General features: G+C 41.3%; 4 protein-coding genes across 4 annotated transcripts; all 4 read left to right on the top strand.

Moving 5' to 3' along the window:
* Positions 1–18,451: 18,451 nt before the first annotated feature.
* fn1a (fibronectin 1a) lies at positions 18,452–46,117 on the top strand (the record flags this gene model as incomplete). The annotated part of the gene is made up of 49 exons (XM_083909052.1): positions 18,452–18,581; positions 19,498–19,623; positions 19,708–19,845; positions 20,061–20,192; positions 20,353–20,490; positions 21,015–21,173; positions 21,649–21,846; positions 21,945–22,127; positions 22,463–22,639; positions 25,655–25,810; positions 26,279–26,407; positions 26,521–26,664; positions 30,113–30,234; positions 30,327–30,495; positions 30,595–30,780; positions 30,862–30,990; positions 31,184–31,273; positions 31,357–31,551; positions 32,834–33,112; positions 33,187–33,450; positions 33,807–33,901; positions 34,168–34,336; positions 34,445–34,531; positions 34,633–34,824; positions 35,265–35,537; positions 36,739–36,853; positions 36,948–37,024; positions 37,115–37,204; positions 37,295–37,561; positions 37,663–37,779; positions 37,893–38,057; positions 38,144–38,299; positions 38,401–38,514; positions 38,626–38,895; positions 38,981–39,192; positions 39,300–39,387; positions 39,557–39,742; positions 39,828–39,917; positions 40,037–40,228; positions 40,311–40,400; positions 41,171–41,279; positions 41,396–41,615; positions 42,558–42,728; positions 42,822–42,960; positions 43,046–43,213; positions 43,522–43,647; positions 43,758–43,864; positions 44,627–44,746; positions 45,015–46,117. The coding sequence occupies 49 exons, from the start codon at positions 18,452–18,454 to the stop codon at positions 45,081–45,083; spliced, it is 7,518 nt and encodes a 2,505-aa protein (XP_083765178.1). The 3' UTR covers positions 45,084–46,117.
* A 1,123-nt stretch (positions 46,118–47,240) lies between these two features.
* Positions 47,241–52,056, top strand: umps (uridine monophosphate synthetase; the record flags this gene model as incomplete). The annotated part of the gene is made up of 10 exons (XM_083908258.1): positions 47,241–47,390; positions 48,210–48,363; positions 49,388–49,512; positions 50,001–50,188; positions 50,283–50,380; positions 50,463–50,623; positions 50,714–50,831; positions 50,947–51,122; positions 51,231–51,345; positions 51,878–52,056. 10 exons carry the CDS (start codon positions 47,241–47,243, stop codon positions 52,054–52,056), a joined length of 1,464 nt encoding a protein of 487 aa, XP_083764384.1.
* A 9,231-nt stretch (positions 52,057–61,287) lies between these two features.
* On the top strand, positions 61,288–63,421 carry cryba2b (crystallin, beta A2b; the record flags this gene model as incomplete). Its single annotated transcript, XM_083908614.1, has 4 exons — positions 61,288–61,445; positions 62,164–62,305; positions 62,438–62,580; positions 63,274–63,421. 4 exons carry the CDS (start codon positions 61,288–61,290, stop codon positions 63,419–63,421), a joined length of 591 nt encoding a protein of 196 aa, XP_083764740.1.
* A 4,716-nt stretch (positions 63,422–68,137) lies between these two features.
* Positions 68,138–70,517, top strand: fev (FEV transcription factor, ETS family member; the record flags this gene model as incomplete). Its single annotated transcript, XM_083908853.1, is given in 4 exon segments — positions 68,138–68,177; positions 68,180–68,332; positions 69,071–69,142; positions 69,976–70,517. Coding segments are annotated over 4 exon segments (807 nt in total).
* Between the last annotated feature and the right edge of the window lie 1,572 nt (positions 70,518–72,089).

Below are 72,089 nucleotides of genomic sequence, written 5' to 3'. Positions count from 1 at the left end.
GCTGTTAAATGACTTCAGTTTCCCTGAAATTAAAAGCATGAAATTGTAACAGTTTCTAATCACATTTGGACACGAAAGAAGGAACTGTTTTGGGCCAAACGGACGTTCCAGCTGTTTATCGCCGCCTGTTGTCATCACAAAAGGCTAAATAAATGATGTCATAATAGACGAGACATCGAGACAAGCAAAAGGGTCCGCACAACTTGCAGAGGCATCCAGTGTTTTCATATTTGACGAACAACAGTTATGACTAGGTCCTAGAAATAGAGGCCCTTTATCAGCTACTATCGCTCGCTGCTGTAAAGTTAGAGGCTGCATTTAGATGAATATCTCTGGCAAAGCTTGCAACAACAGTCAAAGCTTCAATCGTGTCATAATCTTTGATCAAACGTCTGATCGTCTTTGAGTCATCCATCGATGATTGCTTTTATCTCTTTCACGGTGCGATAAAACGCTTTCGAGAAATCGTGTCTTCAATTATCAACGATTAGGTTATACATGCATCAAATTACTTATTATTAGTTATTATTTACTTTCCTTTTCAGTCAGGAACATTATTTTCATAATGAAACACATGAGAAAATGGGGAGTGAAATACAGGAAACCCCTGTACAAGAAGTAAGCCCAAGCAAGACAACATTTGAAACTTATGAGCACAGCAGCCGTGTGAGGCAATGGACTGTGATTGAAGTGTGATTTATAGTTTGCAGCCTCCTGGCTGTACTTGCATGAACTAATGCAAGGTTTCATATACCTTTACTGGGTCTTTATGATTCAGTTTGGATGATAATCACTGAAAATGTATAGATAACTGTGATCATCTACATGTCTATATTTTCTCTATAAGAGCACGGGATTACAAATGTGTCGTTCAGGGCATAAAAACAAGTGACCTGGCATTTTTATTCACTTTAATAACTACTAAATATAATAAGTGACATGTTTCCACCACCTCTAGACACTGTAGTAGCGTGTTTTAGATCCTCCAAGAAGGAGCTAACCATCACAAATAAATGTCTAACCCTAACCCTTTACCTATCCAAAACCCAATTCTAACCCTTAAAGCTTCAAAAAGTCCTCTAAAGTTGTGAGGTGGAGCGAGGCCATTTAGACATTCAAATTAAACAATAACAACTTAAAATGTAGAAAAATAGAAACATGTTCACACCTCTGTGTTCTTGTAAGTTGGCATGCAGCGGCATTTTGAACAAGCTGAAGGTGAGCGATGGAAGCCTGGCTAACCCTATAGCATTAGCGGTGTCGCAGTAAATCCAGATGAGTTTGTTATAAAAGCATATATGTTTGTCAAGTGTGTGCCTCAGCAGAATGGACTTAACCTTGGCTATATGACTAAATTGAAGAATCAGAGTCGTTATTATTACCTCCAGGTTTCTAATCATGGGTTTTTTTTATTTTAAAAACTTAAAGCTGCCTATGCTGTGATGTCACTGAGACATGTCGGTAGAGGTTGGACAAATAATGCATCATTTCGCTTCAGGGCAACGTACATTTCACGTATAACAAATACAAGTACACACACATACACACACATCTGTGAGTGTAAGGATTTGTGAAAGGGGGGTATTTTTTTGCTCAGGGATACAGGGATATGTATCTGCCTGACTCTGCAATCTCTACTTTGTGACTCACTGCGCAGAAATCCACTCTGGTAGGTCTACACACACATACACACACACGCACACACACACACAGGCAGACATGACAAATACTGGGCTTCCACCGTTATGAGCTCATTGAAAAACAGCTGCCATTCGCTCACAGAGGTTAAATGAGGGAGAAAGCCTTCACTGTCTAAGCGGTTGCCTTTTGTCTTAATCTGACTCGATCTATGTGTGCATCTGTATTTTAGTAGAAGAATAATTCTACTTTAGTGCACTTTGATCTCATTTTTGTAGCCGCATCACTCATTTGGATTTTGGGCTAGATCACAAAACACTGAACCTGAAGTATTGAAATGTTAGTTTTTCTTCTTTTAAGAAGTACCACATTTATGGATCAGTGAGGAGAGCATGTGTGTGTGTACGTGCTTGTTGTGCATGTTTCATGTATGTGCACATTCCTTCGCAATGTCCTTCAGTTCAGTTTTAGTGTCCTATCTCACTCAAAACCTTTGCTCCTCCCTGTCCACTGGGAGGAACATATTAGACACACACAGAGAGAGAGAGAGAGAGAGAGGGCAGAGGTAGAACCATCAAAAGGGATGCTTATCCCACTGCGGTATGGTTAAATGATAGAGTGTGAGCACAGCAGTGATTAATGGAGGGCAAAGAGGAAAGTAGAGTCAGCTGCTTCGACATGAAGGCAGGGAGGGAGCGATACTAAAAACCACACCTCGGATACCATGAGGAGAACAAGTGTGGATGCACTTCACATTTAAGCAACATGCTCTTGTCACATGAAAACCTCGCGACTGTAAAATATCAGGGCCTACAAAATCCTCTCTGTGTGAACTCAAAGTCTGTGCTGATACATGAAAACATCCTCCAGTGACTCACAGTGTGGGGTTCAGTGTTTTTAAGACAACACAGTGAGGGGGGGGGCTGGAGTCTTTGGTTTGTTATTCCTGGCTGTGATTCATCAAACCTTTAGCATCATAAAATGAACCATGACTGCCGCCATAGGTCTCAGAGAATTCTCACAGATATCGCGCCGGACAGAAATTAAGGGGAGTTTTAGTGCAACATAAAAATGGCTCTATGGCTGTGGAGAATAATGAAATCAGGATGTTATATAAGATTTGCCACTTTTGACGCAGATTTCGACATATTTTAGCGGGAAAAGAAAAATCTCTACGTTACTTGTAACTACCGAATAAAATCAGAAGAAGAAGAGTTATGGTAATGGTCATACATGGTCTATACAGTTGTACCATTCACACATCTTTCCTACCCATTCACATGCTGCAAAAATGGCTCAAGGACACAAAGACTAGCAGAGCCAGGAACTGAACCCACAACCTTCCAGTTGAAAGTCAACTCCCCCTACCACTGATCTATCATGGCTAAATCCTCACTTCTCACCTTTTTAATACGTTTACTTCTAAATGTCATATACTTTAAGACTTTTACTTAAGTAATATTGTAAAAACTTCAACTTCTACAAGATACTAGTACTTTTACTCAAGTATCCCTCTTGGTACTTTATACATGACAGCTGTAAGCTGCCATGCATCCCATACTGAGGAGGATAAATGGAACTTAGCCACCATTATTTGATTATTTATTATACACCTGTGTTTTTACTTTTTACTTACTGTGACCTTTTAGAATGGCTGCTGTGCAAACTGCAAAGTAGCCACTGGCAATCTTAACTTTTGTATAAAAAAAACACTTAACAGGCCTTGTTTAAATGACTCATTATCTCCGCCTAAAATGTTGATATGGCGGAGGAGGAGGAGGAGGAAGGTGAAATTAGAGAAGCAGCAGAGGAGGAGGTGAGAGGAGAGGAAGTGAACGAGGATAAGAAAGATGACTAAAAAGAGGGACAGAGGGGAGGAGGAGGAGTTGATTGATGGAAAAAGACAGGCATTGGAGGGGGAGGAGGGGGATTCTGATACACAGATTGTGGATGAGGCCTAGTCTGGCAAACTTCCTATGACAATAAGGCTTAGAAAGCCAAACTCGGTGTCATGTATTTTTTTTTTTTGGAGCGCTGTTTTTGCACCATAGCGCTACATCTCTTTTCTGATGCTTGGTTTGTGGTATAATCATCTCCTTTTCTCTGTATCTGTGTCATCTGAAAATTGAGTCCTGTGAGGGCCTGCAGGGTGATTTCAGGTCAGTGTAATTATGCTCATTAGGGGGGTGGTTACACTTGCTGTGCGAGTGTCTGCGCAAGTGTGAGCACATCTAGAGTGGTAACCTCAACGGCAAAGAATTTACATCGTTTTATTGAAGTATCATGATGTATGCATGGGCATAAACACAATATGGATCCTCAGTCAACAGATTTTGGTTAAATTAGTTGCTAGGAATGGATATGGCATCCTAAACTAAATAAACGGTGCATTTGTATGACTGATGACAGTGCATATCACTCTAAAGATTCGATTGACATAAATTCTGGGCCTGAGGAAGCACTCTGTCTTTGTTTGTTTACAGATGAAAGGATGAAACCACAGGAAGAAGCAGGATAGAGAGAGACAGAAAGAGAGCAAAGGGGAGGAGGGGATGAGATTAAAAGGGAGAAAGAAGATAAACGTGACAAATTAGGGCTGCATCTGTTTCCCTTTGATGTGAGGAAAACTCTCAAAGGACGTGTATCTGTGTTTCTTTCTGCCAATAGCATCCACGGAGAAAAAGGTTTATGTTTACTGATGGTCAACTATAGCGAAGAGATGGTTTTCCTGGATGTCAGACGAGAGAGAAATAGACAAATTCATATTTTACACGTTGAAAAGTGAGGCATAAACACACAGATCCACATCTAATCCTTTAGTTATCATGGTAAATGGACTGGGTGTAACGCTCGAGACTCTCATCCACACAGTCACAATAGACACATCCAAACACAAACGCCCATAAGCATGTTGAAACAGATGACATCCACACACAGAACGACTGTAAGTCAGATCGAGTGATTAGAGGTTACAGCTAAAGGATGAATGAAAACAGTGAGGCTCTATATAATATAAGATCAACTCAGGTCATTCCAGACAGGGAGGAGGATGAAACTGATTAAAGAGGAGGAGGAAGACACAGCGCTTGAGACAAAAGAAGAATGGACAGAAAATAGGGCGGGACGGAGAAGGAAAGACAATAAGAGGAAATGAGAAAGATGATGAATTGTGAAGTACGCAAAAGGAGGCGGGTAAAAACAGTTGCCTGAGATGGACACATTTCCAGTACCTCAGATATGAAACACATCAGAACCTGCATCACATGAATATGACAAACCGAAAACCTATTGGATGTGGTTAAACAGGCTATTCGGTACAAAGTGAAATCTGTATCCTGTAATCCATAAAATACAAAATGCTTGCAAAGAACGCAATCGAGTTTGGAAAGTGGAATATATGAGAGAAAGTCCACCTGTCCGTCTCATCGAGTGCTTCGACTGAACCGTCTTTAGCCGAGGCTCCACATCGTCCAAAGAATGTCTCACCCTCGTGTCTTGCCTCTCGTGGCTCCCACAAGCAAGTCAGAGAAGCTAACAGGAGAATGGCTGCAGCTGCAGCGTGCATCTGCAGCCATTCATCCGTACTCTGCTTCACGTCAACTAAAACCTGTCAAAATGTCCCTGTCCCGGGTCAAATTAAACACATTGTATCTGCATTAGGACATAAGTACATGTTGGCGGATACACAGCTGGATGAAAGCTAACACTGTTAAAGTTTAATTGGTAACATACAGTGCGAGGTGTCACTGGCCAACGTGAGGAGTTGTAGAAATACCACAGAATCTAGGTTACCACTTGGGGTGAGGACACTTATTTTGGTTGTTAAAAACTTAACAGAAAAAGTCTGTGTGATAAAGTGTAATTGAATGATGAGCTAATTAAATCACAGCATGTGTAAGATCCTATTTTCCAGCAAAGAAAAGGTCACTGCTTATAGTCTGATTATATTGTGACAATTATGCACTAAAACACACTGAGGGAATAACAATGCCGTGATAATATCTCTTGCATTTACTCAAGTGTTGCTGGTAACACAAGAGAGAACTATGATGCAGCAAATGTGAAGCTGTTTTAGAGTGCGGTTTCATTTTTTTTTTTTACTTGAATATAATTTGAATAAAGCACAGTTGGGGGGCCAGACCAGAAGTTTCTTTTAAGAGTGGACATATGTTGTTTTACAAAACAAAGTGATCATGTTGCAATGCTGAAGGCACATGCACACACACACACACACAGACAGACAAACAGACGGAGCATCAGACTATGCCCATCTATGGTGGGAAAAGTGATCCACCGTCTCCACAATGTGATACAAACTAATGAATCATTGATTCTCCCCTGCAGACACATAATAATTCAATAACTCAACCCTTTCCCCCGCCCACCCTTTTGTATCCAGTATAAACGGCTAAAGTAAGGATAAAAGATACAACATTGTAGTAAAAGAACATTTAAACTGTAGTGTGTTTTTAAATAGAAATAAATGTCCGTAACATTCGAGCAAGTTTACACACATCAGCTCCAAGTGGTGTTCGACGGAGAAGTACGAGGGCTCGAGGGGTCTCCGTGGTTACGCAGTTGGATAACGCACTGCGCAGTTGTAGAAGTATAATCTGGCCTTGAAATTTCTCCGTAATAACTGAGAAACTAAAGATAATCCGTTCACCGAACGCATGCGCACTTGAACAATGAAAAACGGGGTACATGCTTTTTCGTACATTTTCATACAACCCTTCATGAGAATACGTTCACCTGGTACACCTAAAGAATACACCAAAATACCAAAATAACGTTCCTTTTTCAACACCCATCCCTTGGGGGTACCTGAGTAAAATGGTACAATATGTTACCGCACGACAGTCACCTGATTGGGCGACAGAAGAACCTCACTCCCTAGCGATTGGTGTAAATATCCAGTGGAAGTCGAGGCAAACGGCCGCAGTCTATTCTCATACCAAGCTTCACGTCTTATTGAAACAAACGGCCACAAACTGTCTACCAAGTAAAGGTTCAAGGTTCCAAAACCATACAATACTGTACCAAACCAAACTGTACCGTGACGGAAGCATGGGAAAGCAAGACAGCTGCAAATGGTTTTCGAGTACGGCTGAAAATACCAAGAAGTATTCCCATGAAATGTTTCAGAAGTCGATTCCACCGCTTCACAAACTTGCAGTTTGACTTGATTATAAATGCTAATTGCAAACTGGACAGAGGAGGTTTTTTTTTGTTGGTAATTATTTAGAATTCCTCTGGGAGGAAGGACAGATGTGATACAAAGGGTTGTTTTGTTGTTTTCATTACATTGCATTTGGTAGATCATGGGTCACACATTCAGTTGCAAAATCTGTAAAGAAACACTGACGCAGGTCAAACTACGCAAACAGACTGTAGAGCATCATGAGTGGACGCAGGGGGAATTAAGAGGAACATGAATCAGTTTTTGTTGCTTAATGAGGGAGTTTTTGTATGAATAAATAGCTGCATTTATTTTCCTTTCGATTGACTTGATATTTATACTTGCTGCATGTTTATAACCTGACATAGATGGGTTTTAGGGAACCACAGGTCTGGATTTTAATTAGACTGTCTCTCAGCACCATGTATCATCAGTGGGATTAATAAAGCCCCTCAGGAGAAACAGCTACTCCTCTGTTCGGATAGAGGAGTAGATATTAGAGGACAGGTCATTGCACAGCATCAAAAGAAAATGACCTAACTCCTGTCCTGGTTGAGTGGACAGGTAGCACCGGCTCCTCTTATAATGTAGCCTCCTATAATGACATGAAAGGAAACAAAAGCTTCTCTTGACCGGTTCTACAAACACACGTCATGATTTAGTATATTCAAATCCCCCTCATCAACATTTCCATCCTGCCATTACCTTTTCCCTTCAATTCAATTTCCCCTCATTGTTTTATTCCATCTTCCCCCCTTCCTCTTTCCCACCAAATAAGATTCTTTCATTGCCGTTTATGGCATATCCAGATGTCTACAGAAGTAACTGGATCCGTCCAACATAAATATAGATTTCAATATGAATATCAACAGGTTAATCCCATTTATTTCACAGTAGATTTACCGTCACACATGAATCACTAAACGTTACATAAATTGAACTCACACTACACTCGTCCACCGCCATCTCTCCATCACTGGCTGGTGCCCCTGTCATAACAGTGCAATTGATGCATTTCCAATACTACTGGAATATACTACCTTCTGGAATTGTGTGTGTGTGTGTGTGTCCATGTGTATGCCATTCCCAGTCTGTTTCCATTCACTGGTTTCCATTCAGACCAAACTGACTCATGCAGGTTATGATGTAACAGTTAAAATTCAGAACGCAGTAAGAAAACAAAGCTGTAATTTTCATTTTTTTAAACTCCTTTCACAGGCAAAACCCGGTGAATGACATAAAGCACTGGACCAGTCCCATAATACCAGACTAAGGGACATAAACTCCTTTCTCGCTTCGACACTATAAACAATCAGTGGACTCATATTACGCAAATGTGTCCTATAATTTCTCAGAGTGGTATTCCACCATGCAGACAGTATAAATATATCTGTCTCTGAGGTCCACTTTAGATCTGATATTCATATTTGTCTCCCAGGTGGACAGCTCAGAGTACATCCATTTATAACGGACATTAAAACGAGTCTCCAGTGACCGCTTGTGATCAGATCTCACTTTATGCTAATAAACAAGTTCATTGTTTCTGTTTTAAATGCTTTAGTTTGAACCCTTTACAGGGCAAATAACTTTATTTGGTCAATGCTGCAGACATCTTAACGTAGAAGTCACCAAGCCAATCTGCAGAGACTCCATCATGAAATTTGACCAATCAGCGGAGGCCTATGACTTAGAACTTCAGACTTCTCCTGCATCTACAGCAATATATCAAAGACTAATGATGGAAAGTTGATGAAAATCAAAAGGTGTGTTGGAGCAGGGAAACCTCTATAACATGTAGGACATGGGTGAGGACCAGGATTAGGAAACGCTATTCTAAAAATGTTCTGAAATAATGCTCCATTGACATTATTTGTGTTCTTCTTGCATATTCCGTATCTATAGATTGTTTTTTTTAATCATGGACGGGCAAGGAACCATATATGGTAACTTCATGGACCTTGATTTTCTACATTTTGTTATGTCCTTCAATAACATAGGGTTGGAAACTGTGATTGATGCTGCTGTCTGCACGTATTACCAATGTTCTACTTAATTAATGTGAGTAGCACAGTAGCTCCTGTGTTTATACTATTAAATGACAAAATGTCTGTTCTAAAAATATAAAATGTGCCAGTCACTGTAGACATTTTGGTGTCTTCAAAGCATATTGGGTGGATCCACATCTGGAAATTAGGGCTTTCCAATTATATTTCATTTTGTTTTTGCCACTAAGGTAACGCATGACTCGTAAGCTGTATGGAGTACACTTAGAATGGAGAAAATCAACGTGTCCACTCTCTTCATACTTACATACCAGTGCTGTGCAATGTCTGTGCTCATTCATTAATTCCCTTCAGTCCTCACCATTTCTGTTGTGTCATATTCTAACCCTGTTAGCTCTGTTTTCCCCCTCCTGAGTGGAGGATGGAAACGTGTGATGTGAGAGAGGAAGATGTTCCTCAACCTTTGGTCTGACACCCCCGGTATTATTGTTACTCACGATGAAACTTAACTCTTCCCCAGAAAATACAGTTAATGAAGGTCCAGGACATGCACACACACACACACACACACATACACAGCTGCTCCCAAACATCTCCATCTTCAGTTCTACTGTATACCTCTAATTAGAACATGACTGTGTGTGAGTCAGACGTTTGAGGGAAGTCATCATTTCCCAGCTCAAACCGACTTTCCATGCCCTCTGCGCTTGGTAACGGTTATAATAATGACTCAACACCAAACACATTTTGTGCATGTAGCCTATGATGCTTTCTTTTATTTCATATTTTTGCTCTCACATCTTTTCTCCCTTTCATCTTGAAGCTCTCTTTTCTACAATCAAATGATCGCACCAGTGGAATTCCTCACCAGTGTTATGGGGTAACCATGGGAACCCTAATCTGAGTCTCCCTTGGTAATAAACATGCAATTTATACCTTTATATAGTCATGATAAAAGTGCATTTTACTAACCATTGTATGACGCCATAAAAATAAACTAAAATCCCAATTTTCTGTCTAATTAGCAGTTGACTATTTTACAAACTTGTTCACACACATATGCAAATCAGGATGCTAACTATTTCCAGGTCAGTCAGGGGACAGCAGGGTCAGACCGCCATTGTCTGGGCTCTTTTAAGTAGTCCACAGACTTTGTCCATTCACCCCCCAGTACATGCTAACATTTCTCAATCTGACAGGGTGCTCACAAGCCAGTCTGCCTCTGTATAATTGTCACAGTGACCAAAAGGCAGGGGGACGCAGATCACTGACATCCAGTCAACACTTACACTGGGAACCAACACCAAATATAAACCAAAGGTTGATTTGTGTTCCCCAGACTAGCACCCAAATTTCAGTGAGTCAAGCCCAGACTTATGAAAACAAGTACTTCTGCCATATATAGTGATGGCCCATCAGAGAGAGGGCCTTTAACTCCTTTTCAGCCTGTGCACATAAATTAAGGAAGTGTTTTTCCAGAGTCTGGGTCTGAGCTAAAAACAGGGTATCGTTAGGATTCAAATTGGACCTTAAGAATGCACAATGGCATATGTCTTTACGTAGACCGTAAAAAATGTATATTTTAATAAAAAAAAATTGTCTTGTTTCGTTTCTGCAAATATGTATTAATGCTGTGAAAATGTCATCGGGTGGTACAAGAATGTAAAATGCAGCTAAGACTCAACTTTAACACACTAACATAAAGTTTTCAAGGGCCTAAAATGGAGATTCATGGAAAGTTTATCCTTGACGAGGAGAAACAGTCAAGACTTATCACCCAAATTCTTTTCCAAACTGCGTCTCATCATGAGGGAGTAAATGTACATATGAGTGGCTAATCCTTCCTTTCATTAACTGTTCTATGTCAAGGTTTGTCCAAGTCAAGGAAATCCCTGCAGCTATAACTTTCTCTGCAGACAATATGCTCCCCTCATAAGCTAGTGTTCGGTTATGCATCACACATCTGGATGGAGACTGTTTTACAATGAAAACGGATTAGTGTGGACATAAGACATAGGACTGCTGGGAAAGTAGGATAAATAATATGCTTTTACGGTGTCAATGGGAAACCCTAACTCTAAAACAAAGTCTTAACCCTCATTTTAAAGGAGCACTAGAACATGAGGACCAGCCAAAATGTCCTCACTCCTGATGTTTTTCAAGTTTTGTGGTCCTCACAAAGATACCCATACAAAAACACACATACAAACACACACTTCCTCCCTTCCTGCTCGGGTTCCCTGCGGGGGTCGACAGCCCTCTGCATTATGTTCTGTCGCCAGGAGATAAACCAAATGTTGCATTGATGACATCATCTGTGAGTTTGTTTATGGGGGGAGGGTTGAGGGCGAGGGGGGGTTAGAAGGAACAAATGTGGAAACTGTTGGGAAAGGTGGAGAAGGAGAGAGAAAGCAGTGGTTGAATATGAAACAGGATGCATTCATAATCCAGAATAAGCAAATTTAACCCTCGTTGGCTGCTCCGTTTGTTTAGCTCTCAGTATGTTCACTGAACAACCAAACACTTGGTGGCTGTTTGCTTTCACAGCCCAGCTGCTTAGTCTATGGATGAGCTTTTCAATTAAGTGCAGCTCATGTCTGTGTTATTCTTTATGGCTAAAAGATAAAGATTTGAGGATGGTTCATAAAACACTTTTACATGCGGGAGACAAGTTTCAACATCAGTAAAAAAAAGAAAAAAAAGAAAATATGTGATACATAACGTCATAAAATTCTACTGTGGAGGTCCGTGCGTAGAATCCCCAGAACACTTTTGGACCCTGCACGCCAGAAATTCTGAAATAGCATCGCCAAACACAGGGGGATCTGACAAGCAGAGAATGTAAGAATGTAAAGTGGTCAAGACTGACTCATTTGTATTTAGTGCTGTTGAAACTGAGTTTGCAAACAGACAGTAAAGTATGTATTGCTGCACCAGCAATGCTCAAAGGTTGGGCAATATGGCAGAAATAAGGATTTTTATTTATCAGAGATACAAAAAAAAGGCTGGAAACTGCTCACTCCCCAACATCGAAGTCCATGGTTTGGATGAGTAAGCAAACTTCAGTCCAAAAAAAGTCACTTTCCAGCTGGAAAAGTCTGTCAAACATTGAGAAAAACTGCTCACACATTCCAGGAATATGGTAGACCTTAACACGCATTCTTTTTATGAGGTAAGTATTTAGCTAAGTGGCTAAAATCCCTGCTGGAAGTGAGTGAAATCAGTGTTCATGATGAAGTATTAATCAGTCCGTTTGCATGCATGTTAAAAATTTTAGTTGGACTAAGACAATAATTCTGTTTTCTTAATGTCATGTAAACATGTTAGTCTGACTAACATCGAGCAAGTCTTAGTCAGACTAACATACCTTTGATTATTCTTGCATGTAGTCGGACTGGAGTAGGATTTGGCTTTCTGTGCATGCACCAAAATGTCCTTCCGATAGTAGAAGGAGACGACGTATAAACTGCAGTACAGTTGCCGGGAATCATACGACAGTGGCCGGCGTCTTTCTTCAGACAACACAACAACCACATCACCATTAACATGCACAGCAGGTATGAATCATCCAGAACCACAGTACCATCCATCTCGTCGTTCACTTGTTGTTTGTTTTTTCTGGGATGTAAAGGTGAACAGGAAACTGATTCAACACCGACTCAGTCTTGGTCAAACCACGGCCTTAGTTCGATTAAACTGTGCATGTAAACCTACTGAACACCTCATACAACAACACTGCAGAAAAACCTTAACTATCCCTTTAAATCTGACCAATCGTTGCATGCAAGATACAAAAACAAAAAGAGCCTTTAGATTTCCCAGAAATCTCTGCTGAATGTTTTTCACTTTTCCACACATTTCAAATACAATGAACAGGGCTCACGTCCCAGGACAGTGGTCCATGAGGTTTACACAATGACACACTTGGAAGTTCCCATCCTGTCTATATCCATGACAAATCCACATGGTAAGCAATCTGAATCACGTCTATCTGTGGTCATTCTGTAGCTAATGGTTGTGTGGATGTGGTGCAGGGGGGCCAGGTTGGTCTCACGCTCTCTCTTGCACGTCTCCACAACAAATGGTTATGACTTCACGGTGGTGTCAGAATCTCCAAGGGGGCTTGATGTTATTGTCTTTTTAAATTTGTTTGTGAGGACAAAGGGGGTATCAAATATCCACAAACTCAGAAAAACATATTACACATGTCTGTCTGTCCCCTTAACCACTGGTGAGCAACTTGTTTAAAGGCTGTTGACTCTGTGACACGAAGAGACAAAATATGCCAACAGTAGCTCTTTTCGTCTGTTACTGAGCGGATAAAGACTTTACAGGATATTAACGCACGTCTACTAAGCTGCACAGTGATTTAAGCTGCACTTCTAAACCTTAGTCTGAACATTCACAAACACCGAGATGCTTTTGAAGATACCCAGAGCTAATCCACCCATGAAAAGTGCGGAGTCTGAACTCCTAATCACTCCATCTCTCCACGGACTGTGACCTCATCTCCCTGGAGAGGAGGTAGACTGGAGGATGAAGAGGAGGAGGAGGAGGAGGAGGTCAAGGAAGAGAGGAAAGCGGGGGGAGGGATTTTGGGAAAGTTTTTTTTTTAGGTTTCATTTTGTGCAAATAAGAAAGCTTTCTTGTACATTGGTTGTGCATAATGTACAAATAATAAGCATGATTTATCTGTGGATAAATGAGATACTGCATGAATAAAAATAGGAATAAAAACTTTGTTCAGAACCCAATATGTTCTTGTTCTTTTTATATAAAGCAAAGAAAGTCACTCACTCACTCATCTTCCACCGCTTTATCCTCCACATGAGGGTTGCTGGTGCCAATCTCAGCTGACATAGAACGAAAGGCAGGGTACATCCTTGACAGGCTGCAAAGAAAATCAATGAATCAATTGTCAATTCATTTAATCATCTGTTAATTGACTACATGTTGCAGTCCTAGTCAGAACTACACACTTTTTTACAAAGCTATCACCATCTGGCCTACACAGCCCATGTTGGAAATGTAAACCAGATTAGGAAGATCAAGATTTATCATTCCAAACCATACTGTGGTGATACTGGTGTTGCTTGAACAACACATGAAGTTTAATAGGTCTACTTTCACTCCATATACTGGAGGATAACGCGTCACTGACTAAACAATCCTGCAAAGCGCCGTAGACAGTAAAATGGAACAGTTTCATACTTAGATGTTAAGTATTGCAATAACCTTTGACCTCTACCTGCACAGATGACAGCGCTACTTAAATTACAACAATAACATATCCAGACTAGTGACTGGATGGCACGTAATTCCTCCCACTGAACAAAAATTAAACCAAAACACCCAAGACAGAGTCTGTGCCGTCAATTTTTCACTGATAAACCCATCGTGTACTTTAACTTTCTTTATTTTGGGTCATGTCCCAGCTGCTAACAAGGGTCAGGGTTCACAACCTATATAATTCAGGGGTCGAGCAGGATGTTTTGGCTTGGGCTGAGCTGTTCGGTCATCTTTTTTTTTTTATTTCCAGTCAATAATCTCCATTTGCTGACATGCAGAGGAATAACTAGAGTTCACCAAATACAGAGACATGCAGGTAAATAAAATGGAAATACACTAATATCCAATGCTAAGGCACAGAAAGAACGAGATAGAGAGAAGAGGAGGAAGGAGAAAGGCAAAGAGTAATACTAGTCAGCTGCTCCTGAAAATCAAAACCAGAAGGAGAGACAAAGAGAGAGAAAGAGAGAGAGTAATATCGAGAAAAGATTTGGAAAAAGACTAAAATACAACACGCTGTAGTTGTACAGAGGCTTTGCAGATGTGACCCTTGTCCACTTTCTCAGGATTCTGATGCAATAGTGAAGTTACAGTATGATTTTTTTTTTCACACATCAGCACAAATTCTTCATAAACTGCCCAAGTTTCTCAACTCTGCGCTCACAATTCACTCACAGTATCTCCCCTCCCTTTTCACTTCTCTTACTTCTGTCTGTTAGGGATTATTAAATACGGCTTTGGCCAGAGATTTTCACACTTTCTTTTTTTACTTTCAGCTTTACAACTTTCTATTTCTCTTTCCCTCCTCCTCCACTTTTGTCTTTGTTTTTTTCTCTTATCATTCCATTCAAGTGTATTTTATCAAATGGCACAAGTGAGTGGATTTTATTTAAACTTAAAATCACATTTAAACGTCTGCACATCAGATTAATAAAACTATGATGAACTCATTGTAGCAATGTGACGCAACTCTAACCACCAGGCCTGAGGCTGTCTGTCCCTCTGGCGTCCAAAATTAACAAAGTGCTGCAAAGTGCAAATTTCAAGTTCAACACAAAACAATGATCTTGTCAGAGCCCCCCACAGATAACGAGGAATGCATTCAAGGTGAAAGGAAGAAAGAACTCCCATTGGGATTTACCAGAGAGAGATATCCAGATTATTCAATACATCATACTTGAAGTCTTATTTTGGACGTTTGGAATGGAAATGATGAGAGAAAAGATGATGTGGAAGATGTGGAAAAGTAAGAAAGAAAGAAAGAAACAGAACTCAAACTAAGGACAACTATCACACATTGGTTGTGTTTGCACACAGATGATGAGATTGCATCAGCATCCTCTTGTCTGTTTACAGGAAGCACACATTCAATGCACAAGAATATAAATCATTCATACTGACCTCACTGAAGAGGTAACTACATTTATTTTTTTTGGTTTTTTTAAGTGTCTGCATGACAAAGATTTCCTGACACACGTACGATAATCCACATGGAATCAGCTGAGTAATGTAACTGTGGGTGAGTGATCCAATGCATGAGCTATGGCTGTTATTATTGATCTAAACATGTGTCAGTGACAATCTATGCACACTATATCTATGCATTTATGTCATGCGTTTGATTAACACTTCCATCAGGCTTTTACCTTCACTTTTATATCTTCTGGCTGACCAAAAAAGTCAGATTCTGGACTCAAGAGGACACCAAGGTGCACTGTTTCTGTCTTTCTTGTGTTTTCCTGCCCTCAAAATCTCCTGGGAGGAGACTAAAGCCAATGGCGGAAGTTACCACTCATGGAAGATGTAAACAAGTGTGCTAACTGGTCAAAACATAAACATTACAGGGGGTCTCTTTCTATACACAAAGCGGAGTAGCGGACACTTTTTTTCATACAATGTTTACAACAAAAAAATGACCCTAAAACTGCGAAGAAAATTTCCGAACTTGAACAAATACCTGATAAGAAGAACAGAACAGGCTGTCGCTTTAAAACACAGATATAAGGAGATCTCCTCTTTCTCAACATGGTGTTGGAGACCTAAAGTACAAAAAAAATAACCACTTCATCAGCTCATACAAGTTAGTTTGCAACATGATGGACGAATCATTTCAATAAACCCCTGTGGACATATAAACGCCTTCCAGACATTGAAAGTTCAGGCTACTGGAGATTTTCCAGACACCGACAACCATGTGACCTAATTCCTGCTGATCATTACCTGCGCCTTGTAACACCTACACGCCAATATACTGCATTCCATCAGTGTTTGGTGGCAGAACATGAACCAGGAGGACGTCACAGAGAGCAGACTCGTAGAGTAATGATGCACTTAAATAGGATAAAACCAGACCTGGGACCTTAGACTGTATCAGAAATAAACACAGGAGCAAAAACTGTTGTGAAGCTGGGGCCACAGTATCATTTTGAAAGCAAACATTCAACATCACATGCAACCAGACACCTACTGGATGATACAAGCTGTCAATCATATGGTGTCATCTTGTACTTTAAAGTCTGTTTTCCAAAATTGGTTTACTTTTTTTTATTGAATAAGACCGGACACTAATGACTGACACAATGATCTCCTCAGGGAAAATAACATTAAAAAAGTGAGCATTATTAGGCTCATCTTCCCATAGCCTTCCATTTAAATGTATTTATTTTTGGAACTAGTCCACGACTTATGATTATTTTAATTATTGACAAATCTGTCACTTTCCAATGAATGGAATAAGTTTGTTTAATCCAGATGAGATCGATCAGTGTTTCCTAGACCTCAAAATGATGGCGTCCTCAGATATCTTGCTTCCATAAACTTTAGATGATAAATGGTCTGTATTTACATAATGCTTTTCTAGTCTTTCTAGGCTTTACTCTACAGTTTTTCCTTTCACAGCCATTCACTGTGTCTTGTCCAAGGACACATTGGCATGATGTAGAACTAGTCAACTGTCAATTATTTCCTCCATTAATCGACTATTTGTTTGGTTCTGAAAATGTCAATTACCTGGAAATTATGGAAATGTTCTCAGATGTCTTGCTTTGTCCACAAACAAAAATGTATTAATATTTAATTATTTCTTTGTCAAATTGAGCAATGAAACTGAAAAATATCTATCTATCTATCTATCTATCTATATATTTATCTATCAGCTAGCATGGTATATTTTAGCTAGTAATTTCTCTAGCTAGCTGTAAGTCAATCTATCAGCTAGCATGCTATCACTTTATCTACCTATCCATCTATATATATATATATATATATAAATAAATAAATAAATAAATAAATAATGCAAGTTGTGTCTGTAACTGGCATATCTCGCTTACCGTTAGTCACATCGCCCTACGATTTTGGCTATAGGTCGAGCATGGCCCGGTGGTGTGCATCCTTGACTTTCGCTGATTTATCACGCTACGTCAGGCAGGCAGCGCCTCTAGCGGCGCGTCAGGATTGTCAGTGTCAACAACAGCCTGGAAGCGGCTCGTTTCACACGGTTCTGCGCAGAATATGGTGTTATACCGAAATGGCGAAGTCGCCGGTGTCCATTCACCAATGGCGAGCACATATTTATTTAGCATAGCGTACCTGTTTCTAAAGGTAAGCTAGCGAGGCTACGATTAGCGTTAGCGTGGCTAGCTGTTTTGTGACTTTTTGATAATCAAAATAGTTGACCATTAATCGCCCTATAGTTTACTGTCATGGAGGATTAAGGGAAAATGACTAATTTACTGCTTTATTAACCATTTAATACATGGATTTAAACATGTGAAGCGACAGGGGTTTGGGTCAAATGTGTGTTATTATATCCTGGTACAGAGGGGATAACAACTTAGCTTCAGGGATTTAGTGCAGTGATTTGAACTGTGTTTACCTGTATGTTCCAGGTCGCGTGGAGACAACCAGAGCATCTTTATCTTACCTCATAGTGAGAAACAGACGGTGCCAGTGAGCTGAATTGTGCGTAGACATCTCAACTGTGTCGTAACATTTCTTTTAACGTGTTTGTGTCGTAACTTTTGTCTGCTTCTTCTCTGCGTAAGAGCAGCCGTCGTCGTCGTCGTCGGTCCTCTGCTCTTGTCGGACCTCCCACCTCCGACTGAAAGCCTTCCCCAGATAAATCACTCCCACGGACTGGTAACCTGCACTCACTGGGGCCGCAGACTAGTGGAGAGGATCGGGCTGCTCTGGGCTGGTCTGGGGAAAGCACGAGCAGAGCGCACAGCTCAAAGCGAGAGAGAGAGTTTGCACAGGAACGCGAAGTTAACCTGCGTCCTTGGAGACGATCTAAGCACAGGGAGCATCATTTCATTCGTTTTTGTGCCTCTCATTATTGAACACTATGTCTGGCAGCACCATAGCCAGGGTGCTTGTTGCGCTCTGCATCGGGGGCGCAGTGAACTGCATGCCCAAAGAGACGCACAGGAGTCGGAGGCAGCCTCAGGATCATTACCCGTCCTCAGTCAACCAGGGTGAGTTCTTCTCTCTTTTTTCTTTTTTAGGAACAGTCATGCAAGTAGATTTGTAATCAGGGGGCCACACCAGGGGCCAAAAATGGAAATTCGAACTATTACTTTGACATCATAGGTTGTTAAAATAAAAAAACCACCTTTTGTCACTTAAATGCATCATTGTGGATCACTTCCAGCATCCCTGCAGTTGTGTTACTGGTTGATAAATGCCACAAAAATCACTTCCACATCAACAATAACCCTTTTTTTTTTATTTAATCCATGTGTGGATGTTTCAACTTTCAAAGCCCCAGGAATGTTAAAAGAAAAATAAAATAAATGATTCCATTTGAAAATGTGGAGCTATGACAATTAAAATAAAAAAAATAAAAAGGTAGAAAAAGCTGTCTGCAGCATGTGAAGTCATGGGATGTGAACAAAGAACAGGCCTGGTGGGGGAGAGAGAGAGAGAAAACGTGTATATTATTCTCCAGTCTGTGCAGCTGATTTATTACTCAGCCTTTGGCCCCTTTGAAGTCAACTTAACACATCTGAGAGTCAGTTTCACAGACACTGGTGAAGTCCTCTCCGGACAATAAGAGGTGTACTTTTTGCTTATTATGGTGTGTATATTTGGCTTTCCCTTTCATCCCCCCTGACATCACCGTGTGTGTTTTTGAAGTAAGAGTTATAATTTTCCAGTGGCTATATTTGTGTTTCCATCATGAGAAAGGAAATGGTACGCAGGTACAGTGTTTTGTGGGTGTGGGTGGAGTATCTGTTGTTTTTCCTCCTGTTTCTCTTCATACTGTAAATGTTATGGAGTAAGAGCAAAGGCAGGGGGTTCTTTTTATTATTACACCCCCTGCTGCCAGAGTCCAGCTCATGCCAAAGTCTTATCAACTACTCCCCCCCCCTCCTCCCTCTCTGCTGTCAGATGGTTGTACAGAGAATGGAATGGTCTACTCCATTAATGACCAGTGGGAACGGCAATATTTGGGGAGCACACTGGTCTGTACCTGCCACGGCGTTGCTGGCATCAAGTGTAAAAGCAAACCTGAAGGTGAGTTTGTTGTTGGTTGCTTTTAGATTAATTGTCCCTTTAGTAGCACAGATGCAATGTGAACCATCCACTTTCTTTCTGCAGCAGAGGAAAGGTGCTATGATAAAATCAACGAGCAGTACTACACTGTGGGAGAAACCTACGAGAGACCCAAGGACAGCATGATCTGGGACTGTACATGTATTGGTTCTGGCAGGGGGAAGATCAGCTGCACCATTGCCAGTAAGTGAGCTTTCCTCTGTTAACAGACCACACGCTCCATCTTGTGTTTTTTCATGTGTGTCTGCCAGACTGCTGCCATTAAACTGTTTAATCTCCATATTCTCTCCAGCTGATAAACGACTGGTGCCATGCGGCTGTGTGCAGTGGTTAGATAATTGGATAAATGTCTGAGTTTATGTTTGTTTATTTATTTTGACGTAACTTTCTGCTACCAGATCGCTGCCATGAGGGTGGGGCTTCGTACAAAATAGGTGACACCTGGAAGAGACCCCACGAAACGGGAGGATACATGTTGGAGTGCGTCTGTCTAGGCAACGGCAAGGGAGAGTGGACCTGCAAACCTGTCGGTGAGTCATTTCAGACTGTGACTGACTAACAAATGACTGGATGTGAGGGACAATTTTGGACGATTGGTCACTACCGTTACTCGTTTTTCTGACTGATTTCTTCAAAAATAACAATAACAGTTCATTTTAAATTGATTCACAATGTGTGTGTTTCCTGCAGCTGAGCGTTGTTATGACAATACGGCGGGAACCTCCTATGTGGTTGGCGATACGTGGGAGAAGCCGTACCAGGGGTGGATGGTGGTGGACTGTACCTGTCTCGGGGAGGGAAGTGGACGCATCACATGCACTTCCAGAAGTAAGAGGAATAATCCAAATTTTGCACGTGTTTTGAAGTGGATCACTCACAACCACACTTGCAGAATACTGAATTGATTTCCCACACATGTTCATTTACATACAACTTGATCCCAAAAAGCTGTAGCCTCATTAATGGGCTTCAGCAAAAAAAATGTCTAGCTCATGCTTTGTTGTATGATTCGAAACAAGCGACGCAGGAAATGTTTATCATGTGTGTTTCCTAATTGAAACCAACACTTGAATCCCGGATCAAACGGACTGTTGCTCACGATTCCCTTGCGACTCTCTCTCTGTCGCTTGCAATGACTTCACGGTGGTCTCCAAAGACGAGGTCATCAATAAATGGTGTATCAGACATGTTCAACAAAAGATCAACCCTGTCGCCAAAGCACAAACATGGAAAACAGCTGGTGGCCAGGAGGAGTCATTCCCCCACACACCACCCCTCTGAAGATTTCTACCACAGGATCTCGATGTTAATATGTCCTCCTAATTAATCCCAGTCATTCTCCTCTCTCTCAGATCGCTGTAACGACCAGGACACTATGTCTTCATACCGTATCGGAGATACCTGGACTAAGACGGACGCCCGCGGCCACCTGCTCCAGTGTCTGTGCACAGGAAACGGCCGAGGGGAGTGGAAGTGTGAGCGACATGCCTCACTTCACACCACTGGCTTGGGTGAGAACTGATAGCAGCGTCCGTGCACACCCCACACCCCTTCGCACTCGGTGTGGAGACAGTAACGTACACCAGAGGGAGGGGGAGGGGGGGCAGGGTGTGATAAGAGGTGCCAAGTGTCCAAATGTTGAAGTGTAACAGAATGAAGAGGAGATAGAGGCAGGAAGAAGAGGGAGGACTTAAACTTAGTAACGTTGGTGGGAGAAAAAAAATGCGTGTGAAGTGTCTTGAATCACTTACAGGGGGTGAGGAAAACATTTGTTTGTCTTGTTTTTTACTAGTTAGCAGTGATTTCTCCTGGTCAATTTAACTTAAGATTTTCAGCCACATCCCAATCTCATTATAGACCTAATTTGATATTTAGTACCACTATATTTCCATTTTAATTCGAACCGTCTGTTTTTTTTATCATGAAAATGATTAACTTTTGCGAGGTTATTGCTCCATCTGACTTGAATCCCGTGTTATATTTTAGGCACCGGCTCTCGTGTGATCACTAACATCCAGCCCGCGGTGTACCAGCCTTCCAATGTGCCTGAGGCTCCCCAGGACGGGCCCTGTCGTACAGACGCCGGACTGTCATATTTCATTGGTCAGCACTGGATTAAGAGCCAGGGAACTAAGCAGATGATCTGTACCTGTCTTGGTAATGGAATCAGCTGCGAGCAGTGGGGTAAGAGATGTTCTTTTGCCCAACAATCGCCATAGTTTTGACTGCAATTGAGACACAAATCAGCAGGTTCATGAGATGTTTTTCTGTCTTACCTCCAGATGGACCAGCTCCAGTGTACGGCGGCAACTCTGGAGGTCAGCCCTGTGTGTTCCCGTTCGTCTACAAGGGGAAGACGTACCACTCCTGCATCTCTGATGGACGCAGCGACGGACAGCTGTGGTGTTCCACCTCCTCTGACTTTGAGACAGACCAGAAGTATTCCTTCTGTACAGAGAAGAATGGTGAATAATAATTTTGTGAATCTTTTTAGTGAAGTGTAAAATCTGCTTGTGGATTATTTGGAAACCAGCCCGATCCTTTCTATTGTTCAGATAAACTGACAATGGCATGATTACTTAAAACTAATAAATTACAGGCATGTGAGGCCAAATTAGTCACCGTCTCTATAATAAACTAGCCAAGTTTAATGACTGACTAGTTTAAATCAAAACCACGCGACTGCGCCACATCTGGGGTTTGTGATCGTTACTTATCATGATTAATACTGTGTACACAGACCACAACAGCAGGGTTTGGAATAAATCAAAGTGATGCCAAGTATTCTTTCCTTCAACAGTGATTGTGGCGACACGAGGTGGGAATTCTAACGGTGCTCTGTGCCAGTTCCCCTATCTGTACAACGGCAGAAACTACACCGACTGCACTGCAGATGGACGCAGAGATGGCATGAAGTGGTGTGGCACCACCATCGACTATGACGCAGAGCAGCGCTTTGGCTTCTGTCCCATGGCTGGTGAGTGGAAACAGAAGTTTGTGAGCCATTACATTTTCTGTTCAATGAGACATACAAGGGATTGTTGAAATATTGAATCACTACATGGAGATCCTTAAGAGTAGAGAGATGTGTTTTCAGCAAGTAGATACTATACCTATTGTTGGTATGGTTGAATTGGCTGGTTATGGCACAATTGTATTTTTAACTGCTTTATAAAGGTGTTTAATGTCCATATCTGGCTGATACTGGTAGAGGTTGTAACATCAGTATTGAAAAAGTGGTATCGAACCATCTGTAGGCTTTACATGCCTTTAAAAGTCTCTGTAGATGTGGTTGCACAGGGGAGACAAACTGACTGACTCAATGGCAGCCGCCATGTGGTTCACTAATGTGATTAGCACAGCTAATTGCAACTCCTCTTCCAGTTCTTAAGTGAAAGGTATCTCCGCCCTGTCTGCATCATGGAGTTAACATAGCCTTTGTGTCCTCTCTGCCCTTTTCTTCGACAATGAAAAGGTTTAATGGGTGATTTATTTATTTGAATTTGCATCAACATTATCAGAGTGATGTTAAAAAGGAGTCAGGGCTTATTTACAGTTCTTACACCTTGATTTTGAGCACAAGCAAAGCAACTGTTGCCTTCTTAGATGTGTGTTGTTGTGGTGTTTAGTTGTTAATTAGGTCTCCATGGGTAACAAAAGAGGCTGAAGCCAGTAAAACACTAGGGGGTCATTGATGCTGCACTAATGTCTGTGAATAAGTGGCGTAATGGTACTGATGATACCAACATGCAGTAAAAAAGATTACTAAAGAAAACTTTAGATATGGGTTTTAATTCTTGTTGACGTCTTAACAAGCTTTGGCTGTGTGATTTACAAAACCACATCATGATGTTGGCTGAGTCTCCTGCAGATGCCAAAGGCACTTCATTCAAACACAGCAAGTGATTGTCTTTTTTTGGGGAACAGCTCTTTGTAGACTCGTGTATGTGAGTGGATTAAAGAAGTCGCCATTGCCACCTTTGCGTGTGACATTCCTGTTGCATGGCACCATTGTGGAATCAGGACATTCAACACGTGTCAAGTGTGTCCATGTGATGCACTGTTCCACTCTGTGACGACCCTCACTGGAGGCTGCAACAATGCCCCCGTATGTCTGTACATCTAATACTGTCTCTTATAGCCTACATCAAAGCAAACATTTGAAAAAGGCTAAAACGCAGACAGATAGAAGATAAAGTGGTAAAAGGATAGAAGCTTCACTGTGCAAATTCCCACAGGACTTACTTATCTGAGGTTGAATCCTAAGAAAAAATGGATCACTGAATTTGTTTTATCTCAAAAAGAACTTCTCTCTTGAAGATTTCTTGCATTGGGGCAAACAGATGGATGGTCTTAAGTGTTTTGCACTTGTTAAACCAAGTGGGGCACCTGGTGTCTGTAGCCTGTAGGTGTGGGATGCACCTTTGAGACAACACCCCGATGTTAAAAAACACCTCATCAAGATTTAACGCGGACACAAACAGTGTTGGTGCCCCTCAGCCAGTGTTGGAGCACGTTGTCTGTCAGCCTCGTAGTTAAAACAGCAGGGGAGCCTTTGATATTGACATTAATGACTTTCACCATGATTGCCAAAACAAACACGCTCGTTGAGATGTTAATGGCGACGTTTCAAATCAGCAGTGTCTGCCATGTGCTCTTCAGGGATGGCATGGCAAATGGTCTCCAGCTGTGAGTCAACATTCAGGGCTCACCCTCGTTATTCAAACTGCCATTTACACAGTCGGATCCACCCTAAGAAAAGCTCAGACACACATTCTCCAATCTCTAAAAGGAATAGTATCAGGTTCTGCGTGGGGTTATTGCTTGTTTGCAATGTCCTAAAAGCCAGTAAAGTATTAAATGGTGACTTTCAGTGTCATTTAATTGCCCGTATAAGCTTTTCATTTGTTCTAAAGGAATATATTGAAAGTATTGATGTGTAGGTTTGGACCAAATACAATTAGAACTTTTGGTAATGGGAGCAGAAGAAGGCCACAAGTTGACAAATGACAACCTGCTTCAGACAATTTGAAAGGTTGAGGTGACAAAGGTGGTAAAGACCATTATGTTCATGAAAAACTACGTCGGAGTAACATGACGTTTGGTAGATATAACTGTCTCAAACAAAAAAATGCTGCCCCAGCTGCAGCCTTGATGCACGACTATCAGGCAAAGTCCAAAGGATCTCCGCTTTCACAAACCAGATGTGTGGCTCCGCTCCAGATTCTTCCTGACACAGAAAAAAGGCCTGGATGGGCTCCAAGACACCAGATCTACCGTATCTCTCTCTGTCTCTCTCCACTTCTGCAAACAGATGCATTCATGAGCATGCATGCATATCAGCTTTGTCTGCAGCTCTACCTGCTTGACTGCCACACTACTGATGCTAGTCTATGCCTACTTCTGCAGCTTCTTCAGCACTCACACACTAGGGTAAACTTCTGTAGTAGTATTATTATTATTATTTTCCACACTGGTGGTCCGGTTAGAGCACATGGTTCTGCATTGAAAAAAGTGGCTGAAGTTCCCCCATCTCCACCCCCACAGACGCACTTCCTCACATGCAGGTCTCTGCCTGTCCCAGCAAACTTTCAATCTTTCCTGATAAAAAAAAAAAGCACTCGCTCTTTTAATAACAGGAGAACATGTGGCAAATAACAAATACAGTCATTCATTGCACACGAGGAGACAAAACAGCTGTTTTCCACTTTGAATCAAATCTCCGGGCTCAGGTGTTCCCAGGATTGTATCCTCTGCAGCCTTGTGTCGTAATTACAGGGCAGAGTCACTGATCTCCATGGGTGATCATGCATTATGATGTGTTTTTCTGCTCTTATTTTAATGCCTGTGTGCACACTGCTTCACTGCATCGAGTGCGTCTGATATATTAGGTTTTCTGATGAACTCATCTTAACATTTTAATCATCATTAAACAATAGAAGACATTGCATATTCTTAAATCTTCTAACTGGCTTTCTCTCATGTGCTCCAGCCCATGAAGAGGTGTGCACGACAAGCGAGGGGGTGATGTACCGTGTGGGAGACCAGTGGGACAAACGGCACGATGTTCTCCTTCACATGATGCGATGCACCTGTGTCGGTAACGGCAGAGGAGAGTGGAGCTGCGTTGCTTACTCCCAGCTTAAAGGTGTGTGTGTGTAACACTCAGTTTGTTTACGTTATAGTTGAACAAATGGAGATGGATGGAAGTTACGGACTTACGATGAGACTGAATTAATGTTCTGTCAGGTTAAATTATTCAATATTTTGAAGCTGTTGGATGGTAGAAATACATGGAATGGTGCTCAACTGGTCACCAGCTAGTTGTTTTAAATAGGTCAACCTATATGTCCTATTTAATGACATAATGCATGAGAAAGTGCAGAGTGAGAGACAGAAAATGTTATCTAGAGAAAGAATACATGATTATTAGAATGCTCTGAGAGAAGAGGTGAAAAGGTCATGTGTCAAGTTCATCACTCGCCTGCTGAAAGGTTAAAAGTGAGCCTGCACACCTGTGCTTTTGCACCTGCACACACATGCTAACATACACATCTTTCAAGGTTGACGTATCGGATTTCATGTCTTACAACATCTGCGTTTGTGTCCGTTACAGATCAGTGTATTGTCGACGGTCTCACCTATGAGGTGAACCAGACTTTCACCAAGCAACATGAAGAGGGATACACGATGAACTGCTCTTGCTTCGGACAGGGACGTGGCCGCTGGAAATGTGATGCCGTCGGTGGGTCGAATCTAAACGTTTCTATTGAATTTTACATAATGAGGGTTATAGTTCCTTATCATGTGTCCATTGACTGTGTCACATCATCTGGTTTCTTCTTACTTTGCCCTCAGATCAGTGCCAGGAGCCCGAGACGAGAACTTTCTACCAGATTGGAGAAACCTGGGACAAAGTCATCCGTGGAATTATGTACAAGTGCTACTGCTACGGCCACGGCGTAGGAGAGCTCAGTTGTGAGCCCCAGCAGTCGTACTCTGGTAAGATGTTAACGTTTTACAAGACTAAGAAAAAGGTCAGATTGTTTATGTGTCTGTCACGGTCTGGAGTCTTGTTACTTTCCTTGCGAGGTCAACTTGTGCAGCAACGTTTTCCCAACCTGGTTATGTCACTGTGATTCTTGATCCTCTTTCAGTCCCTGGTAAGAGTTTAAATGGGTTTTTGACCAGCGGGGATCAGGGTCAAGTGACTCGGCACTCGGCAGTACATGCAGGTTTTTATCGGCTTTGGCTCTTGAATGTGCTAATTTCCTCTCCATCTGCTTTCTTTTTGGTGGAATTGTATTTTTTTTATTTCATCTTAAATGGTTGTTTTCTTATTCCTCTAACTCCTTTTGTTTCCGGCATGTATCTGACGTCAAAATTCACACATGGGTGAAAAAATACCACGGGGGACACCAACCACAGTCGTTTGCCTGAGTTAAAAAATCTCAGGTGTACCCATTATTTTTAGAGTAAAATAGGTAGATGACTGATGTTAAACAGGATTTAAACACTGGCTCAGTTGCCATTACATCGACATGTGCTACTGATACCTCCTGATGGAGAACTGAGTGATTTCTTAAGTCACCTGGAAAATGAGGCCCCTGACTTTGATGTGAAACAGGCAGGGAGGTGGGAGGGGGTGCGATTTCCTCTTTTACAAATACACCCCCCACTCGGGGCCTTTGTTCTTGCTAGCATGTGGTACATATCCCCTGTACTGTTGCCACAGCTGTATAAAACACCACACTGCTCTGTGAGTGTGTATGTGTGAGTGCTTCTCTTATATACAACTTACTACCAAATAATAACTTTTTTAAAAAGTATGAGTTTTAAGCTGTAATAATTTTAGCAATTTTGCTTTTGGAACATTATTGCTAAACAAACAATTTGATCTCAGTCCTTGACCTAGCCCAGGATTTGAACTGGCGACCCTCCTGTTACAAGCCTAATTCCCTTCCACTTGGTCATGCGTGGGCTACCCATGGCTGTTAGTTTGTCAAACCATTGTCATAGGAGTTCACACAATGCTTATTTTAATTCCACTGCTGCTGTACAATAAATCACTGAATCTTGAATAGATTATAAACGTCAATGCGACACTCTCAGTGACATTCCCACGATGCACACAAGTGTTTTATGCGAAGATGTTTGAAGGCAATGGTGCTACTAAAATGAGACGGCTAGAAACAGTTTGGAGAAGTGTTGTTCAACAGTTCAGGAGTCGAGGTAATCCAGGGTCCACCCACTGTCCAAAAACATTGGGGATTAGGTTAACGGACACTGAAAATGGTTGTTCATCTCCCTAGGATGGACTGTACCCTGCCTTTTGCCCTATGTCAACTGGGATTGGCTCCAGATCCCCCCCTTAGCCTCATGTGGAGGATGAAGTGGTAGAAAGTAAGTGAGGGATTAAGTGAGTGAGTGAGACCAAGCTTGGCTAGATTACATTCCTTCTCCATCACAGCCTTTTGGGGCATTCTGACATTACAGCTGACCATGTTGTGCTACTGAATGTGCAGTTTGTTCACATTTGAAGGCTTTTGGGCTATGTCACCCTCAGGTAAAACAACATATGTTTCTGATTCTGATACTCAAACATATACCGAAAACACAACAAATGCCACAGTGAACATAATAATGTGTCAGTGTAGCCACAGGTTGAGGCTCAGCTTCAGGTTTGACGTGTCTTAATGTAAAGGAGTCTTTCAACTGTTGCTCACATTGCTCTGTGTGCAACAGGTTGATGGGAGATACAAAAATGTAGGGCGCTGTTCTGCCGTTAGTGGCCATAATGGCAACCAGCTGTTGGTGTGCACGTGTGTGTGTGTGTGTGTGTGTGTGCGTGCCGAGGAATATAAAAAAAAAAGATTTAAGGGCAGTGAGGAGCAGATCTAGACACCACGTCACTTTGCCAACTCAGTAAAACACCATACAAGGTAAAAATGGCAACCCTAGATTGCGCCTTACATCGATAATTTTCTTCTGAAGAGCAGTTTTCTTTGTTTCCACCCCTTTTCCCGTTGCTTGTTTGGGTTTTCATTTAATCTTTTAAAATCACTTCCTACTGTCAAGACGGCTCTCAATATCCCTTCCCTTTGCTGTGGTTTTCTTTATCGCAATCCTTGTGTGCATCGACCTGTATCAAGGATAAATGTTGTGTCTATGTTTGAAAGTAAATGTGTGTGTGATGTGTGTATGTGATATGCATATCATGTTTGGGTATGCATGCATCTCATGCCTCCGTTCTTCATGCAAGTCCTACACATCTGAATCTGTGTAACCCTCACACTCACCAGTGGCCTTTGGGTCTGTAATAGACAGTAATTGGTCCCAGATTGTTTTTGAGGTTTGTGTATGTGCTAGCAACCTCTGGTTAACCACGCCACTTGCTCAGAAACTTTGATTACAAGTCTGCTATTTGGAAAAGTGGTCAGAAAACCTCACTTCTTTATAGAAGCTACCCATTTCTATCGGCAAAGCTTATGTCAAGATCCTGCTCAGCAAATGACCTTTGTTGACACTGAGGAGGATTTGATACCATCATCCTCTCAGACTACAAATGTGGGCAAGTGATGACATCACCGTTCTCATTTTACATCCACTAACCAAACTTACTCTGTCTTTAAGCGTGTGCATTGTTTGTTTAACTGCTTTCATTATGGCCGTAATGAGTCCTGTGACTTTCTGTCGCACAGAACTGTGTTCAGTGTGCCGCTGTCAGACGCTCATTCTCATGCTCTTGTTAGCTCCAAAACTCGCCACCGCAAGGTTTTCTAAGGCATCCACTAGCAGATGTGCCCAAAATGTTAGACAGCTGGTAAGTGTTTGGCAGCCTGTAGGGAGGCCTTGAGGAGTTTTAATTAAACGTTAAAACCTGAATTTCTATGGAGGAAAAGCGAGTTAATCCAGCACATTTAAGTCCATGATTTTATTAAACAATTCCACTTCATTCTCTGAGGGTACATTTTCCATAGGGATTTGTTGTTTCTGATTGTTGTCGTCATCCCTTACGACAATGCATCTTTTACTTTTACTGTATTTAGTCTCTTATTTTTATCACTATCTTGAGTGTGACTACAAATACAAAGTATTCCTTTAGCAGAACAATACTTCCAAGAAAACAAGGTTCAAGAGTAAAGAAAGTCGAGAAGTTGAGATATGTGCTGGAATCTCACAGGGATGTGCTATTTTGTTTTTTTTCCCTCACTCTTTCTGTCTTGTGTTCAGGAAAATGTTGCTGCACATTCACTGCGTTTTTAAACTGGGTGATTTGAACATACAGCTTTTTTGAAATCTCTCAGATAATAGAAAAACTAATTATTTTTCCATTTATTCGATTTATAAGTTTTGCAGTTGTACTTTTCAGTTGATCCATTTCCAGTTTATATTTACTATGACATCATGCTCATGTATCTATGTCTCTCCCTCTCTCTCTCTTTCCCAGGTGGCCACCGTCCTGTCCAGGTGATTATCACAGAATCTGGAAATCAACCCAACTCCCACCCCATTCAGTGGAACGCTCCACCGTCTGCTCACATCAGCCAGTACATTCTCAAATGGAAAGTGGTGAGTGTTCTTCGCGGGGCGTCTTCTTCTCTTCATAATCGTGGCCGCTATATGTGAATTTTTAAAACCCTCTTACATCTTATTTTCTATAGAAAAACACCCACAGCCCATGGATGGAGGTGTTAATTCCTAACCATCTGACCTCCTACACCATCTCTGGTCTAAAGCCGGGAATCACCTATGAGGGTCAGCTGATCAGCCTTCTTCGGTACGGCGGGCGAGAGGTCACGCGCTTTGACTTCACCACCACTTATGGATCATGTGAGTTGAGGGAGCTTAATAATAATAATTACAATATTTTGCTGAAGTGTCCTCGCAATAATCCAACTGTGTTGTTTCCCATCTATATTTCCGCCACAGTGGCCACAGCACAAGGCGAGACCACCCAGCTTCCGCCCGTTGTTGACACCTCCGAGTCTGTGACTGAAATCACCTCCAGCAGCTTTGTCGTCTCCTGGGTTTCGGCTTCCGACACGATTTCTGGTTTCAGAGTGGAGTATGAGCTCATCGAGCAGGGACAGAGCACTGGGCAGCCAGTGGTGCTAGGTAACTGCTACGTTACATATCCACACATTTGACCATAACTGTTAATCAAGGGAAAAACTAAATGTTAAATGTTTTTTTCAGACCTTCCCAGAACAGCTACCTCAGTAAATCTTAATGAGCTTCTTCCTGGGAGAAAGTACTCCGTCAATGTCTACGAGGTCACAGACAGTGGGGAGGACAATCTCATTCTTACCACTTCACAAACCACTGGTGAGTAGACACATGAACGCTCTTGCTCTTAATTCATGTTCCCATCTGCACTTTTTTTTCCCCATCCTGCTGCTAACACTGAAATATAGTTTTTGCATCTGTAAGCAATCCAATCAACATGTGCCAGGAACTACAAATCGAGCTGCGGTCATAACTTTCCCTTACGTACTTGAACGTCTCATTTGTTCCACAGCACCTGATGCACCCGTTGAGCATGAAGTGGAGGATGTGGGAGAAACCTCCATTGTGGTCAGCTGGGCAAAACCAGTGGCTCCTATCACAGGTTTGTTACTGGAAAAATCACAAACAAACAAAAAAAATCTACCTTTCCGTGGCTCATCCATCCGTCTGTTTGTGGTCTCGCAGGCTATCGCGTTGTCTACACGCCGTCGGTGGAAGGTGAAAGCACAGAGCTGAATCTGCCCGACACGGCGACGTCTGTGACGCTGAGCGACCTCAAGCCCGGTCGGCTGTACAACATCAGCATCTACGCCGTGGAGGACAGCCTGGAGAGTGAGCCTGTGTTTGTGCAGGTCAACACTGCTGGAGATCCTCTGCCAGGTAAAAGGACAATGTAATCTGCGGAATATAGAAAAAGGGTTTTACTACAGGTACAGAACGGAGAAATGGACAGCAACTGGTTTTCCTGAGAAGCTTTTTCCATATTTATTTTCATTTTCAAGTAGATACTTCACTGTGTGTATTACCTAGTCTTATTTACCAATATTTACCAACAGAGTACGGTCTGTATGTTATGGTAATCTCTCCAATTTGGCCTCCCTGTGCAGCACTCTCCAGAAACAACCTGCGAGTTTTGTAGTGGCCTGTTTATTGCTCTTTTTATGTCACAGTTTCAGTTTTCAATATTTCTCATAAAGTAAAGAGTTTTCCAATGGAAAGTGAAGTCATCGAGTTCGACAGCTGGTGCGCTCTTATTCTGCTCAGTTATGTAAAAGCTCTCAGTCTGCCAGGTGGAAACATGCTGTTGGGTCAAGTCAAGCTAATGCTGGAAAAGGGTTTTGTGAGATGGGATAAAGGTGCTGCTGGGTTTGTGGAGACGGATTTCAGATATATTGTACAGTGATAGACGAAGACACACACACACACACACCACTGCAGTGTGAGATTATAGACAAGGAAACACTTCAGGTTTTTTCCCCTTTGGAAAACAACGGCCAAAACCTCAAGCAAAGCATAGGGACATCGTACTAGTAGTACGATGTAGTACACTGCTGTCTGTTTACTATTAAAGACATTTGTCTGCCCACAGTTTGAAGCAGTGTAATGATTTGGCACTTTCTAAACAAATGCTGTCATAGACCTGCATGATAATCTTTACATAAACAGATGTAGGTGCCTTTGATGATAAGCAACTGGGATATCATTGATTTTAAATCATCATGTTTTTACACACAGCTGTGAAGTCATAGAATTAATTAGTTTTTTTAACAATACAGTGGGAACGCTGTATTGTCACATAACAAGGAGAATAAACACTGTAATAAATCCGAATATAGGCTCGGACGTATAGTATCAAAACAGAGTATGGGCCTTTCCCTCTTGTGGTAAACGACATGTGTCTCCACAGAACCACCAGCTTTATTTGTAACAGCTGCAGCAGAGTTATCCCAGTTATTCAGTGAGAAACAAGCCATCATTCTGAGAAGGGATTCAGACCAACGTGGTGCTAAATGATCCGACTCGGATGTATGCCAGGGGAAGCAATAGTAGGACTTTACGGGATGTCCTGTTTGACACATACTGTAGATGAATGATTTCTCTCATAAAAGCATAACATATTTGTTTCACGGCTTTACAATATCATATTTTTTTCTGTCCGCAGATGAAGTGGTTTCTCCCACAGACCTGCATTTCTTTGAGGTGTCGGACAACAAGATAGTTCTGACGTGGTCTGGCCCAGGCAGCGATGTCTCAGGTTATCGCGTCACCGCTGTCCCCATCGACGAGTCTGGCTCCCCGCAGACGGAGATGACTCTGCCCGTCACTCAAAACTCCCACGTTGAGCTGTCACACCTCGAGCCTGGGACGATGTACCGCTTCAATGTTTACTCTATTCACAATGGAGAAGAAAGTATACCACTTATTGGGGAACAAACGACCAGTGAGTATCACAACGACTCATCTAGAACTGTTTGGTGTACTTTGGGAAATCTAATGGCGATCTCTCTTGTGTAGAGCCTGACGCTCCCACGGATATCCATTTCGCCAACGTGACCGAGGACAGCGTCGTAATGCTGTGGTACGCCCCGCGTGCCAAAGTCACCGGCTACCGCCTCTTCCTCACCATCGAGGGCTCCAACCCCAAGCAGCTGCGGCTGCCCGCTCGCCTCTCTCAGTACACGCTCCTCAACCTGAAGCCGGACACGCAGTACATCGCCACTCTTCACGCCGAGCAAGACAACACACTGAGCGAAGGAGAAACTGCCGTGTTCACCACAAGTGAGTGTTCGATGCCTGTTCAAATGAGAATCGGAAGCACTGTGGTAGAGGTCCAGATAAAGGATTATAATCGAATATTTTCTCGGAAGGATGTCCTTTCTCTTCATTTGTTAGCTTTGGCTTCACAATGCAAAACATGCTCCAGCTTTGGTGGCTTGCGTAAAAGCTAAAATACCCATAAAAGGCTTCAGAGGCTACAAAAATCTATTTTTATCTTGGAGTAATTATACACTTAAACAAACAAAGTTAAGGACGGTATATCTGAATGTTACTCTCTGGACCTTTTTTTTTAAATTTGCACACTGGTCGCACTATAAAGAAACTGATAATGACATGCTTGTGGTCTGTATTTTTAGACCCACCAATGGGCAACGCTCCTCACTTCAGCACTGATGTGACTGACACCTCCATTGTCGTGTCTTGGACTCCAGTTCCTCGCATTGGATACAAGGTACATTCTCTACTAATGCATACAAATACATACTGCTGCTATACAGTACATCAGTTGTACTTTTGACCCTTTTTTTCCCTGAAAATGGGAACAACATCCTCAACAGGATACATGTGATTGCTCACAATATGTCACTCCACAGATGAGAATGTTCTTGTTCTTGGGAAAACATTCAACTCTGACCTTCTGACCTCCTGTGCTTCCCCCCTAATCCCGTGTCCTCCTGTGCTCTTGTCTCTCTGACTCTGCCTCCATTTATTTCTTAGTTGACAGTACGTCCCAGTCAGGGCGGCGAAGCCCCGAGAGACGTGACCTCTGACTCGGGAAGCATTTTCATCTCCGGGCTGACACCCGGAGTGGAGTACACCTACAGTGTGCAGCCGGTCATCAATGGCCATGAGCAGGGAACACCGATCACACGGCGTGTTGTCACACGTAAGTATAAACCACTCTGTTACCCTTGTCCTCCTATTTTTTTCTGGTCTTCTCCTGCCACATTTTAAAATGGATTTTGTTTTTTCTCCTTCTCTGTCTCTCCTCCAGCTCTGTCTCCTCCTACTGATCTCAACCTGGAGAAAAACCCCAGCACTGGAGAGCTCACCGCACAATGGAGCGAAGCCAGCACACCAGGTACACACACACACACACACACACCTACACACCTGCAGACCAAGATGTGCTTAAAAACAAACAATAATAAATAATCAAAATGAATCTCCCTCTCCCTGTAGACATCACTGGCTACAGAGTGACCTGCACTCCCACCAATGGGCAGCAAGGAAGCAGCGTGGAGGAGTTTGTGGAGGCGGGACAGAACTCCTGCACCTTGGAGAACCTCAGTCCTGGAGTGGAGTACAACGTCAGTGTCTTCACTGTTAAGGATGACATGGAGAGCTCTCCTGTATCGACTATTATTACACCAGGTGAGCTTTGGGTGGCTTATTCAACATAAGAAAAACAACAAAGATGAGTTAGGGTAACAGGTAAGACCACGCTATAGTATCGATGCTCTAACCTATAACCAGCAGCTGAGGGACCATGTAAAACAGCATTGTGACTGTTTTGCATTCATATTACTTTATTTCCTGGATATATATTAAAGCATTACAATGAAGACACTTCATTGAATAACAGCTAAAACCTCACTAGATAGTAATATATACCAGGAAGAGTATCTCTTCTTCCATTGGTGTGATATATTGATTATATATCTGTTAGAATACCTATTGGAAGTGATTTTTTTTGGCTTCTCTCAACCACTGCTTCTTCTTGTCTGTCTGTCTTTCTCTCTGGCCCTTGCCTTCCACTTTTTTTTTGTCTGTTTTGGTGGGCTCTCTCTTTCTCCCTCTCTCCCCGTCCACAGAGATCCCACAGCTCACAGACCTCAGCTTCGAGGAGGTGAGTGACACCACCATCAGTCTCCGCTGGTCGCCGCTCAACACCACAGCCATCACCGGTTACAGGATCACGGTGTTGGCAGCTGGCGAGAGCGTGCCCATCTTTCAGGACATGGTGCAGCCGACCACTGGTCATTACACCGTCTACGGCCTGGAGCCCGGCATCGACTACGACTTCAGCGTGATCACGGTGACGGAGAACGGCGAGAGCGAACCCACCACGCTCACACAACAGACCTGTAAGATATCCATGAACCCCCTTTAGACTGGCTGACTTTTGTTGTCATAAATCACACGGCTTGTGCTGACGTTATACAAAGTAATAAGATTCTTGTTAACCTTAAGACATGACTCTTCAAAGCAAATGTTTTAACTACAGGCATAATTGCTTGGCATGCTGCGTCACCAGTTTAATAATCTAGAGTGTGTGTGTGTGGACCATCTTGTTTTAGTTGGGGATGGATTTATCAAACTGAGGCTCATTTTGCCCCCCAATGCAAACACTGCTTGTTCTTTCACTTTTTAAGATGTCGTAAATCTTCAGTCACACACACATACGCACTTGTCTCTCTATATTTGTGAGGACACCTACAAGTAAACACAAAACTGGTAGTGTCTATATGTTTCTCCATCTATTTTACCCTCTTATCTGGATTCCTCACTATTAAAAGGTACAGTGTGTATAGTTTAGCAACATTTACTGGTGAAGTTGCATGTTGCAGCTTCATATTCTTCACCTCACCCTTCGGTGTCGCCTTCGGTAAGCTTTAAAACTGTTTTAAAGATGTTTAGTTTGTCCATTTTGGTCCACTGTAAAAACACAGTGCTCCTGATATAGATATGAGCTCATTCAGGAGGTGGTTGTACATAGTTAACTATAGGGCTGGGCGATATGGCCTCAAATCAATATCACGATATTTTGAGCAGCTCGCCTCGATAACGATAAATGAACCATAAGTTCGTAAATGACCCCATCGCCTGATTTGCATAATTGACCATTTGCCTGATATAAGTGTCCGAGTGTCCTAAAGGGACATGAACATACAGGTAGCCTGCCTACCTACACACACAGCCAAAAACAACTTTTTTTTTTCTTTTTTTTTAATTATCGAAAAATGACATTGATTATCGTTGTAAATTTCGATAACGATACATTTTCGATATATCGCCCAGCCCTAGTTAACCATCAATATTTTATCTATATTTTTGCTCAGTGAATATTTAAGCAGAACAGGCTTTTCGTGGGGAAAAAGCACAGGTTTTATAATTATTGACGCCTCTGTTCCGTTAGTGTGAAACTGGGAAAGCTATTTGTAAAGCTATCATTAATTTGATTAGATACACCTGTGATTTTCACACTGGGAATTATCTCAATGGCTGCTGTGCAAATTACCCGTTTGTTAGAATTCTATGAATCATGCTGCTCTTTCATATCTACAGCTGTACCAGCTCCCACTGATCTGTCTTTTGGCGAGGTTGGACCTGACAGTATTGACGTCAACTGGGTCGCTCCCATCGTCCCTAACTCGGCTGACATCGACAATTTCCACATCAGGTACGAGAAGCTTGCTCAGTATTATTGTTCCTATGTAGATTTTCTTTTTGTATAAAGAAGTAATTCCATCTTTTCTGTTTTCTTACTTATTCAGGTATCACCCCATTGATGATGAAGATGATATCACAGAAACCACTGTTGGAGGCACAAGTAACAGCGTGGTGCTGAAGAGTAAGTTATAGCACAAACAAAGGATTGACCTCAGTGCACAGACTCACTGTCTACATTAATTTGTGTTGATGTCTTCTCTGCTGTCCACAGACTTGCTGCCCAGCACAGAGTATCTGATCAGCGTGGTGTGTGTTTATGAGCAGAGAGAGAGCTCTCCCCTTGTCGGCACTCAGACAACAGGTGAGTCTTTCAGATCTGTCGAGGAGAATGTCTCTACAGGAATACTCACTTGTTGTGTCTAAAAGTCAATTTCATCCATTCTGTCCTCAGCTCTGGATTCACCAGTGGGCCTGCGCTTCTCTGAGATCTTCACCAACTCCTTCACCATCCACTGGTTTGCTCCTCAGAGCAAGATCACGGGCTACCGCATCCGTTACCAGATGGTCACCGGCGGGAGGTCCAAGGACGAGAGGCTGCCTCCCTCCAGGAACCACTTCACTCTGACGGGACTGGCGCCAGACACCGAATATCTGGTTAACATCTTTGCTGTGAGTGGGACTCGGGAGAGCCTGCCGCTCAGCGGAACACAGAAGACAAGTATGAAACTGTTTTTGATTTATTACAGTTATTCACCATTTTGTCATCGTTGTGTTATTTATCGACATTTTTCCTCTTCTTTTTTTTTTTTCTCGCTCCAGTCTCCGATGCTCCCACAGACCTGGAAGTGCTAGATTCCTCCCCCACCAGTATCACCATCCGCTGGGACGCCCCTCCCGTAACTGTGCGCTATTATCGGATCACTCACGGAGAGACGGGTGAGCTCCCAATAGCAGACCAAGATACTGGTTTAATTAAGTGTTTTACAAGTTACTTCCTTTTCATTTCCACTAAAGACTAAAGTTCTTGAAATGTTTTTTTTTATATACAGGAGGTCACAGTAACCCCAAGGAGTTCACAGTGCCTGGCTCTCAGTCCACTGCTACTATTTCTAGCTTGAATCCCGGGACCAACTACACAGTCACCGTCTATGCCGTGACCGGTAGAGGAGACAGTCCTGCATCCAGCACTCCAATCTATGTCACACACAAAACAGGTACACAAATATACATGTTTTTATGTCGTTTTGTTTCCCCTTGTCACCTTTCCCTCTTAATCAGTCCTATTTCATCATCCTGTTAGGTGTGGACTCTCCCTCTGAAATGGAGGTGAAAGAGGTGAATGACAACAGTGTCACAGTGAGGTGGAGCCCTGCTCAAGGGCCAATCAAGGGGTACAGGGTGACTGGTGTCCCCAGAAATGGACAAGGGCCTTCTTTTACTGAGGTGGTAGCTCCAGGTATGTTTTACCCAAAAGAACTTGATTCGCTACAAAAACATTTCTATTATTACCTTTCATTTTTTTAAATCCCCCCTTTTCTCATATCCTTTTTACCCCAGACCAGACAGAGATGACTTTCTCAGGCTTAATGCCCACAGTAGAGTACACCTTGAGTGTGTATGCTCTTGGACAAGATGGTGAGAGCTCTCCTCTGGTTGTGAATGCTTTAACAAGTGAGTATAGTCCCTTTTTTTGAGAGATATTACTTCAACTATTGTTTGCCAAGCTTTCACAAGTAAAAAATAAAATAAAAATAAACTTGATGTTCTCCCCCATCTTTTTAGACATAGACCGTCCCAAAGACCTCAGCTTCTCAGAGCTCGACTCCACCACGTTGCGGATCTCCTGGGACAGTCCTGAGGGAACCGTTACATCGTACAAGGTCTTGTACTCCAGCGGGGAGGAAGGCGAGCGAGAGCTTCTTCCTGCTCCCAGAGGCGATGCCGAGTCCACCATTCTCCACGGTCTGCAACCTGGGGCTGAATACACTGTCAAGGTCATTGCCCTGCACGATGACACAGCCAGCACCCCACTGATTGGAACATATGCTACAGGTAAGAAATGAAATAAATTATAAATATTTTATAAATCAGGCAGAAAAGAGTGATAGAGTTTTTATCTTTTTGCTCTTTCCTTTAGCCATCTCACCCCCCACCAACCTCCAGCACTCCCGGGTTGGCCCTACCTCTTTCACAATAAGCTGGGCTGTGCCGGGTCAGGAAAACGGACTAAATGGCCTCAAAGGCCTGTCAGGCTACCGCGTGGTGGTGAACCCAAAGAATAAGGGCGGACCGACCACAGAGATCAACCTGGCACCAGACGCCACTCAGGCTCACATCTCTGGGCTCATGGTGAGATTGGGGCTTGTCTTGTTTTTGCATCTATTCAGTGTCCGTGCCGTGTCTCTATTATGACCTGCTATGAAGTCTTTAACTTTGCTATTCTCCATTTCCCGCAGATTGGAACTACCTATGAGGTCAATGTTTATGCTCTGAAAAACTCTCTCACCAGCAGGCCAGTGCAAGCAGAGGTCACCACATTGGAGAGTGAGTCCTTTTTGAGATTCTGATATTAAAAGAAAACAATGAAGTGGCAGTGTTCTGCACACACTCCACCATTATTATTATTAAAACAATATTTACACACCCTTTTCCTATTTTGTTCATTGACCATAAATCCTCACGCTTACTCTCCCTCTCCTCATCTGCTTTAAAGACATCAGCCCACCTCGCCGTGTTCGCATCGCCGATGTTAACGACTCTTCCATCACGTTCACGTGGCGCTCCAAGACTGAAACCATCTCCGGCTTCCTGTTGGAGGCCACGCCCACCTCCTCCTCAGCGGGCTACGTACCCATTCACTGGACCACTGGCCCAGAGTCGCGGGCATTCACCATTACAGGTACATGGAGCGTAAAAATACTCCAGTCATAACCTGGCGAGTGTTGTAACACACAGTTCCCTCATTAAGTTTTTGGTTGTTTCAGGTCTGGAGCCAGGCACGACTTATAAGATCAACATGTACACACTGAAAGGGAATGGACGCAGTGCACCGCTCACACTCACAGCCACCACAGGTAATCATCGTTGTAGTGATCATGGAGTGTGTATCTGCTAATCATCTGTAAATGCTGTCCAAACACGTCTCTGAAAGACTGGTATGAGGATTTATTGTCATGTGCGTCTCCTCCTCTAGCTAAACCTGTGGTCAGCCCACCCACAAACATCCGCTTCACCTCGCTGAACCCCACTAGCATCTCTTTCACCTGGGAGCCGTCGCGCAGCCCAGGGGTCACTGGGTATTACGTGACCTACGAGGAGGCCGGCGGTTTGCCTCGTGAAGTCATGCCTAGACCCCACGCTGGCCAGAGCTACGCCATTGTCAGTGGTGAGTGAGGTTAATGTATACAAATACGCCAGGAGTTACAGATTGGGCAAATGACAGTAATGCATTCATTGTTTGGTCACAGGTCTAAAACCAGGAACAGAGTACGTCATCAAGATTGTCGCACTGCAAAATGCTTTGAGAAGCACAGCTCTAGTGGGAAAAGCCAGAACACGTAAGTACCATTTGACACCGTTAATGGTTCATTTGTTTTTTATTCTGTTTAGATCAACATTGCTCTTATGGTAAAAGTAAACACCATGTTGAAGATTTTATAATGCAGCTTTATGACCACTGCGGGGAAATTATTTCTCAGTGAGTAAATCATGTCAAGCCTCTGTAAGCGTGACGATACAAGCAAGTTAAAACAGACATTTCAATCATTCAACATTCAGTATAGGCATTTTTACTACAAGAAAATGTACACTCAAAAGGACAGACCTCATTTAAAATCTCATGGCAGGCACATTCATCATATAATAAATACATTAAAATGAGTGTTTAATCTAAAAGAAATCATTAAAACACTGTCCAGGCCTGCTGCTCAGAGACACAAAGGAAAGGAATTAAGCCATAATATTACCATTAAGATGTTTAATTAAGGATTTAATAACTTGTGGTATGAAGCTTGTGGTATCAGATTTGATATTACCATTGAGTGCCAATGATCATTTCTGTCAGCAACAATTTTATGAGAGGAACAAGTCAACACTTGCTTCATCTCCTGAAGTTGGAAAGTGACACTCTGCTGCCCCCTGGTGGTTTTAATACTCTTCTGTTACTGAAATGGTAAACTGCTTGAAGTGTGAAATTTAGTTTTTAATTTATTTCAGATTGTTTAAAGCAGATTTTTTTTGTTTTTCATTTCATTTATTGATTAACACCTGTGGATCTGTGTATTTGCTTCGCCTTACTTCCTGATGTGTGTGTCTGTTGTCCAATCAGAGCCAGCCATAGATTATCAGCTGTTGGTTCCTGATCTGCCGCTGCTTCCTGTTCCCCATCGGCCCAGCACGGACATTCTGGACGTCCCAGAGTCCTTTAACGACAAAGTGTAAGAATATTTACAAAAACTCATACCTGAAACTATAATCTCAGTTTAGGAATACAACATCACAAAAACCTCCAGTCTGAACTGAAATGTTGACCTTTCTCTTCTTCTGTGAACAGCTTCAACTCCAACCATGTGCACTTGGCTGGCACCAGTGGTCATAGTCAACCAGGCCAGCAGGGCCAGCACATTTACACCGAGTACCAGAACCTAGGACCTAATCACGGACTTAACGGACCCTTTGGTGGACCCAAAGAGGGACAGAGACCCACTCTCAGAGAACCTCTAGTCTATATCCCTGTAGCAGGTCCTGATGGAAACAGAGTGCCTTTGGTCAAGGTGTGTGAAATCTGTGACACGTCTCGCATTGGTGCCCACGATAAGAATTACCTGCAACTAGTTCTTGCCAAATGTAATATAAATGTAAATAATAAATGTTCTAACTTACCTTTGGTGAAATAGTATGTGAATGTTGAAAGAGCAGTGTTTCTGCTCTGCTCCAACACACCTGATTCAAATCAACGGCTCGTTAGCAGTGCTTCTGACGAGCTGAACATTTGAATCAGGTGTGTTGTTGGACCAGGGTGGAGGACGCTGATCTACACTGTAAAAAAAGAAAAAGTTGAAAAAAAGCTCAACATTTCAAGGCAACATACTGCAATCAATTTTTGAGTTTACAGCCCAATAAAAGAACTTGAGTTTTTCAAAAGTTCCGTCAACTCATATTATTTTGTTAGACAAATTTGTACGCGAGAGTAGTGCCAACTCAAAATTCAAAATCATCTTTTTAAATGTAATTTTTAAATTAAATGAACAAGATTAATTAGCCAAACAAAACAGAATTTTTGGCTAGTTTTAAGTTTGTCTAACAAAATAATATTAGTTGATGGAATTTAAAAAAAAAAAAGTGTATTTTTCTTTTTACAGTGTCGTAGAGTTCTGTGTGCAGTTAATGAGCCTTAAATATGGTACATCATAATGTTAATGCTAACAATTAAGTCTTATTAACAATTCATTCTATCAGGGTCCCTGTGTGTGTGTGTGTGTGTGTGTGTGTGTGTGTGTTTTACAGTGTGTTTGCGTGTTTTATCTTGCATTTTTTCATATATATATGTATATATATATATATGTTACCTGCATGTTTTGCGTTTTTTGATTTTATATCTGAATGTTATTTTATAAACGTCTCTTTTCTATGCTTTTTAATGTTTTATCATATAAAGCACTGAATTACCTTGTTGTTGAAAGGTGCTATACAAATACACTTGTCTTGCCTTGCAGGTGAGCGACACTGCTCTGCCGGGTCTTGCGTTTGGTTTCCCCGACAATGAGACGGATTTGCCCCAGGAAGCGCAGACGATCACAACCATCTCCTGGCAACCCATTCCTCAGACTACAGAATATGAGGTTTCCTGTAATCCCATCACACACCTGGAGGAAAGGGGCTTCCAGGTACACGCACACACACACACAAACACACACATGGACATATTTACTCATAAGTATATGAAGACCACTTATTCATTTTGCCTGCCTCCATCATAGATGCGCCTTCCCGGCACGTCAAACAGCGCCACACTGATCGGACTGACATCTGGAGCGTCCTATAACGTCGTAGTGGAGGCCATGAGGGGCGGAGCTAAAGAGAAAGTTCTGGAGGAAGTCGTAACTGTCGGCAATGCTGGTACAATCATCTACGCAAGAATCATTTCATTTTCATCGTAATGCAGTTGAGCTTAATGGCGTTGAAACTTTTTCTGTATCCTCAGTTCCAGGTGACATCCCTGGCACCGATAACCAGGACGTGTGTTATGATACGTTCACACACACCTATCATGAGGTGGGCTCCGAGTGGGAGCGCATGTCTGAGAACGGTTTCAAGCTGTGGTGCCGCTGCCTGGGCCTGGGCAGTGGTCATTTTAGGTGTGATTCATCCAGTGAGTGGCTTATTAACCCTTTTCCCTGCATGCTTTGCAAACACCCCAACATGCCATGGAATTAATACCCAATAATTCTATGTAGTTCTATTGCTGTTCTATGCGCTTGTACTAAAAAAAAAAAAACAGGGTCAACATCCATCCATACACGTTTTAGCTCATTGCACTGTATGTTCCTGTCTGTCTCCTCTCTGGAACAATGTGTATATTCAATTTATGGGAAATTTGCTGTTTCTTCCCTTCCTTTTACATCTTACCTCACCCTATACCCTCTTTATCTTTCCATCCCCACACTTCTCCTCCATCAGAGTGGTGTCACGACAACGGCTACAACTATCGCGTTGGCGAAACGTGGGACCGTCACGCCGACAATGGACACATGGTGAGCTGCACCTGTCTGGGAAACGGAAAGGGAGAATTCAAATGTGAACCTCGTAAGTAAACGCACTATGAAACTCAAATTCAGGTGTTTTGAATGTGTTAAATTTGAGTCGTTCATGCTCAAATACAGTTGATCTTTAACACTCAACTATAATCCCTCCAGATGAGTCGACATGTTATGATGATGGGAAAATGTACCAGGTGGAGGACCAGTGGCAGAAAGAATATCTGGGTGCCATTTGTACCTGTACTTGCTATGGAGGGCAACAGGTGGGTAACACTCTGCCGACTAATGTATTACTTTTTGGACATTCTACACACAAAAATTTTGACTACATTTGTTTTGTCAACATTTGGACAACATACTAATGTATGACTTTTTTCACATTTTGGAAGAATAGTTTACAAAAAAATGTTGTCAAAATTTGGACGACATACTTAAATATGACTTTTTTGTCAACATTTGGACAGAATTTATTTTTGTCAAAATATGGATATAATTTTTTTTGTCGAAATTAAGGCAGATTTTTTTTTGTTGATATTTGGACGAAAGCATTTTTTGTGGAAATTTGGACTTTTTTTTTTGTCAAAATTTGGACTTACACTTTTTTGTCAACATTTGGACGTACAATTTTTTTGTCAAAATTTGGACAGAATTTTTTTTGTCAAAATATGGACAGGATTTTTTTTTTCAAAAATTGTACGAAAATAATTTTTTTTTTCAAAATTTGGATGTAAACATTTTTTTTTTTTTTTTTTTTTTTTAACTTTGACAAAAAAAAAATTCCGCCAAACTGTGAACATACTAAAGTATGACTTTTTTTTCACATTTTGGACGAAGAATTTCGACCAACTGTTATAGGATAATGCAGGATAAGGATACAGGATAATGTTCTATGTACCGTAAGAAACTGAGCCTCTGTTTCTGTTTTTATGTTTATCCACACAGTGTGTTCATTCAGTTGAGGTACAGGAGGAAACCTTGTGGACAATTGTTTGTTTTTGTACTTTAATCTCTGACTCCCCCTTCAGGGCTGGCGTTGTGAGCACTGTAGAAGACCGGGAGTACACACTGATGTGGAAGCTGACCTCCTGCAACCCGTTAGCTCAGATGTTTTTGATCGGTACCGAGAAAACGCACTACGCAAACTGGTACTTGTCTCACTCTTTTTCTTTATTCCACTGCATTTTAATTACATACAAAATATGGTACATTAAGAACACAGGAATAAATGCTGTTTAATCAGACATCTACACCATTTTTACTATTAACGTGGATGATTTTTAATCAATTTAAGCTTCAAAATGTGTTTCATTTAGTTTTATTTGTTTGTCCACAAACTATTATGTTATATAGATTGATTGTAGGCATCGCTATACAAACAAAACTAACCCTTTTCCTCTTGTCTCTGTTGTGCAGAACATCCAGTGTCCCATTGAATGCTTGAGGCCGGAGCTGCTTGCAGATGTTCACATTCCCGCAGAGTAGAGTTGAGAAGAGTGTAAAGAAAAGGAAATAAAAAGACGAAGAAGACCTGAAACCCCTTTCAGGAAGGAAGCTTCTCTCATGAAAAGAACACATTTCCATTAGATGTGTGTGCCTTAAAGGGTTTCCCACCACCACACAAAAATGTTAAGTGCCTTAAAGACATTTCTACATCAACCTCTGTGCCTGTTCAAAGACCCGTCCGACTTTCCATGTTGTTTGTGATCCTCTGTTCTTCAACAAAAACGAGGATTATTTTTTGACACAGTCTGTCAGAGCACAAATCCTGCTGCTTTGTCATCACAAACTTGCCAGCCCTTCCCCACACACCAGTTGCAGTATTGTTGTGTACTATTTTTTTTTTTATTATTGTTTTTATTTACAAGCATTCCTTTACAATTCCCTTATAAACCACAACAATTGTCCATCCTTGATAACACGTGCAGCCACATTTGTTGCATTGTGCATCGTGATAAAGTCATTTTCGTGGGTCCTTGGACATTTCCAAATCAAGGGGAGAGAGTTGTTCTACAAAGCCATACATTTATTTGCTTTGTTCAGCGTAACTGACCTAAACCAGCATTTTAGTCAAATTTCAAATTAAACAGTTTGTTTTAACCTGAATCAGCATTCTTTATAGTAAAGAGCATTTTAGTTGTGAAAGCAGTTCAAAGAAGTCATCACTCTGTCTCCTACTATAAAGAGCAGAAGAACTTGTCACTAATATTGTCTTTGAATTACAATTTAAAAACTACAAACTTTCCTTAAAAGATAAGCACTGTTAATTTTAAGTTTGTGTTGAAACACATTAGTTGTTATTAAAGTTTAGACGTTCTTCTGTGATCTTTGAATCGGAGTAAAAAGAAGAGCCAGAGTAGACTGAGCTAAATACATTTTCAAAAAGTGAAAATGGATAAAGATTCACCATTATTTCCAAGTGAGATTCATTGTAGTTTCATAAATCCTTTTCCCCCTTTATTTCTTTTATTTATCCCTTTTTTTTATTCGAGCATTTTGTTCAATGCTATTTTGGGGTGTACACTTTATTTTGATTAACATGTTTTTATATTGTTGGTGCCAAACTCTGAACTACTGTGGACTGAATCTTTTTAATAAACAAAAAAAGAAACAAGATGTCTCAGTGACCTTCATTTCATACTTATGTTTTTGGTCCTGTGGACACTTTTACAGGCGTCTCTTTTACTATTGTGGTCAATGGGAAAATTGCTTTTTGGGCCGCATGAGTATTTTTTGTTGCAGTACCCAGAATGGCCACCGTGACACACTTGTCTTCAAGGCAGAGTGTATTCTATAATACATCCATGATACATCCATGTGATACATCCATGCATGAGCTAGACACACGGGTACAACGCCAAATTACTCCCCAGGGAAACAAAAAGGTATGGAAAATAATAATGTGGGACCTATTTACAGTAGGAAACAATGTTGGGGGAGTTCACTGATGTGAATAGATTACCAAAATAAGAGCAGGTGAGATATGTTGAGAGCAAGTTTTTCTGTTCTTGATTAAATTTCTAGCTTTAATTTCAACCATTAAACACGCAAATCCACTAATGACTTGCCAACTGGGCAGAGTAGACCCAGCACCTACCAGCTGGACGCTATGTAAAGTTTGATTATCTGACAGAAATGTCGAGATCGCTATTGTAGAAAGACAACATTTGGCCACAACTTTCTACACGATGCCAGCCGTACATGATCAAATTATATCTATGTTAAACTGACGTTATGACACATTACATGAAAATAACAAGATATTTGGAAGCGTTTGAAGGACACTCTTATTGTGGAAACAAACGGAAACGTAGATGACGTCAATGTGATTCCGGTTTGAGTTGGGTCGTTTTTTTTGTTTTTTTTAGAACAAAATTACATAATTTGTCGAGTAATTAATTTGCCACGTACTTGCGCATTAGTTTGCTGACGTAAGATAATAGTTTCCAGGATAAGAGCTTTAGAAGGTTTGTTTCCTTCGAGTTGCGACGCTCTCAAAAAAAGATGCCGCTTTTATTCTGAAGGAAAGAGAGGAAGTGACGTAACTACTACCTCGCTGGGTGTTTCCGCGCCTCTTCAGTAGAGCAACAGACGAGAAGACACGCCGTAGGTCTCAGTCGAGTGACCTAAATAGAGGAGAAAATGGCAAACATTTGTATCGATAGTTTAATACTGAAGCTCCACGATGTGAACGCGGTGAAGTTCGGCGAATACAAGCTGAAGAGCGGGATGTTAACGCCCATTTACATCGACCTCAGAGTCCTGGTGTCCTATCCTGTTCTCATGAACCAGGTAAACACGTGCTGCTCAGGTTGTGAAACTTCCAGAGTTAGCTTACTTTTTATGGCGAATTTGCAAATGATACACAACGTTTTCTAACCCAAATAAACATTTATAGAACACGTATGCATGGCCTGGCTCTCTAATCTGTAATTTATAAATTGAAAGTGCAATTTCACAAACACAAATAATTTATTATGAACCCAATATTAAACCCATGAAATGGGCACTCATGGATTTAATGACTAATTTGTCGAAGTTTGCACCAACCTTTCAAGATTCTGTGGAAATCTGACTGTTATATGAGATGTTTTTGATGATTAAAATGTGTCAACATAAGCAACCTCTTGTAACTCTTAAAGTACACTTTATACTTGCATATTGATTCAAAACCTCGTGCTACATGATTACTTTCAACTTCATAACTAGTTAAAACTGGTCAGATCGTTCAACCACCTCAGTTGACCCAACATAAAACAGTCAATATTGTTGTATCAGTGTTATACTTACTGGGTCAAGCTATATTTAATAACATATCACAAATATAATGTAATATGAAGTGTACTAACGAAATGCATATACATTCCTATGATGTTGAACCTTAGATGTGTGAAATGTTTTCTCTTTTTAAGCACTCATTGTTGTTTTTAACTGGCTTCTTTCATTCTCTGACATTATTTGTGACAATTATTGACATTGACTCACTGATTTGAAAGCTTTTTAACATGATGCTTTTGGTCGTATTATCCAGCTCTATGTACAACCTGCAATTATGAAACATCTTGACCCTTTGTTGCTGCATTTTATTTAAAAACAAATGTGTCCTTTCAGGTTTCCAATCTCATCTATCAGCGAGCACAAGAAGAGGCTTTGCAGTATGACGTGGTGTGTGGGGTTCCGTATACAGCGCTGCCTTTGGCCACAATTATCTGTTCTCAAAATGAGCTGCCCATGCTCATCAGGCGGAAGGAGGCCAAGGACTATGGTGGGCATTGATCATCAACAAATTTAAACTTTGTGAAGGTCCAGTGTGTGTGTGATTTAGTGGAATCTTTTGGCAGGATGGTAATAATAACATTTATGTACATTTTAAACCAAGTTTACCAGTGTTCCTAGTATTGTGTACATTTTACCTGGCAATAAGTCTGATTCTGATATTTCTACAGTAGTGGACACACCATAAACAGGGCTTTTTTATGTAACATTAAGGCCAATGTAATGTGTATTTTGTGCTAGGAAAAGTGAAGGGGAAGTTGAGGGAAATAGGACATTCAGCTGAGCCTGTAAGATTATACTGACCTAGCGTTTAAAAATGCTGTTCACAGTTATTCTGTTGTGAAACAGTCGACCTTTAGTGCTTAGTTCATTGAAAAAGCACCAAAAAGCAAAAAACATCCTCCTGTTCTCTTGTTGTTCATACCTGTATACGTGATACTAGAGTTATCGCATGCATGTCTTTGCTAGAAGAATGGAATCATTATTATTAACATGTGAAGTAATGATATAAAATAATAGTGCTGGGCAAGTTAACAACTGACCGGCTAAAGACGCGCGTGACGTCATGTTTACGAGACTCCTGATGTTAAAATGAGTCTCTAAAGTAACGCTAAACATTAAAAACAGAGGCACACATACGCAGTAAACAGGTACGCTGGTTATTTGTAGCGCTGCTCTTTTCATTTAATAAAGAGACCGCCCCAGTTCGACTGTAGGCTGGCTAACGGAGCTAACTGGTAAACAGTGCCTGGACTCCGGTGCTGCGGCACGTAAACATGACGGCACACGCTAACGGCGCTGAAGGAGCTAACGCAGCTAGCAGAGCTAACTTTTAAACAGTGCCTGGACTCCAGTGCCGCGGCATGTAAACATGACGTCACGCAGGTCTTTTTCCAGTCAGTCGTCATGGAAACGGGTCATGCGTTAACGTGCGTTAATGTTGCCCAGCGCTAAAAATAAATAAAAGTTCTTCATAATAGTGACTGATTAGCTTCTTTATGTCGCCCTGTTAGGAACCAAGCGCCTGGTGGAGGGGTCGTTCCGTCAGGGGGATACATGTCTGATCATCGAGGACACGGTCACCAGTGGCAGCAGCATCCAGGAGACCGCTGAAGTGCTCTACAAAGAAGGACTCAAGGTTCAGTATCAATACCGCCGTGATGATGTTACAGCGACGTCCCAAAAACATTAAGTTGATCGTGCATCGCTGTGTCGCGCTGAGAGATTTCACGAAAATAGAAATAATTGCATGTGTTCTGACTGGCTGAGATTTGTGATTTTGATGTCGGCTTATTTTCAATTTTCACCATCAAATAGATTGAATGTGTGATCGAGTAATACCACAAGACGCCATCGCAGCATTTAAGGGACCAGGTTGTAGGATTTAGTGGCATTATAGGGGTAAAATTATGTATTGCAACCAATGAAATCCCACAGCAGATTTAGTGACCTTTATATGTACTCTATAGTCCAGGGTTTCTCACTCCTGGTCCTGGGGAGCCACTGTCCTGCAGGTGTGTTTGAGCAGGGAAACATGCAGGATAGTGGCTCCCCAGTTTCAAATGGCAATTTTAATCCAAAAATATCATTGATTTTCTGAAAGAAACATTTGTTTCTACTGTTAAGGTGACAGATGCCATCGTCCTCATGGACAGAGAGCAAGGCGGCGTTAAGATGTTGGCTTCCAAAGGAATCCGGCTCCTGCCCATCATCTCCATGTTCAAGCTGCTCAACGTGCTGCTGGCAGCCGAGCGCATCGACGCCCAAACTGCCAAGAACGTCCGCAAGTTCATCTTGGACAACAACACTTTCAGGTGTGTACCTCGTGTGTAGCTGTGTGTCTGTGAGTCTAATGCATACATTCTATTTGGTGGCTCCAAAATGACATTTGCGGCGTCGTTCTTTTAGCTCCGAGGAGGAGAACGGCAACGACGTTCCTGCTACCAAGAAACCATGCGTGGAGAAGAATCTGGAGCTGAGCTACTCAGACAGAGCCAAACTACCAAGTACGGCATCGTCAGATGTAATTCGCATTATGTCTTTGGTGAGGCTGAATATTGCATTTCCATGGATGTCCTTTGTCTGTAGACGTTCACCCCCTGGCATCAAAGCTGCTGAACATCATGGAGGAGAAGCAGTCCAACCTCTGCGTGTCCGCAGACGTGACCAGCAGCGAGGAGCTCCTCCAGCTGGCCGACTCTCTTGGTCCCAAGATCTGCGTGTTGAAGACGCATGTGGACATCCTGCAGGTAGGAGTATAATCCTACCGTTTGTCAGAAGATGAGAGAGCATTGTCAGGAACCGTGAACTTATCCTGTTGTGGTGTCTTCTGCTGAAAGGACTACAAACCGGCGTTCAGCCAGGCGTTGCAGACTCTGGCCGAGAAACACAACTTCCTCATCTTTGAAGATCGCAAGTTCGCCGACATTGGGAACACAGTCAAGCATCAGTATGAGGGTGAAAATATCACGCTAATTCAGTCCTGTTCAAGATAAAAAAATGCCTTGTGAAAGCTTGTTATTTGTGTGTTACATGTGTCCTAACGTGGTGCTCATGTATCCCTGGTCTCTAGGTGGTATCTACCAGATCTCATCGTGGTCCCACATAGTGAACGCTCATGTGGTGCCAGGTCCAGGCGTGGTGAAGGGTCTGAGCGCTGTGGGGAAGACTCTGGGCAGAGGCTGTTTGCTCATCGCACAGATGAGCTCACAGGGATCGCTGGCAACCGGTGACTACACAAATGCTGCGGTATGTGTCTCTCTCTCTGTCTTGTTAAGCCTCATCAGACATCTGCTGATATACGTTGTGTGTCATTTAAGACTCCGTTGTTGATGTATTTTCTATCTGTCCTCACAGATACATATGGCCGAGGAGCAGTCAGACTTTGTGGTTGGTTTTATCTGCGGGTCAAAGATTTCCAATAGGCCAGAGTTCATCCACATGACTCCTGGGGTGCAGATGAAGGCTGGAGGTAAACTCGACGATCGTTTTCACAATCAATCTGTTGGTTATGCTGGATTTTCGATTAATTGAGTACTTTTTCAGTCCTTAAAATGTTGAAAAATGTTGATCGGTGTTTCCCAAACCTGGAGATAACAGTGTTCTCACATCAACAAGTCATAGTTGTTCAAAGGCATCAACAGTAACGCGCTTTAATGCATGACACGTTTCCATGACGACTGACCGGAAAAAGACGCGAGTGAGGTCATTTAACAGCCCTACCTAAAAGGATGTTTATGGCTAGCATTAGGGATGCACTGCTGCGTCCCTAATTTTTAATTTCTATTTTTTATCCCTGTATTAAATAAGCATGATATTTTACACCACCAAAAGACATGGTGCCTTTTTTCATGAAGATATACAGGAAAATCATGTTCTGCTCTCTCTTGGTGTTGTGACTCAGATTCAACACTAGATGGTGCTATTGTAAAAGAGATCTTATCTAGCTCTGGTTTCAGTTAGCAAGCAAATCAGTCTCATCTCCCTGTGTTTTTATTCTCCAGGTGACGCGTTGGGCCAGCAGTACAGCACACCAGAGGAAGTTATCCACGCGAAAGGCTCTGACGTCATCATCGTGGGACGCGGTGTCTTGGAGGCTCCCGATAGGCTGGAAGCTGCCGAGTCATACAGAAAGTCAGGCTGGGACGCTTACACAAAGCGACTGAGCCGGAGTGACCAGTAGAGGGCGACGAGTAGATGACCTGGATGTGTAATTGTTCACACATGGTTCTGTAACTACTCCAGTGGTCATGTAAACTCGCAGGTGGCGTCTGCGAAGAACCACACACTATACTGTCCAACATAAATGCATGTGTTCTTTATGTTCTTTTTGGTTCTCTCATGGTTTATTTGCTGCTGTGATTCCTTCCTAGGACCAGTGATGTTCTGAGGAACATCTGACCAGGTTTAAATAGGATTTGTCTTACTTATATTATGGGTGCTTTTAATTCTTTTCTTATGTATTTCTCCTAAAGGTAAAAAATGTCATTTCAAAGACCTTTCTTTGCCACAAATGCACCATTCCTGCATCTGTAATGCTTTTTGCAGAATTGCTGAAATGCTAGACCAAGGATCATAAGAGCGTCTATGTTGTTGTTTTTTTAGTTGTTGATCATCTTTCTGTTGTAATCTGGTGGCTCTTTCACTCACATACAGATAATGCACACAAATGACTCTTCTCATAGTCTTTATTTTGAACTCCAGCGTCGCACACTATCAGTATTATCTCAGGAATGGATGCTGGTGTCCAAATAGAAACTTTAACAGTCCTTTAGCATTTGCTTTAGATTTTTATGGCACAGTTTCTCACTCCTGGTCCTGGGGACCCACTGCCCTGTATATTTTAGATGTTTCCCTTTTCCAACGCATCTGATTCTGAGCAAAACCAGACTATTTGACAGTCTTTACTAGCACATTTAAATTTTTCAGGTTATATCACCATTAACACACACTGCCATTTAAAAACTGCTGAATATCAAATCTTTATTTGAGGCAGTTACTTTTTTGTTTTTCTTCTAAAGCAAAAATTGAGTCATAATGAATACTGAGCTCACAAAACAAGTTTAGGAGAAGTTGCTCAATTATTAATGCAGTTTGTCCAACAAACATGGGGAGAAAAAAGTGCCTCCAGTTAAACACCACCCTTCTTAAAGAACACACATTTTGTTAATAGAGTCCTGGAGCCTAAACAGTCAGCTCTAGATGAAGTGAAAAGGCGCCGTGTTCTCTGCGTCTGCTGTATTTCCTCGTTCATTGGATGAATCTGACGTTTCTTTTACAGGGACCCCATGGTTTTCTCTATGTAGTTTCCTTTTATATTTTTAAGGAGGTAATGATTGTCTTGTTTTGTTGTTTTTTGTGTGAAGTGAGCTCCAATAAATACTCTAATTTTATTCTGCTATGACGTGTTTTAGCATTTAGGATGACTCCTTACATCCACTGATCCTAATTTGTCATTTAAAAGAAAAAAAGTGCAGGACCGAAATTTATTTCCAGGTGGAATGAATCACTTCGGATTTGAGTTCAGAATCAAACAAAGACGTGTTTGTCTTGTAATGTCATCCAAAAAGTTACAATAAATAACAACTTCACATTAAATACTTTTGTGTCCGTATATATACGCCTTGGTTAAAAATACAACTTTTTAAGTTTAAGGTACTGATACAAAAGAAAAGATGGTGCAGAAAATGCAACAATATAGGCCTACTTTCAGTCTATTTCAAACCATGATCCTAACCAGTCACTTCCATGTCTGGAAACTGCAGACTTTTTGACAAAAATAGTATCTGAAAAATTATTCTATAACCAAACACCCTATAAAGAAACCTGTCTTTATGTGGGCTAGAGTCGTTTTTAGGTGAGCCAGAGCCCAGCAGCACAAAGTCATTTGCAAGGTATATGATATGGAAATGATGCACCAGCAGGAGCTAAATGGGGCAAATTGAGTCCGCAGGTAGCTACGTTACAATGAGCCTTTTTTTTTTTACAGCAGGCGCAAAGGTCAGACACGTTGCCTGGTACAGAAGAGGGGGAGGAGGAGGAGGAGTGCGCTTTGGATGGAAGGGAGGTTAGAATAAGTCAAACTCTCTCCCTCCTCTCTCTCTCTTCTCTCTCTCTCAGCAGAAGCACACGCACACACACCCTCCCCCTTAATGTCAATATTGGATCAGAGCAACGCACCGTGCGACAGGTGTCTGTGCGCACCCTGAGGTCGGATCCTCTCCCCGTCTTCATCCAGGGGGGAGGAGAGAGGAGGGGGGGGGGTTGGAGAGAGAGAGAAGGGGAGGGGGGTGGAAGAGAGAGAGAGAGAGAGGTATAAAAGGTGTATACCTGTAACCAGCACCACTCACCCAGTGTGCGTAAAAGGTGTGCCAAACTGGCCAAGGCTGCGCGCTGTTCGTTTCTTTGTTTCTGCTGAAGGTAGGCCAAATATTCTTCTTTTCCTCCTTTCCTCAATGTCTTTCTTTGAAAGATAAAGAACAAAATCAAAACAAGACTGGAGTTTAACCTGCTTTTCTAACTTTTTCCCAAATCTCCCTCCACAGGTTTTGATTGACAGCAGCAGCAGCAGCTGTTAGACACTCAGCCTCTCTCTGTGAGTGTGTGCGTGTCTCTCTGTGGGGATCATCGTCACTCTGTCATCGTGTCTGTGACTTTTCCCATGTCTGTATTTGCTTCACGTTGAGCCTCACGCACAATACCTGAAGATGAAGTTTTGTTCGTTCGGCTCGCGTTACGCAGGTACGGGTTGGCATCTGGAAAAAAGGCACCACATTTTCACTTTTTGTCCTGGAATTTTCTTTTTTTTTTAATCTCTTAGTGTAACTTGGATGAATAAATGAAGACATATGTTGCTGCCTTAAGCCAAATTCTTGTGATGAGTAGAAATAAAGTATTTGATTTAGTCAGGATAAGGCAATTTGAAAACAACATGTAGTAGTAGAAGTGAAGCACCAGGTGTCCAGAACATGTCACTGGGAAAGTTCTTTCTCATCTTATTTGCATACAGGTGTGTCAGCAACATGCAGTCACCCATTTACAGAAAAAAATGATTTAAAAATAATATATATATATATATATATATATATATATATATATATATATATATATATATATATATATATATAAAGGATTGGTTGATCTTTAATGTGATTAAGAGGACAATCATTAAAGGCAGTAGTTTAATTCAGTTGGATCAGATGTTATTAAGACAGGAAGTTTCAGCTCAGTTCCTGCTTTTTCCTCTTAGAGAAACTATAATAACATATGTAAAAGTAAGACTGTGAATTCTTGTCTCGCATCAAACCATGTGTACATGTGTGCTTGTGTCTCCCCAGCTCAGTAAAACATGTAACCGACGATGGGAAAGTGAGTTTTTAGTCATGTGTCGTGTGGATGAGATAGAAAAGACTGACATTTACAGCAGTGGTCAGGACGATAATCTGTGTTTGTCTGTGTTTTTTTTTTTGTGTTTTTTTTTTGCTTATCATTTTCCCATTGTCACATTCATGATGACAGCATGTTCTTTCCACTGGGAGAACCTATTCATTACTGCCCATCGTCTACGTCATGGGGCTGAGGCTGCAGGGCGAGCACCATGGAGCAGAGACATGGGCTTAATGGGAGTTTAATCATTAACTAAACATTAACCACACACACACACACACTGATATGAGACATCTGTCATTTTCATCAAGATGTTGTACTCGGCTTTTTATTATAATTATTATTACTAATGCTTCTCATGTTAAAGATACACAAATATACACATTTTGTATTCAATACTTGATTTAAATGTGTCTAAACATGGAGTTGAAGCTTCACAGACACGATAGAACAAGCAATAAAAAGCCATTTTCTTATTGAAGTAATATATTGTTTTATATACTATACATGAGTGTAGAGTGCGATCATGAATAAAACATCCTAATCCTCAGTTTTCTTCATCTCTCTTCTTTGTTTGGCAGAAATTCAAACATATTATGTTATACAACTGTTTTGAATGGAGCCTCTGCAGCATTTGTGACACTTTAAAAAAGCCTAAATAGTCATTTTGAACACACATTTATGAGCTTTTATTTATTTATCTACACTGTGGTTGTTGTTTTTTTTGAAAGTACTTCACAAATAAAGTTGGATTGGATCGGATACTTTTGGGTCGTCCATATGTATGAACCCTTAATAAAACATGTCCTGTATACTTTCATCGCCCTTTTGCGAACGCTGTTGTGACAAAGCCAGTCCTGCATGTCTGTCTGTGCCTCACATCATATTTGCCTCTGCTCAAAAGGCACGAGTCAATATTTGTTTAAAGCGAGAGGAAGGGAAAAACTCACACTCCTCAGTATCCTGGTTACCTTCTGCCGAAGTTAAGTGACTGTTCCGACTGGTCCTGCTGCTGCTGCTGCTGCTGCTGCTGATGATGATCCTCACAGCTCCAGGTGATGCATTATTTGTTTAGCATCCTAAAAGAGCGTTTAACTACCTGTTTTGTCTCAGCTAAAGGTATTAATGTTTGAATAAAGTCGCGTCTGCAAAGATTTGAATCAATAAACCATGTTTTTCCACATTAAATATATTACATTTACATAACCGGAGAGAACTTTTCTGCACCAGAGCATCTGTTGACCTTTAGGAAACCCCAAACCTTGCCCCCCCCCCCCCCCCCCTCAGTGACCCCCATTAACTCTGATCAGCACACTCTACTGTACATGAGCATCATTAAGAGCACAGTTTGTATCTGTACAGCAACAACATGATTACATTTGTGGCGTCTGCAAAAAGAGCTGGCTCTAAATGGTTGGAGGAAGTGTCTCCCAATGTGTGTGTGTGTGTGTGTGTGTGTGTGCTGCCTGTAGGCTGTGTGCTGTTCCCACTGACAGTTACTGATAATGAAGAGTCATGCAAATGCCCTGAGGCCTGCACCCACTCCTGGTTGACTGCTCTCTTTCACTTTACTCTTTCACTTTACTCTCTCTGATAGAGTGAATGTAACTGGGTGAGGATGATAACGTTGCAGAAATGGTAGCTCAGGTTTGTTTTTATTTCCGAAACATTTCCTGCCCGTCATCGCAAATCATACGTATTATTATCATCATACATAAAGTGTTCTCGACCTATTTCTCTTTGTCGTCCTGAAGTCAAATCCAGCTGCTTGTGTGTGTGTGTGTGTGTGTGTGTGTGTCCTTGCAGAGATCAGTGGAGCCCGAAAGCGTAGGTGATACGAGCAGATGTCCTCCTCGCACCATCCCCGCTTGGATTAGTCGCCATGGCAACCTTCCACCTGAAGGAGGGCATTTGTTCAGTGCAATCTGTGTGCCACTGTCCATGTATTTATGGTGTGTGTGCGTGTGTGTGTGTGTTTGTGTAAAAGTGCGTTCAATGGATATTCAAATATTTCAGACGAGTCCGCACTGACCCTGAAAACAAGATCTCTCGCAGCAGTTTGAACACACACACACACACACACACACACACTGCACTACAACCCATTTAAGCACAAAATATGTATTAAGTACACATTTCTTACTCTATCATACATTTCCAACATTCAATATATGTTTTTTTCTCAATTGAAAACCTATAAACTTTAACCCTTTAAGGTACGCACCAAGAATAAAAACATTTTTTATTATTTTATTTTATTTACTTATGATAACAATAACGTGAAATTAGACCCTACAGTATTTCAGATACAGGCCTCTACCAAACGGTTGAGGCGTCTGTTCATAATAAACCTGGTTTGCATAATTCATAAAGTACAACATTCAGAACAAGTCACATTAATGTAGTGTTAGTGAGTTCAGCTTGATGCATTTTTCAATGAGATATAGTGACTTAAAGTGTGGTTGAGTAGTACCTTAAAGGGTTTTAAGGAACTGATCCCACACTGTATTTGTGGTTAAATGTTTTTGCTTAAATATTAACTGGAAATTGTGTTGTAAGTCTCAGATCTCTTGCAAAAACACCTGTGTTTTCCACTTTCTTTGTCGTCCCCGTGGCGTTTTTCACCTAACCGGTGACTCCTAATGCCTGAGTAGAAATAGAAAGATCATGTTGCAGAGGTCAACAGCAGGAACTTGATGATGACGACCATGTGTAACTGGATTTGAATCACGTCACTGTCGAGAAGACATGAATGGATTTTTTTTGGTTTTTAAAAAAAATACAGCAAGATAAGGATTAAAAGTACTGGCTTTTCCCTGACACACATACACACACATGCAAATCCCCACCCCACCCCCCAGGTATATTTAACAGGGAAATAAGTGTGTGTGTGTGTGTGTGTGTGTGTTGTGCAGCTCGTCTCACGAGAAGCAGAACATCCATAAAATACACATACAGTACATAAACAATATACTGTATGTGTATTTATAGATATTTAGTGTGCACACAAACACACACACACACTTTTCGCTCTATAGTTGTGGGGACACTCAACTTATAACCACCTATAACCTGAGCAATTTTAACTAAAGACTCTGTTTAACCAAAACTAACCATCAGAAAGCATGTTACAGGGTCTTCACAATGTACACAATGGATGGAACATGCACACACACGCACACACACACACACACACACACACACACACACACACACACACACACACACACACACACACACTAATACAATATCTGTTTCTATAGAATCCTGTTGTTTCACCTGCCCATCACCTGCTCTGGGGCCAAGCAGGCTGGGTGTTGCACACACACACACACACACACACACACACACACACACACACACACACACACACACACACACACACACACACACACACACACACACACACACACACACACACACACACACACATTATGCAAAGACGAGGACAATGACTGGTTTAACAGAAGAGCAAACAGCTCGCACGTGACCACAGGTGTGACCCCCCCCACCCCTTTCTACCCTTCATGCCCCGCCCACACAGAGGCACAAAGCCAGCATTTAACCAACTCGCTCATTCATGTTTTGTTTGCAACCAGCTGATTTCTGTGCATTATACCTCTTATATACAGTGAACTGAGTATAGGCCTGGGGCCACAAGGTGGTTTAGTGACTGTTGCCTTGCAGCAAAAAGACCCACGTTTGATCTGACTGAGGGGTTGTGTGGAGTTTCCATGTGTCCTTACACAGTCCAAACACACAAAGTGGTATATTAGACACACTAAAATGATTGTACGTGAGAGTGTAAATGGTTATATGTTGTCCCTGTGATGGACTGTCCAGGTTTGTACCCTGGCTTTTGCCCTATGTCAGCTGGGATTGAGTCCAGTCCAGCCTCATGACCTCATGTGGAGGATAAAAGCATTAGACAATGAATGAATGAATGAATGAATGAATGAATGAGCAGGCCTCTTGTACAAGTCTTTACCAATCTTTGCCACTAGATGTCACCAACAATGAAGGGAAAATGTCTCCCGAATACACAACAACACTGTTGAGGCTGTTTGTGTATAAGTGATGCACTGAGGGAGCACAAAAGGAACAGGAATAATAGACAGGATCTAAGTGAGTGAGGAGAAGGAAGTGGAGATGTTAGAAGTGGAGAGTGTTTTTTGCTCACCATCATATGTTTGAGTCTATGTTGACTTAGAATAGTCATTCATATATGTATCAGAGTCCAGTCCTTATAACAGAACGTTATGGTGTATAATACATCACTGAATGTTCTTTATGATTTAAAGCACATCATGGACACTGAGTGAGACGAAAAGGACATCGATAATTGAACTGAAATCTCCAAAAAATAATGAACAAAACAGTATTTTGTTGTTTTTTTAAGGTTAATTTTTGGAGACAACATTTAACACTATGGTCTCAAACTCGTGGGACCCAAACTCAAATGTAATGTGGCTCTCCAAACACTTTTATTTTGAAATTCTCCAATCCAATCCAACTTTATCCACAGAGGACCAAAAGTGCTGTACAGAATAATAGCTAAAAGACATAAATACTCACACGAGGCAATTAAATACATATAAAAAAGGAATACATTTTTTTTAATATAATTTTAAGATCATCTTTCCCACTCCTACTGAACAGTTATTTCTTCCCAAAAAAGCTTTTTTTCTCACTTGATCGGCCCCCTACTGACACTCAGTCAATGCTTTGTCTAACCAGTGTGGTTAAATGACCATATTAGTGTTTGTTTACATGTGTTAAACATGTACTCAAGGATATATTCTTGTAATATATAAACATCTCCTGTTTCCATAATCTTTTCTTTTTATTATCACATTCATAATATGTTACCAGAGCACTTGTTTAGCTAAGAGCCCAGAATGGCTTTCTCTACAGCTAATAATATGATGAAATTGTGTAGTATACTGAGATACAGGAGTACAAATAAGTATAAACCAAGTCAGAGGTTAGATTTTATTACATTATTTGATTCTCTTGTTTTTAAAAAAGAAGATTTGAGGATGCCCTGTGGATGAAGTTGGCACTTGTCCCTCAAACTGGGCCTTTTCCCACCTCCATTTCCGGATCAAGGTTACCAACAGCAGAGCGTGGACAGGGAAGAGCTCAGCTCCCAGAATGTGTCCATTATCCTGCAGCACCAAATCAAACTGTTGTGTCAGTTCGTTGCCATTGTATGGTTCCTGGCTCAGGTTGCCACTGAGAATGGCTGCCGTACTGATGACTAAGTCAGTTTGGGGCTCTGAGGGACAATAGTGTTGTGGAGCCTCCACAAAGCACGAGGCTAATGCTCCCCTTTCAGCTGGGCCGCTCAGCTGCTGAGTGTGCAAGGCTGCACGGGGCAAATGGAGCGGCCGCACGTCCAGGGGGGGCTCGGCCCTATAAAAACGCACCAGAGGGTCTGTGCCGCGACATTGATTATACTGGATCTGTCCCACCTCAGTACTGTCTGTGAGTATACTAACAACACCGCTTGAAAAAGTGCAATCAGGTACTGGGGTGGAATCCCACTGCCAACAACATGCTGCTCAGAAACTCTCTATTTAGTTGATTTAGACTTGGTGTGGATGTGGTTTTAAAGGAGGTTTGATTTGAGTAAAAAAACATGGAAGCAACTATAGGGCGAACGCTTTTTTTTGCTTGTGTCTGGCTTGACAAAAAGTAATGTTAATTTAAAAGAGAAAGATAGAGTTAAGGCTAAGAAAGGCTTTTTTCTTGATAGAATTTCTTGACAGACAAATCTGTGCTGTGGAGAAATGGAAAACAATGATGAATGTATGGTTTTCACTAGTGACACACAAGGATGAACAGTAAATATAGAATAATATAGCACTGACAGACATAGAGTAGGTATCAGTCATATTGTCTCCTATCTTTAGCTTCATGAGGCTAAAAGACGAAGGTTTTGTTTGAAAGATAATGAAGGTAAATGTTTACTTTTTTTTTTGATTCCTGCTTTTTTAACCTAACCTCATAGATAAAAGCAGCAGCCATGAACCCTCAGCAGATGGAGCAGATGGGCCAGTTCAGGATCACGGTCTGGGAGGAGGAGAACTTCCAGGGAAAGCGCTGTGAGTTCATGCTGGAGTGCCAGAACATCATGGAGAGGGGATTCCACAAGATTCGCTCCATCAAGGTTGAGAATGGACCGTAAGTGGATATCGCAGGCCGTCTTCTGCATGTCATGTTCCTTCTAGTTTTGTGTTTTTGTCATCTTTGACTGATCTCTGATAGTCTATCCTTGCATTTATTAAGTTGTTATTTATTCTTTATTTCTAAGAATAGAGGCTTGTTTTTTTTTAACACACATTAACCAAAAGCTACACAGCGTGTACTAAAATCACATCCGCTTCAAAACGTCTGAGTAAAGAAAACACGACTCAAACAGCAAGTCTAATCAACACGTTGTGTGTGTGAGAAGAGAAGAATAAGAATCACAAAAACCATAAATTACAGCAGACAGTGTTATCACACCGCCGTTTGGCAAGCATGGTCTGCATGTGCATGTGCATGCACCCGAGTGTGACCCTGTTTGTGATATGAGTTTGCTGTGTGCAGCTGCTGGCTGTGAGCCCCAGTGTCTGACTGACTGATGATCAGATAAAAGGGTCTGGGTGCAGCAGCAGCAGCAGCAGCAGCAGCAGCAGCAGCAGCAGCAGCAGCAGTGGAGGGAGGAGCAGCAGCAGCACTATCTAATGTTTGTTTTGTGCTCACAGAGACAAAGGAAGCTGCATGTGGCTTTCACTTGTGTCCATTCTGTGGGTGTTGGACTAATTTTTTAATGAAAATTAGCTATTCAATCTACTTGTATTTCAGTGTTGTTGCACACATAAACTTGACACTTCTACCCCTCATCTCTGTCCACCAGTTGGGTGGGTTATGAGTACCCAGAGTACCAGGGACAGCAGTTTATCCTGGAGAAGGGAGACTATCCTCGCTACGAGGCCTGGAGCGGAAACAGCAGCTACAGAACCGAGCACCTGCTTTCCTTCAGACCCATCAAGTGCGCCGTAAGATCCACCATCCATCCATCCATCATCCTTTGTTCCACTCATTATATATCCCTCAGAAAACAAACCAGCCGCTCTGTGGTTCCAACCATCATTTAGAACCTTTCATCCGCGCCTCCTTTTTTTCCGCAGAACCACAGCGACAGCAAGGTGACCCTGTACGAGTGCGAGGACTTCCAGGGACGCAAGTTCGAAATGTGCGATGACTACCCCTCCCTACAGGCCATGGGTTGGTGCAGCAAGGAGGTGCCCTCCATCAAAATCAACTCAGGAGCGTAAGCGATACACTTTTTGCTGTCTCCAATCCACTTTTCCAAATAATATATGACTTATTTTAGTCTAAAAATGTTCTGCTATAAAATATCTAGCAGTTTGAGGTGGTATATTAGGGTCTAACATGTACGCATGCAACTGAAACCTCTTGAGGAGACCAGTTGCCTTGAATCCTTTTAGGTTACTTTACTTAGACTTCATTAGCTTCCATTCTTTTTAGGGTAACATGGTTAAATTAAAGGTGCATTATGTAATAAATTTAAAGCAACTGACCATAAAATCCTCCTAATATGTCACAGAGACTCAGGAATAATGTTCATATAACAAACTGAACTCACCAACAACAACAGTACAGCCAAGATATTTGCATAAAAATAAAATATTTTGTATTTTTGAAATCATGTTTTGGCATGTGGCGCCACCTACCGCCGTCTACCAGTCATTGCAGTCAGTAGAGTCTCAGCTGCCGAGCAACCACGGGGCTGCCAGTTACGTCAGAAAATGAAACCTAATAGACCTCAGTATTTTGAATTTGAATGTAGTAACCTTTTTTGGCCACATTCTTACATATGGCACCTTTAAGTCAAATAAAGTTGCATCTTTAATTAAGATTTGGGTATGATAGAGAGAGGACAATAACAGTATATTCACATAAGTCACTCACTCACCCCCCCCCCCCCTCTCTCTGTCTGCAGCTGGGTGGCCTACCAGTTCCCTGGTTACCGTGGCTACCAGTACATCATGGAGAGGGACAGACACCAAGGCGAGTACAGAAACTACAACGAGTACAGCACCCAGGCTCACACCAACCAGGTGCAGTCCATTCGTAGGATCCAGCAATAAATAAAGCCTCTCCACTTCTGCCTGCCTGACGTGAACCTAAAAGAAGAAGAACAACCAAACAAAAAACCTGACACACACACACTTCTGAATCCTGAACCGTTTCCTCTCCTGGAGCCTTGGACAGACTGCTGTCACAGAAACAGTATGGATGGACAAACTCTTTCTATCACTATGTGGCTCTGAGTGTATGGATATTTAAGCACCTGCTTCTTCTGCTAAAAAAAAGCATGTGTTTGATATAGGAAATAAAGGCTTTTCTTCCAAACTAGAGAAACTGTTTGTCTGTATTTCATTTCTTCCGATTGCGTGACGCGTAAGGAAAGCGGCTGCTGAGATATTTATAGGAAAACCATACATGGAGTGAACAGATTGTGTTTAGACTTTGGCGTTCTTGTCAGACTGTATTCTTATTTCCAAATAAACAAGAACATGACATTACATCACGATATCTGTTTTTTTATTATTATTATTTGTTCTTCATCTTTGACACATAATGACTAAAAGAAGTGAAGCTGTTACAGAATGTTGGCTTTGGCTGGCAATTGTGAAATTTTAGTTCAACGTCAATCAGAGTAAAACCTCAAAAATATGTGTTATACATTTATCGTTCATATACTCAACAAAAATAGAATGTCGTGACATTTGCTCAGAGTCTTGATGCATTTGTTTATGGAATGATTTGTTGCGTCACCAGTACACAGTACACTCCTTATGGTCTGGTCAATAAAAGGGCACACCAAAATGTGGACTTTTTGTCACTTGTCAATATGCCACAGATGTCACAAATCATGATGGAGCGTGACATTGAGCGTTACAGCTGTGGCAACACAACTGAATGTGCTATCATTCCACGATCACTCCAGGCCACGATCGACAACCTGGTGATGTCCACGCCTCGCCGGTGCACCGCTCTGCTTTAGGCTAATGGTGGATACACACGTTTGTGAACTTGGATCATCGACCCCCCATTGTGTTCTTCCTGCCATTACTCCAGGACTTTTGTTTTGAAATTGATCCTAATGCTCGCAAATTAAAGCCACTTTATTATTGAGTATTTAAACTCACAAAAAGTCACGGAGCATGGCAGAGTTGGCGGTCAATATGCGTCACCAGTACACAGACAGTCCTTATGGTCTGGTCAATAAAAGGGCACACCAAAATGTGGACTTTTTGCCACTTGTCAATATGCCACAGATGTCACAAATCATGAGGGAGCGTGACATTGAGCGTTACAGCTGTGGCAACACAACTGAATGTGACCCCCATTGTGTTCTTCCTGCCATTACTCCAGGACTTTTGGTTTGAAATTGATCCTAAAGTTGTAATGTTATTTTTTGGACAGATACTCAGTATTTTTTTCTTTGTGTTTATATTTTAGTTGAGTGTAGTTTCCTTGCAGCTGGAGGCCAGCAGAGGTCCTCTGAGAGACGCCGAGGCAATCCCAATTTAAATGATTTCAGTTATTGATGAAAGGTAGGAAAACATGCACCTAGATCCTGAAAGGTGTTTGAAGAAGCAACCTGTCTGACGACTCACTTTAAAGGCAGGAACTCCAATGCTCACAAAACATTTTTTTTTTAAGCAAACACCAACCTGAACGATTCACGTCCCCAGGCCTGCATGCTCGTCTTCTTCTTCTTTTATTATACTGCTTATTTCTGTTACTGGTACACGTGAAAGACTTGTATTTAACTAAATGTGTCAAAGCAATAAAGAAACATGGGATTAAATGTTCTTAATATCAACTTAAATGTACAACTACTTGCAAATTGCAAGGGTGTAAATGCTCATGTTTGGCTGCAAACCACTCAACATGACACCAGAAACCATCATAAAGACTTACAACATCTCATATTTGTAAATAATTTCATTTCAGCACCTCAAACATGTCACATAAGGCTTTTTTCACATGAAGTCTAACAGCTAAGCAGTTGCTTGTTTATTCTAATGCCATACTGTCATTGTGTTTATCTTACAGTCGCATGCCGGGATCCTGGAGTGTGTTTACCTCCACACACTCCGCCTGTTGGTCCAGGACGTAGGATTCCGTGTTACACACCCAGGAGCCTGCTCCGACTCACAGTCCCACACCCAAAACAACCAGGATCTTTTAATAAATGTGTAACCATGCACACACACCTTTCTCAAATATACATTCCTCTGCAGACTGATTAAAGGCTGAGGCTGCTGCACCGGGGCTTGCAGAGGAGTGACTCTTCACTGGTGAAGGAAGTTGTGAGCTCTTTGGCTGCAGCAGAGCAACCAAGGTAGGGTTTTCTTTTATTTTTTTCAGTTTGATTCTTCACGACAGCTTATTTAATCGTGTTGTTACTGTTGATTAACACACGTTTATGGATTCAAGTAGACTTTAGAAATGAAGAAATGTGTTGAAATTTGATCATTTCCTATTAAGTAGCAATAAGACAGAGGCAATTTTAGGCCTTAAATTTGCTCACTTTTTCTAAAGCATTTGAGTCATAGTTAAATTTTTTACAAATACATGCTAGAATAACATGATTTTTAAGACTTAACTCTGCTTTTATATCAACTCTAGCACTCGCATTGTAATTGCTGTTGAACACATGCATTTGTTGTTGTGTTTTTTTGTCATCTATGTCCCATATTTATCTACCGCGACACGTCCGTGAACACAGTCTTGCTTTCGAGGCTTGTTTTAAGTTGCCTGCGACTCTTACTTGGACACAGGCAGCTAAAGCAAGTCTGGAACGTACAAAGACACACCTACAAAAAAAAACAGCCTCTGAAGAGTTGTTGCTATGTGAAGAACGGAAAATCCTGGGGTCTTTTTTCCTGCACATTTTTTGATTAAAATAATGTAGTGATTGCTATATTTTTTTTTTCTTCACACTTTTTCCAAGGAGTAGGAGTTTTTTTTTTAAAGGAACTGTTTTTTTCCCCCTAAACTGAAAGTATTGTACTTCATCATTGCTGATAAATAAAGTTGTGAACCAAATATGTGTACAGTAGCACTTCTTCCAAATGCTTATTATCATGCTGTATAATACCTAGCACTGTAAGATGTGTTCACTGGTGGGAACTTAATGTGATTCTAAATGTTAAAACACACTGTTTTCAATACATCAATTCTACATTAACACATTTTTCAAAAACAAATGAGCGCTTTAGTCTTGTGTGTGTGTTGCAGCTTAGCAAGAATATGGTTCCTCTTAAAGGATGATTTAGAACTCAATTAACTGGTGTTTTGTCACAGCAGAAGAAACCAAAGGTACAGGGAACCATTGTCACTGCAGGAGAGAACGGAACCCAAGGAACTGAGTAGTAAATGGACCTAAATAAATGGTGTGGGTAACCATCCAGGTGGAACTCGCACTGCTCCATTTCTGATTGGTCGGAGCACTTTGTATTCCACTACTTCATGCTGTGAATGGATGCTGCAAAGATAACATTTGAAGGATGATATGGCGACCTGGAGACACAGTAGTGACTAGAAATAAGAAGGTTACAAATCAGGATATAAAAAATAATAGAAAAAAACATGAAAAAATATTTTAAAAAACAAAAAAAAGTCAGGAAAGGCAACCCACCCCATAAACTCTATAAATAAAATGATAACAAAAGACCACTGGACCATGTGAATGGTGTTGTCACCTGGACTCATTCATAGCTTTGAGTCAACAGATGATGTGGTGCAAGTGTAAGTGTATAATCACAAGTGTCTTAATATCAAGTGTATCAATGGTGGCCATCTTTCTTTTGACATTAAAGGTGCAGCGCGTAAAATGTTGCAGTCATCATACGTCCATCTAAATACCAAAAACATTCTCGACCATAACAAGATGCCAATCAACTCAAGATCACTGCTCAGATACATATCACCGTCAGTGTCTTTATTGTTTTGAAGGGCTTCAAATAATAATAATAAAAAACTAATGTATGCATGTTTTAATTGATTAAATCACATGAGGCACAGAAAAGTGGGGGTGAGAAAGAAGGGAATTATAGCATGCCTTTTTTTAATATGATCATTGATTTTCAAAATAAAAGTCTTAAAAGCACATAACCATTATATGCTTGATTGATAAACATTATGCAAGAGAATTGGTGATCAGTGTTTGCAGCTGAATACAATATATAGTGAATAGTGAAAAGTAATGCACAATTATATGCTTTATCTGGCATTAATGTTGTTCTTATAATAATAATAATAATAATATCAGCCTCTATAGCAAGAGCCTGAACCATAATAATAGAAGCTTCATACAATCCAGTTCTTTCTAAAAGAAAATAAATATAGAATTAGAGGAATAATAAATGATTGGACATCAGGAGCCATGGTTTTGAAGTTACAACCTCATTAGCCCTCATATGGAGGCTGTATAACCTTAAACCCACAAACAGAAGGTTCTTGTTTTCCCATGTGCACTGAGCTGTGCTTTTCAAGGTGAATGTTCTTTTTCCAACATGAAATAGCGTCTTTGTTGTTTGCCAAGAGGTAAAGAGGCGGAAAAGTGAGGAGGATCTGAACTGGTTTCCATGTCAAACACTTCAATTCACCATAGAAACCCAGATCTTAACGCGGAAACTTTATTAAACTGTGATGGTGGATTGATAAGGGGCCGAATTTCTATCGGCCTCTTTTTATTGTGGGCACCAGGCAGGGCTGACAGAGGTAAATTGCTCTTTTAATTAAAGCAATGCACCAGGGGAAATTGCTGTCTGAATATTGTCTCAGAGATGGGGGCCAGTGACAGTTGCCTGGAAACTTCAATCTGTCGCCCGCATTTATTCCAGATCACAGTTATGAGATAAACTTTAATAAAAATCGTTTCCTCCGCCGCCAACGAAATGAAATCCAACCCTTTTCCGAACAAGTGAGCACAATGAGGCAGGACTGCGGAGGAAACCTCATGTTCAGCATGTATCTCTCAGGTTCGTCGTTTTGTCAAGTTAAAGTCACAGAAAAAGGACTCGCTGGTGTATAATTGTGTGGTTTTGCGCAGCAGTTTTGTGATGCTCGATGGAGACGCTGCGTCCGTGTGTGTGTCAATGCTGGACGCAACCCTTTTTTCTCTCCTTTCCCTTCAGCCTTTTTCAATCTGAAAGCCCGTCTGCTCTTTTGTCGGAAATCGGAAATCCTTTTTCCTGGACGCGTTTCCTGGCTCCTCGCAGAGGAGACCCGCGCACACGACACGCGTGATGCGTTTAGACTGAGACTGGACCCGGAACACGATTATAGGATGTTTTGAAATAGATGTTTTTGTCTCTTTTAAATGTGATTTTTTAACTTTTTTTTTTTTTTTACTTTTTATTTTCAAATCTGCACTGATCAATAATGGGTCACAGCCACGTATAGGATATTTTTATTTCACATTGTACAGATTTAAAATAATAAAATTTAAACATAGCGTAAATCTTTATATTATATTCACCTTCGTACCTTGGAATTATTCTCTTTATTCGTTTGTATTTATGTTTTCTGCTATAATGAAAATAAATGTTTTTTAAATGTCCTGCACTTGTTCCAGAGAGAATTTAATAATAATAATAATAATAAAGACAATAATACAATTTTAAAAACAGAATGCACTGACATTGATGATATTATTATTAATAATAATAATTCTGGTGATGATGATGATGATGACATTGTGCCTGCTTTGATTTCAGATCCAACAGAAAATCTGTTGAAAGAAAGCAAAGCGACATCATGGGGTCCAATAAATACAGGAGTACAAAAAGGTAAGAGAATATGTTGTTCCGACGGATATTAAGTCCTTTTAAGCGAATTTTGTTTATATTTCGTACATATTTTCTCATACTGTATCAGGAAAATATATGATATATAAAAACAATAATAATTTAAAAATAAAATCGTTATGGTTTTATTTTGTCCATACATTGAATTGGGGGAGAATAGGCCTCAATAATGTAGTGAATCAATAATGTTTACTAGAAAGAAAAATATCAGGGATTATTAATCACGACTGTATGGAAAAACAGATTATACGAAACTATATTATACACGTAATAGTCATTTCTAATTAAATACATATAATATCAATTTCCAAATAAATAAAACATTAAAAAAAAAAAAAAAAAAAATTGCGCCGCGGTGTAGTGTCACTGATTTAACCTCACATTTAAAAATGAAAGAATATGAATGAGTGTAACAATAATATTAAACAAGATGATATAAAGGAGACACATAATTGAATACAGTTGTTTTTATAATATAATATATCTCTATATAAGATATAATATAATACACTTAATTCGTAAAAAATGTCATATTTATGTCAATTCATTTTATAAATGAAAAAAAAAGGAAATGTTTTTTTTCTAAATATATTATTCTCACATTAGCAGTTTTTTTTTTTTTTTTTTTAAATCTTATGTAACTTTTTTCTTTTCTTACTTTTATTATTATTACATTTTGCTGCCTCCCCTTTTATCGCTTATTTTCAGATCAATAGAAGAACAACTCATCATATCACTCATTCAGTATCAATTTTCTTCATGGTTCTATAAACTGATTGTATTTTGTGTTTTTTTTTTTTGCTTTATCCACGCAGGCAGCGGACAGATCCAGCTGTGGCAGTTCCTCCTGGAGCTGCTCTCTGACAGCTCCAACATGTCCTGCATCGCCTGGGAAGGAACCAACGGCGAGTTCAAGCTCATCGACCCGGACGAGGTGGCCCGGCGCTGGGGGGAACGCAAGAGCAAACCCAACATGAACTACGACAAGCTGAGCCGGGCGCTGCGCTACTACTACGACAAAAACATCATGACCAAAGTGCACGGCAAGAGATACGCGTACAAGTTCGACTTCCACGGCTTGGCGCAGGTGTGCCAGCCGTCCACGACGGAACAGGCCATCTACAAGTTTCAGGGTAACTTCTCCCCGATTCCGTTCACCGGGATTTCAAAACTGAACCTCATGGCTCCCGGCGTGGGACCGTCGGGTTTCTCCTACTGGCCCGGGTCCCCGACCACGGCTCTGTACCACAGCCACAACCTGCAGCCTCCGGGGGCCTTTGGCACCGTGTCCCCGTCCCACATCAGCTGCGTCAACAACATCAACAGCCTGAGCAACGTCAGCAGCCATTACAACTGACTCTTAATGACGCACCTTTTCACGCGTGGATGTGGAGCATCGACTAGGGGAGAGGTGACACACGAGACTGACGGGGAAAATACGCAAACCCACTGAAATGTCCGTATGAAATTTTGCTCTTAAATGTAAAATTGGCCCCTGAGGCTGAAACGACACACGTTTGTGTAATTAGATAGTTTCTCTCCTCATGTCTGAGTTTAACATTTTAACTGACACATTATGACTCTATTATCATTATAATAATGCAGATTAAGTCTGTTTTACGCAATCCCAGGGGCCGCTGTATCAAATTACGCGCCCCCACGCGCTTCAACAACCGGTTACAATTGCGTAAATGAATGAATAAACATTTCATTCAGAGCAGTTTTTTTTCCCCCAAATAAGCAAATATAATTACAGATTATTATGTTTAACAGAATAATAATAGGACACAACCACCACGTATTCCTTTCTTTCTCATCACCTGTGTTTGCTCCAATAACCAGCGATTACTGGACTACAGGCGCCACCTCGTGGTAGTCTGCAATCACTGCCTATACGCCAGACTTTCACAAACTAGTCAGTATAATAATCTAAAATCCAATCATTTGACTTATTACAAATATCACTGTGTTTTATTTTGTGTTGTGCTGTTCACAAGCAAACGAAACATACATATATCACCTTAAAAGATCACTTAACTTTACATCATAAAATAAAACCAATTCACTTGCAATAAAATAATACAATAAAGTAAACTGTTTGAGACATGTAGAGGTGAAGTGTGTGTGTGTGTGTGTGTCATATAGCTCTGAAGTTTCAGAAAATGTGAATATTCTGTAAATATTGTAGGGCACATGATCAGGCTGTTTTTGTGTGTGTGTGTGAGTTTGAAGTGAATTATAATAGTGCATTCATTCATTCATTCATTCACAAGATATCATAAACTGTACCAATTGAAAAAATGAAGTAAATAAAAACATTAAAAAAAATATATATATATACACTGTTATGATCAGGCACCTTTGTCAGTACGTCTTTAAATGTTGTGTTTTTACGTTACAGTATGTTGTAAAAGTGCAGTGATTGCGTTGTTTTTGTGGTGAGTATTATTTATTTGATTGATAATTCACAGTGTAATTAAATAAAGTTGTTATAATGAGGGGTGGAAAGTAGTGGCAACATTGATTGACGCCACAGAAATGACCCCTCTCTTATGTAAATTGACCTTATATAAAATATAAAATAAAAATAGGCAACTTCCATTCTGCATTCAACATTATTTTTGAATATGACATTGGAATTTAAAACAATCTGAACTCAAAATGGTTAATTAAAAAAGGTTTTCAGTCGTCATATGGGTCAGTGTGAAGTGAGGCATTAACGCCACATGGGGGCGCCATATCTCCATCAACATCTTTACATAACAGAGATTCAGGTCTTTTACTGTCTGTCTGACAGTGAAATGAGGACAGACTGTTAGTTTTGAGTGTGTTTTTTTTAATTTGTTATCCATACACTATATGACCACTAGTCCACATGGAGACCAAAACTTGGTCCAAATGAGGTACAATCTTATTTCTAAGGGAGCTG

This window comes from Microchirus variegatus (assembly GCF_963457635.1).
Source record: "Microchirus variegatus genome assembly, chromosome: 22".
In the NCBI taxonomy this organism is placed as follows: domain Eukaryota; kingdom Metazoa; phylum Chordata; class Actinopteri; order Pleuronectiformes; family Soleidae; genus Microchirus; species Microchirus variegatus.
This window is presented reverse-complemented; position numbering and strand designations above follow the sequence as displayed.